At 33.0% G+C, this 72,089-nt stretch overlaps 1 protein-coding gene across 1 annotated transcript; it reads right to left on the reverse strand.

The window, feature by feature from the left end:
* Nucleotides 1-30,411: 30,411 nt before the first annotated feature.
* Nucleotides 30,412-34,309, reverse strand: LOC127711858 (uncharacterized). Its single transcript, XM_052218023.1, has 3 exons — nt 33,872-34,309; nt 32,938-33,153; nt 30,412-31,152 (listed from the first exon to the last, which is right to left on the reverse strand). Exons 1-3 carry the CDS (start codon nt 34,307-34,309, stop codon nt 30,412-30,414), a joined length of 1,395 nt encoding a protein of 464 aa, XP_052073983.1.
* Nucleotides 34,310-72,089: the final 37,780 nt, after the last annotated feature.

Here is a 72,089-nt window from a genome sequence, read left to right on the forward strand (position 1 = left end):
ACTAATCCCAGGTCGATTTACTCATACTTGGTTTTTCACATGAGATACATCCTCTTCCAAGCCCGCATGACTGGCCCACTTGTCCTTCATTCACAAAATTTACGTCCACATCAGAATACTCGTACAAACTAGAAGTTTAGCACAGACAATATTAACAGATTACACAGTGAGGAAAAAGTATAAAAAATCAGATTCAAACTGTCCAGAAAGATAGAATCGTTTTAGGTTAAAGTTTCAAGTTTATAGTTTTGTATTAACATACAAACCGTAACATCAATCAAATCAAAACCTTCAAAATAATCGTAATTGATAATTAATCTTCTTCGAGTGCTACTTATGTACATACGAGACGCACAAGTGACATACCAATTTTAAGTCTCACACATGTATATTCCATGTGGTGAATTATGAGACTTGACGTGGTCACTTGTTCATTTCAAAATTATTAATAAAATTTAGAATACTGGTAGCTGAAAGAGATATATGCAATCAAATAAAACATACGTTTGCATTGCATCTTCGTCTTCACGACTGAATTTATATGACGTCTGTCCACATGCGTCTACTTCATTTGTGTACTGCGTTGGCCAGTGGTCAGTTGGATTAACTGTTATATCAGGACATGAGTGAGCGGACACAATGGATTCTGAAATATGCACATATATATTACTGGTGAGAAATATAAATATTGGAGTGATTGGTATTACTTAACATGATTTTATCACAAATATAAGGACTTATTTTGATGTATGATGTACTTGCATTCAATTCATAAAATCGATAATTGACTCCGAGGAATTATTTAGTAATTAAGTTGGTAACGCACACACGGTTGGCATCCTTAAAAAGAAAGCAGTTTGCATTTTTTGCTAAAAAGAATTATTTCATCAAGAACCAATTACACGTGTCTGTCGAAGGCCATTAGTGTTATCTTTGCTGATGTCCATGTCTATGTATGATGATGTCTTTCATTCGGTCGTCGTCAAATTATTTGTGTTAGCAATACAAAAACTTTACATACAGCCTTAATACCTATTTTCTTGAATACATTCTCAAAAGCTAATCGGTCTTTTGAATTTACAGGCTCAAGTTTCCTTCGTTCAGTATGAGTCATCGCTTCAGCTTTAACAGCCACGTGCACAAGTTTTCTATCATCTTCATTTGAAATATATGGAAACCCAGAACAGACGGCTAACTCATGGAGTCTTTCAGTTAGGTTTGTAAAAATAGATTAAAATCATAACAGATACCCTAATAATAAGTGAGGCCAAATTTGGTTTAATATTGGTTCTGTAATTTAATAAAAAAATCCTGGTGGCCATCTTGAACAGTAAATCGGCAACAAAGTAGCAACACTTCATCAGCACCTCATAAGAAACATTTATGCCATGTTTTGGTTTCATTCCGTTCAGTGCACCTCTAGAAGAAGCATTTGTATGTATTTCCCATAGGGTCTTATGTTAAAGGAAGTCCCCCCATTGGCGGCCATCATGGATGAAGGATCAGCTTCAAAGTAACAAACTTAGTCAGCACCTCATAAGGAACATTCATGCCATGTTTGGTTTCAATCCATTCAGTATGTGGTTCTCTTAAAGAAGACATTTGTATGTATTGTCCATAGGGTCCTTTGTTAAACATTGTCCCCATCTGGCGGCCATCGTGGATGAAGGATCAGCTTCAAAGTAACAACACTTGGTCAGCACCTCATAAGAAACATTCATGCTATGTTTGGTTTCATTGCATTCAGTGGTTCTCTAAAAGAAGACATTTGTATGTATTTCCCATAGGGTCCTATGTTAAACTAAGTCCCACGCTGGCGGCCATCTTGGATGATGGATCAGCTTCAAAGTAACAACACTTGGTCAGCACCTCATAAGGAACATTCATGTCATGTTTGGTTTCATTCCATTCAGTGGTTCTCTAAAAGAAGACATTTGTATGTATTTCCCATAGGGTCCTATGTTAAACTAAGTCCCCCGCTGGCGGCCATCTTGGATGATGGATCGGCTTCATAGTAACAACACTTGGTCAGCACCTCATAAGGAACATTCATGCCATGTTTGGTTTCATTCCATTCAGTGGTTCTCTAAAAGAAGACTTTTATATGTATTTCCCATAGGGTCCCATGTTAAACTAAGTCCCCCGCTGGCAACCATTTGGATTATGGATCGGCTTCAAAGTAACAACACTCGGTCAGCAACTCATAAGGAGCATTCATGTCATGTTCGGTTTCATTCCATTCAGTGGTTCTCTAAAAGAAGACATTTGTATGTATTTCTCTTAGGGTCCCATGTTAAACTAAGTCCCCTGCTGGCGGCCATCTTGGATTATGGATCGGTTTCAAACTAACAACACTCGGGTCAACACCTCATAAGAAACATTCATGCCATGTTTGGTTTCATTCTATTCAGTGGTTCTCTAAAAGAAGACATTTGTATGTATTTCCCATAGGGCCCAATGTTAAACTAAGTCCCCTGCTGGTGGCCATCTTGGATTATGGATCGGCTTCATAGTAACAACACTTGGTCAGCACCTCATAAGGAACATTAATGCCATGTTTGTTTTCATTCCATTCAGTGGTTCTCTAAAAGAAGACATTTGTATGTATTTCCCAAAGGGTCCCATGTTAAACTAAGTCCCCTGCTGGCGGCCATCTTGGATTATGGTTTGGCTTCAAAGTAACAACACTCGGTCAGAACCTCATAAGAAACATTCATGCCATGTTTGGTTTCATTCCATTCAGTGGTTCTCTAAAAGAAGACATTTGTATGTATTTCCCATAGGGCCCAATGTTAAACTAAGTCCCCTGCTGGCGGCCATCTTGGATTATGGATCGGCATCATAGTAACAACCCTTGGTCAGCACCTCATAAGGAACATTCATGTCATGTTTGGTTTCATTCCATTCAGTGGTTCTCTTAAAGAAGACATTTGTATGTATTTCCCATAGGGTCCCATGTTAAAGTAAGTCTTCTGCTGGGGGCCATCTTGGATTATGGATCGGCTTCAAAGTAAAAACACTCGGTCAGCACCTCATAAGGAACATTCATGTCATGTTTGGTTTCATTCCATTCAGTGGTTCTCTAAAAGAAGACATTTGTATGTATTTCCCATAGGGTCCCATGTTAAACTAAGTCCCCCGCTGGCGGCCATCTTGGATTATGTATCGGCTTCAAAGTAACAACACTTAGTCAGCACCTCATAAGGAACATTCATGCCATGTTTGGTTTCATTCCATTCAGTGGTTCTCTAAAAGAAGGCATTTGTATGTATTTCCCATAGGGTCCTATGTTAAACTAAGTCCCCCGCTGGCGGCCATCTTGGATGATGGATCCGCTACAAAGTAACAACACTTGGTCAGCACCTCATAAGGAACATTCATGCTATGTTTGGTTTCATTCCATTCAGTGGTTCTCTAGAAAAAGTTCAAAATGTAAAAAGTTAACGACGACGACGGACGACGACGGACGACGGACGACGGACGACGGACGCCAAGTGATGAGAAAAGCTCACTTGGCCCTTCGGGCCAGGTGAGCTAATAAAAAGTGTTATCTATATGGCTGTACATGATGATAAGAATGGAAATGGAAAAATCAAATAATTTTTTTCATATATTCAGTTATATAGATACAATGGATAAGCGTGGATTCTTGAAAAATAAACCATGAGCTCGGAGGGCGAATGGTTTGTTTTTCATGAATCTACGCTTATCCATTGTATCTATAACTTAAACTATTGTGTTAATTTCTTTTCAAAATTAAAGCCTTTTCCTAATTAGAAGGTATTGTAAGTGAGTTTAAATAACCATGTTATCGTGTCCAACGATGCATTGATAAATCTCAGATCACAATTAATTGGTTAACAAAATACAAATATAACACTTCTACCTTTAAAGATCTTTATATTACCAGGCATATGCATATTAGCTGTTAAAACAAAATAAGACATATTCGAAATTATTTCTAATAAAATTGAAAATGGAAATGGGGAACGTGTCAAAGAGACAACAACCCGACCAGAAAGCATATTTAAAGTATATATAACAAGTATGTTATCGAAATTTGTCTAGCACTCTAGGCACATCACGATTTTCTCGCATAGGAATTTGTGAACAAACCTTTGTAAAATTATGTAGTAAAACAGATGAAATCATACTATATTTATAAAACAAAAATTGACAAATAGAATGTAATCATTTTTGTTTCAATCATGTGAAATAGCCAATAATAATAAAAAACAAACCCGGTAAAACTCGCTATCATTACAAAAATATCCACTATAACATGCAAAATTAGAAAAAAAACCAGGATCATTTAAGAATTGGAACAACAGAGAGAATACAGGGATTCGAACCTAAACCGACAAATCCCTATCTTTAACTCATTGATTTTAACCATGCTAACCTCGCGGCTACCAACTCATACTATACGACTGCCTATTGTGTCTATATAAAGGTACAAGCCCTGTGTGTCCGATGAACCGATGTATATCAGATGTTCATTTAAATATATAAAATAGACATCTATAGTGTAACCCATTGGTAGCCGAGAGGTTTCGTCAATGTGTTGATGTCAGTCACACATAACAGATTTCAAGGAAGGGTTCGATTCCCAGTGAAGGCATATACAAATTACAAAAAATAAAGGTAAGTTTTTAAATTAATTCCATTAGTGAACAGAAATCAGTAAATTAGTTAATTCAAACTTAAAGAAATCAGGCACACAAAGGAAACAATTGAATATAATTTGGTGAGTCAATTTCAGCGGTAGATTTAGGAAGCGTTGATTCTAGAAAAATAATTCACGGTAAATGAATAGGCTGACGTCACCACAATGGTTTAGGAAGATATTCTTACGATAGCTTCATTGGGAAGTACTATATAATTATGTATTTAATGCATATTAAATAAAATGTTTACAAACAAAACATTATTTTTTATCAACTTTAAACTCCTGAAATCATACTTATAAAAGGAGGTATCATTTGGTAATATTTTGTGTTTCATTTGGCCAATAATATTATGTGCATCGCCATTGTGATTGTCTTTCTCAATCTGAAAACAGTCGGCACTACATGATCTAAATATTTCTTCTTTCGTAATATTTACGGTTCTGTTGAAACCTTCCGCCAGCAAAGTTTTCCTAAAATGCCATAATAGATTAAAATGATTTTCAATATACTGACATGCTATGATAGATTAAACTTAATTGGAATATAGTATAATACTTTTCAAAAATATTACTGATATTTTATATTTCTTATTGATCGCCTTTTTTTTTTCTTCTTTTTTGCTTATTTTCTCCTGTGTGAAAAAAATGCATGTCGATTAACAATCTGCTTCCCATGATTACAGTAACAAACGGGTTAGCATTAAAATTCAATGCTTAGATGTATTGGTTTCGGTAGAATGTTTTTAATCAATAAAATGCATTGGATAAATCTTACCATATGGGAACATCGAAAGCGTCCACAATCAGACGAGCATCAGACACATTAAAGTTGCCTTGTATGTTTAATACATCTACGGTGCAGCGTTTGACGTCTTCAGCCAATGACACAGATGTTAATATTGGGGAGATCCTAAAAACCATATCCGGATTTCGACAATTAATGTCTCTTCAGTGATGTTATGAATCGAAACGGTACTTGGAAAGCCATACAATTTACCTCAATTTAGGATAGACTCTTGAATTTTGAGGAGTCAAAATAGGATGAACGGATCATATAAACCCGAAGGCAAATATAATACAAGCCCAAACGAAAAAATATAAACAAGTCTAAATTGAAAACAACGTTCAAACCTATGATTGCGTTGTATGAAAACCGCAATTTTTATACGTGTGCATGCAAAACAAGTTTCTTGTTAGAGGGGTCTAACTACAGCACAAACAACATTTTCCAAAAGACTAAAAAAGTGAAAAAGTATATTTTAACAAAACGCATTTGACTAACAGGTCGAACAACAAATGTTCTTAAACCCTGCTGACTGCCATTGGCGATTGCCAAATAACCGGATCACCGATGTAATAAATGGATCTTAATTATAAATCTAATACTAAACAGAAAACAATAAACTTGCGGAAAAAGATGGTATACCGCAAACAAAAGGTGCAAAGGTTTTTGTACACCATATCATGATTTCGACAATCAATGTCTTTTCAGTGATGTTAGGAATCGAAACGGTATTTAGAAAGCCATACAATTTACCTCAATTTAGGATAGACTCTTGAATTTTGAGGAGTCAAAATAGGATAAACGGATCATATAAACCCGAATGCAAATATAATACAAGCCAAAACGAAAAAATTAAACAAGTCTAAATTGAAAACATATATATAAGCAAAATTACAGATCTAATATTGTTGGGCTGATGTTTAGACGAATTATATATATATATATATATATATATATATATATTTATATATATAAACAAGTCTAAATTGAAAACAACGTTCAAATGATTGCGTTGGATAAAAACCGCAATTTTTATAACTGTGCATGCAAAACAAATGTCTTGGTAGAGGGGTCTAAATACAGCACAAACAACATTTTCCAAAAGACCAAAAAAGTGAAAAAGTATATTTTAACAAAACGCATTGGACTAGCAGGTCGAACAACGGATGTTCTTAAACCCTGCTGACTGCCATTGGCGATTGCCGAATAAACGAATCACCAGATGTAACAAAATGGATCTTAACTATTAATTTAATACCAAACAGAAAACAATAAACTTGCGGAAAAGATGGTTTACCGCAAACAAAAGGTGCAAAAATTAGTACACCACACCCGGATTTCGACAATTATATTTCTTCAGTGATGTTAGGAATCGAAACGGTATTTGGAATGCCATATAATATACCTCAATTATGGATAGACTCTTGAATTTTGAAAGAGTCTAAATAGGATGAACGGATCATATAAACCCGAAGGCAAATATAATACAAGCCCAAACGAAAAATATAAACAAGTCTAAATTGAAAACAACGTTCAAACCTATATATATATACTTGTCTAAATTGAAAACAACGTTCCAACCTATGATTGCGTTGGATAAAAACTGCAATGTTGATACGTGTGCAGGCAAAACAAATTTCTTGGTAGAGTATATATATATAGACATCTGGTCCCCTTGACAGTGAAAACCCTTTTTTTTTTGGCTGTGTAGGATGTATGAATACATTGTCACATTCGCAAACAATTTAGGTATCAAATCAGACGCCTTGTGCAAGGAGGCTGCAACGCCCTCTGATAGCTAAACAAATGTTTGAATTGAATTTTTGAAGGGTCCGTTGATGACCTGAATACATGTATGGTAAGGCAATATAAAGTTTGCTTCTTTGAAACATATCCCATTTTCCAGTGGGAGTCTTAGTTTTTTTGTCATTCAAATCGGTCGATCCCATGTGTATTTCTTATCCATTATATATATTATTTACTTGTTTCAATCGTGAGTATTCTTGAAATATTTGCCACTGATCTCGTACGATGATACGGATTATACTTACTCTCAAAAGCGTTCGAAGACAATCCAGGTGGGAAGGTATTTTTCCCCATAATGATGATCAGAATAATAAGCATTACAACATATTAGAGAGTGAAGGAAATCTCATGTATATAGTGGGATAAAAGTATAGGCTGTAATACATGTAGGACCTATTTACGGATGTCTGGTAATACAAGCCTTAAATAAGTAGTGATGAATATTTGGTTGATTCGTATCATTTTTCTTTATAGCCATTTCACTAAAATTTAGTATAAAAATTTCAATTACTGTTTCATTGTCCAATAAACACCAAAATTCTCCTAAGCAGACATTTTTTCAACTACCTAACACATCTAATTCCGCGATATTTCTTTCTCTATTTTTTTTATTTAACAGAATTCTTACACGTCTCTGGACGTATAGCTTACCCAGCATTTTCTGTATGAACTACAATACCGGTCTCCGTCGGAAAGAAAACAGGAAGGATCTTTGCATATATTCCTTTTGAGTTAGATCCTAGTGTATTCCTATAGCAATCCCACTTAGAACTTCCAATGATAACTTGTCCAGCTTTCCATTCGTTTGCAATGGTGTTTGTTTTATCAGCTATTAGAACTTTGGATTTTTCACAGACAACACGCTTTAATAGAAAGACATACATTCGTAAAAATCACTAGTCTAGTGAAACGATTTAAAATAGTAATCTGTAAAAAATGATACGAATAAAATTACTTACTCCAAGGTCTCATTACAAGAAAAAAGATGAATCATAAATTCAACAAAAAGAATGAACAACGATTTTACAATGAATGTCAATAACATCTATGGCATCATATCTCTGCATTCCATATAGACACAAATTCCTTCTCAACAGCGCCATTAGTCAGTCTTGATTCATTCTACTAGCTCCATGTTAACATTTCCAGTACATGTATCAGTGATATGAATATAGGAGATGAGGTTATACATTAATGAAACAACAACCCATCAAAATATAAACATAATAGCATATCGACTTTATAAACCCTTCAGTTTTTATAAATTCACACAAACTGCATTACAGTATCAGTAAGTTAGCCATTACTCTGTAGTTTAACTCTTTCTCCACTTTCTGGATGATGGAAATCTATATCATGACGGAATGGCACTGCCTCGGACAGTGGTAGTAAAGTTAGTATAAGTAATAAAAACATTGTACATCCTATGGTTGTCTGTTCTCTATCAGGTCTACTATTTATTGATTATTTCCATATTACTTCTTGGTTACAAAGTAGAGTCCCCGGTATTATGTGAACTATTTTGCAGTTTTATATTTGAAAAATTGAACAAAATATTGATATTTCAAGTTAAAATATTTGATAGGACAGCGAAATTAAACTTTACACTGCACTTAGTAGATAAAATGCCTGAATAAAAGGAGATGTCTGACCTACAATACTAAAAGAAAGATAGTGGTATTACGCTTAAATAGGTTCCTTTTCCAGCTATGAACTTCGAATGCACCCTTATTAGCATCCGCCATTATTGTATTTAATAAATTTTAATATCTTCCTAATTATGAATTACAGGCAGCTTCGATTTTAATATCTAAAACTTGCATTGAGGTGCAAGATGTTGCTCTGTGTTGAAGGCCTCTCTGACTTTGAGACAAATAACAGCAATAAAAGAGCTGTTCCTGTGCTTTTTTTTTTGTTTTTTGTAGAGCACTGTACTGATTTTGTATCATGGATGGATACCCCATACCCGTTCTTGTCTATTAGGTGATCTTGCTGTTTAAAGTGTCTCTTTATCTATTATAGTTTTTTTACGCTTTACATCCCAAAACTTAAACATATGTATTAATTGTCATTTAATGGCAATAACTTTTCTAAGGAGTCGACCATTTAGCTTATTTGTAGATCTTCCCTTGTTTGTCATTTTTGCCATTAAAATCGAATGGTGAAAGGTACATTTTACCCTTCTCTGATACAGTATTTTAACAACGGGTCAAACTTCTAAATGCCCCGTGATTAGACACTTCTAATTGCCCCGTGATTAGACAAAACATTGCAAATACCCGTAGTTAATTGAGGGTTGAAACCATAACCTCAAGCACTTGAAGAGTAATATAAGTGTTGTGTACAATGTTAGTTTAAATACGTTGAGTTACATGGTCAGTTACATGTATGAACAATATCGTAGATAATTTTCTTCTTCTTCTTCTTCTTCTTCTTTTTCAGGATGTCCACCCTATTTGCAGGGTCACCGCATTTAAAAAAATGTTTATTTTTAAAAATGCGTTATTAAAAATTTTTGTTATTTTTTTTTTTATATGTTTTAGTTAAAATTTAAATAATGATAGTAACAGAGTTAGAATAGAACAAAATTAAAAAAACAAAATTTTACATTTACTTTAAAATGGATAAAATACTAGCTTATCAGAAGCTAAATGTAGTTTCTTTGTAAAATTCTCTTAAAAAAAGAAAGTGTTACGAATTACTATTCAGTCTTAATAATAGGTAAAATTATGTACTTGTGTAGTTTCATATATAGTTTATATGTACTTAAAATCTAAAATGGTAAAAACTCTTTAAAAATTAGTTTTAAAAACAGTAGTGGTCATTATTACAATTTAAGAACTGCAAGGTTATTTACAAGGGTCATTAATATTCATATACTCTAGTTATAGTTTTAACTTAGAAGTAATTTTCTATATCACTTAATATTTAATTAAGTATATACATCATAAGTAGTATAACACTTGTTACATTCCCATTACTGACAGCCACCCGCAATTGTTAAGCATTAAGAACTTTAAAAATGATTGTTCATTTGTTTTCCAGAAGTTGGGTTCTCTTAACATGCTATGCATAGATCCATGGCCAGTCTTCGGAAATTCGTTCTATATCTCTCAGCTGAGACACTGATATAAGGTTGGTCCTACAACAGTCAACTAAAAATTCAAGAAGGTCCTCATCAGAATTAATTATACTGCAATAAGGGATCTGATTATCCTCCAGTAGGGATTTGAGTCTATTGTGATGAATTTTTCTCACACTATTCAGACTTTCACACGTAACTAGGAAGTGTTTATAATCATCAGGTCCTACCATGCACAATTTACATTCTGCAAATTTTGTTTCGTCAAATCGGTTGGTAATACTTTGGGTTTTATATTTTCCTGTAAGTTTCCTGGATTTTATTATCCCTTTGCTAACATCTCTTTTGTGATCTCTGACACTATCAAGTGATACCATTTTTTGAAAATTATTTAGAAATTACACATAAGGTTATTGATACTTCCAATTCTCCTCAGTGCGTCAGATATTAGACAATCATAACATTAACAGGTATCAACTCATTAAGGTCTCATCTGAACAGTTACAAGTCTTAACTATGTATTGGTTACCTAACCTAAACCGTAAAATATTGCTTCATTTCGGTCCCTTTTAGCAATTCTACAACTAATCTCGTTTGTTGTTTTGTAGGAAAACCAGACCGTTAGTTTTCACGTTTGAATTGTTTTTACATATATCATGTCGGGGACTTTTATAGCTTCTTATGCTGGATTGATTTTCCTCATTGTTTAAGGCCGAACTGGAATGTTGTCTCATTAGCATTCATATCATTTTCTCTTTACTTCTATTGTTCTTGAGTTATTATGAATCATAATGCAAATATGGGCGGCAAAATTCAAAAATGTAAATACTGATATCTGTCTTGTGACTTTTCAAATAACCTTATTTGTTACATTCCTGAATCTTTATATTTTTTTTGTGAAGGTTAATTTTGATATATTTCATGTACATTTATAAATATGCTACATGGCATACCTACTGACTTTACTTTTTCTATCGATCTAACTATCTAAGTTCTTTATATTGGAGGAAATATAGATGTATGCAACATGTAAATATAAGATGCCTCAATTAAGCAATCACCAATAGCAAAAACAATAAACAGTCTCAATACTTCTACTTACCAACTGGATACTGGTTGATTGAATGATTAAAATGAAAATAAGGAGAGTTGTTATATTTGCCAATGAGACAACTATTCACTTAATACCAAAATGACGTAGATGTAAGCAATAATAATATTGTAGGTCACCGTTCGGTCTTCAACAATGAGCACAACAGGTCTTTTTAAACACAATTTTAGATGTGATACTGTAAATTTTAGGTTGAAGAACATTTTGGAAAATGGTCTTAGTGTGCAACAAATTCAGGGGACATTGACCCTCTTTTACAACCGCTAAAATATAAACCGTTTAGGTTGTTCTTTAACTTATGGAGCGTCACAGTTTAATCGATGCCGTATGAATAACAGGAAATGTGGGTGAACCTCACCGAGACAGCAAACTAACGGGTTCAAGAGGCCAACATTCAGTCGTCAACAATTGTGTATATACAATATATTAAACTCGTCCCCAGTCTTAAAAATGTTAAGATAAATTAATATTCACCTAAATAACGACAGTTTCTTGCCTTTACTGTATTTAAGATAATTGTTGAATACGTTTTTGTAATAAAATTAATATCTTGCCTTACTTTTTTTAAACTTTACTTGAACCTGAACTCTTACTATCAACCGGTTCATTGGCAATCCCAAGTTTAAATTCCAGCGAACCCTAGGGTGATTGGAAGATAAATATATGGTCCCCTTGGGTCGTCTTCCGATCGGTAGTAAAACCTTTGCCACTTGGGGTGTCCGTTAAGTTGTAAAGGATTCATAAATATGAAATAACGTCCGATCAGAATGGGGGCGTTGAATCTGATGTCTCTTGTGGAGAGAGTTTCACACTCTTTGCACGTTCCAAACCCTTGCAATATTTTTTTCGGTGTTCGTATGTGGTTTTTTGCAATGCTAATTTTTTTGTGCTGTCTTTGTATTTAAACATTTACAATAGAATAGAATTAGTGGTTTTGAGGATAACTTAAAGCCAAAAGTTTAAGGACCAGCACAAAAAAAACAACATTTTCTTTACATTTTGAAAAAAGTTGAATATTAAAGTAAAAATTTGATATTTCTATGTCCGCCATGTTGGATATTACCGGAAGTAAGGGTTTAAAAGACATATGTCTTATACATTGTATCCATGAGTAGCACCACAGAAAGGTTCCTGCACAATGTAATGATAGTAGCAATACGTTAAAACACATTTCAATTACCCTCCCTAAAAAATAAGCTTATTTTAGTACAATGTCCGCCATGTTGGATTTTACCGGAAGTAGGGTTTTTGAAGACACTAATCTATATAATATATCCAAAAGTAGTACATAACTAAGGTTTTTTTAATTTGAAGTTTCATGTGACTTTAATAACTTTAACTTTCAAGTGTTGGGAAAAAAAATCAGGATAAAAATAATATATGTACATTGTCGGAAAATATAAAATTTATTTGTACTCGCTACGAAACAAGAGAAAAGCTCGGCGAGCCTCGCTTTTCGTCCTGTTTCAACTCAATTTTATTTTTTCCGACAATGTGCATATATTTTATATATATTATGCCACTTAGGACTAGAAGGGGAACTGTCACATGTACATTGTTTTCATATTATGGTAGAGATTGATATTTGATACATAAATTCCAAATTCTATAGAAAAAGAACCATGTGAACAATATATAGGCAGAGACTCTGATATAGGCACGTGCCAGTTTTTCTTTGATATTGCCGAAAATCAGTAAACCGATTGACACGAGCCAACTTACAGAACAACTGATTAAACAATCATAATCTTTTTTTATATTTCAAGTAATTAACAATTGTAAAGACTATAATACAAAAAATGTATAATCATATGTTTTGTTCTAATTTACAAATTTTAAAGGACAAATGATTTTGCTTTTGTTTTATTTCTCTTCCAATAAAGTTATTGGCGTGCATGGCTTTGATTTGCCTCAACTATTATGAAGTTAGAATGTGGTCAGCTTTTAAAATGTTTATGTATTATAGAGTTATCAAGACAAAAGGAATAAAATTGTCGACAATAAAAAAGAATTGATATTCTATGGTCAAAATAGATATACGAAGTTGTTGTATGAGTGCTAATGAGACAACTCTCCATCCAAGTCCCAATTTGTAAAAAAATAACCATTATCAAAGTACGGCCTTCAACATGGAGCCTTGGCTCACACCGAACAACAAGCTATAAATAGCCCCAAAATGACTAGTGTAAAACCATCAAAAAACGACAACCACTGAACAACAGGTGCAAACAAATGCAGCGGGGTTAAATGACCAAAACCTTTAATTTATTAAACGAATAATTCCCGAGACTTACGTTATAATGTTCTTAATATTTTCAGAATCGTATGCATTAATTTAGAGCAAAATATATAATTTTGTCAGAAAAACATATAGCTCGTACAAATTTAAATAGCTTAGAAAATATCTATTTATCAAATGATGAGAAAATTTTAATTTTTTTTTATACCTATTACTTCATAATCTATTTCTGACAAGACTTCTGATTATGCATGCAATGTTTGCCACTGGACGTAAAGCAACCAACACTCAATCAATCAAATTTTGCTCTAAAAATGAATTAAACAGTATAAGCCACAATTGTATCCATTATTGGTGTTGTGTCTGTTTGTACCGTAAACATACTAAATTCGTTTTTGTCCAGAAATATATTCCTTGGACGAGTTCAAGTAACTATGTAAATAAATTAATTTAAAGGGTTATGTGGTCAGTTGAAATTATTCAGTACAATCATTTTGTGTCCGTCGATTGTCGTCTTTCATACATGTCAAATGTTGTATCCACTGTATGATGTTCGTCGTCTGTTGTTTATGGTAGTCAGGCCTCGGTATTCAGATTTTACCCCCTACTAGGGTCAATCAAGTCAAATCCTTAGAGGTATCCGGCAGGGATGCCCGTGCTCTTCTCTACTTTTTGTAATGTCAGTAGAAATAATGGCCAACCAACTAAGGCAAAACAAAAATATAAGAGGCATAGAATTAAAAATTGATAGTAAAACACATAGCTTGAAAATCACGCAAGTTGCTGATGATACAACTCTATTCCTCAAATCGAAAGAAGAAATCCGAACAGCATTAAATGTAATCGAAATTTTTGGAACTTTTTCCGGACTACAACTAAATAAAAATAAAACAGAAGGAATCTGGATTGGTAAACTCAAACATTGTAGGGATAAAGTAGATGAAATTAATTTCACGGATAAACCCGTAAAAGTGTTAGGAATATATTTCGGCATTAATAAAAAAGATTGTGAAAAATTGAATTGGGATACTAGATATGAAAAGAGTCGAAATCTAATTACATCGTGGAAAAAAAGAAACTTAACAATTTTAGGTAAAATTCTAATAGTTAAAACCCTCATTATACCACAATTTACTTTTTTAGCGAACGTTACAGTTTTAAGAAACTCAAATATACTTGAACTAGAAAGAGAAATCTTTAGTTTTATATGGGATGGTAAAAAAGATAAAATCAAAAGATATACATTGGTAGCAGATTACAACCAGGGAGGGCTAAATATGATCGACATAAAAAGCTACTTCTCCTCTCTTAAGATAAGATGGGTCTCTAGGTTGCTACAGGCAAAACAAGAAAATTGGACATTGATCCCAAAGCTATTTTTAAACAAATTAGGGGAAAATTACCTTATTTTTAGAATGAACTTAAATAACCAAACCTTAAAAAAACTAGATATAACTAAGGATATTCCAGATTTTTACTTAGATATAATAAAAAGTTGGATTTTAATTCATGAAACGAAAAACACAGAACTGAAAAACTTTGTCGAGATAAGAAAGCAAGTTATCTGGGGTAATAAATTTATCAAATTTCAAAACAAGCCGCTTATTATGCATAATTGGATACACAGTGATTTCATTTATCTTAATGATATTATTGACGACAATGGAAAAATTGCCCACGAAAAAATATTTAAAAAACTGCAAAACACTAAAAATTGGATTTCAGAAATTTCGATAGTCAAAAAAGCAATACCAACCTCATGGCTAAAAGTTTTAGCCAAGAAAGAATCCATCAAATCAAATGTAAATTTTAACAGATTATTTATCAATATAAACAAAGAAAACATTGAATTTGAAAATTTAAGCAACAAAAAGGTATATCAATACCTCGTTCGACAAAAAATTTCTCCAAACATCGGCATAAATAAATGGAAAAAAGAACTAGAAATCAATTACAATTTTACCAAATATACGTTTAAATTTATACACCAAAATTTAAAACTGAATAAACTAAAAATGTTTAGATGGAAATTGATAAGCTGCATTCTCCCAAATGGAGAAAATCTCTACAAATGGAAAATCGAATCTAGCCCCTATTGTCAACTTTGTCAACTTAAAGACACGTATCATCACTTTTTTATTGAATGTAAATTTCTAAAAGAATTTTGGGAAATTATAAATAAAATTTTATCTCAAATGAACTTTAATAAAAAAATCAACTTAAAAGATATAGTAATAGGCTACAAAATAACAGATAGCGAGTATATCGGATTCAATATAATTCTGACAATTATAGGATTTGCAATCTACAAATCGTACTATGTATCAAACCAAAGAAATAAATCTACTAATGTATTCATTCTCTTTAAATCTGAATTTGACGAATACTTTAGATCATACAATCTAGACAAAGAATACAATGCAGTCCGGGTGTTTCAAAATTTAATCTAAAGAACAGAAATTTGTTTTCTTCAAAAAAAAAAAAACAAAACATTTTTATGATATTCTTAAGCAGACAGATATCTTAACTATATAAATAAATAAATTACTCACCTAATAAGTTTGAAATCCAAGGATAAAGATATAAAATCGGCAAATTCCACAATAAACATCCATTAAAAAGCATGCTCTCACCTTTAAACAAGGTAAAACATCCGATCAAGAAAATCGATATTCCACACATTTAAACCATGCAATTGATAAACGAGATGACAGTAGATAATTTATTTCGGATTAGTGTATCATATTATTATTGAACATTGTATTTAATTGTAAAAAAACAGTACATAATTAATTTCGGATTAGTATGTCATATTATTATTGAACATTGTATTTAATTGTACTATTACTAATATAAAATATAAGAAAATACTACTTATCTATATGAAACCCTGTTCTTATAGATATTAACAATATCGGGGTACCTTACTGTTAAAGCTGTAGCGGTAAGGTCATTGTTAACAGCTTTAGTGCAATAAAACTTTATTCAAGTGTTAAAAAAAAAAAAAAAAAAAAAAGGTCAATCAAGTGGGGGGGGGGGGGGGGGGGTCTTTTCAGTTATTCTTGGGTAAAAATATGATTGTATTTCTGGTTCAATCCAAAAAGAGACATTGCCAAGGTCAGCAATTGAATGCATTAATAAGTTCAACAAGGTTAAATATCAAAACATATTTTCATTCTCAATATTGTGTGACGATAGTATAACCAGCGCCGTATGTGAACGTTCATATAATGGGCTTTGGCAGCTATTTTTTTTATGTGCAAGCATAGCCAAAATGGATAAGCACTTATGCACGTGCATTAGGCTGCGTGCATTATGATTTACACTTGGACTTTGTATGGTCTTTTACACTTTGCATGCCGACATCAATCTTTATTTGAGGTACAGTCCGTGATCTTGATGACTATATAATTAAATGAACATAATATCAGCATTTAAAAGGCAATAATATATAAAATAACGAACATGTATCTCTGAAGGGGGGAGGTGGATCATTCTGATTTTCTTGTACCACACAAGCATTATTTTTTGTCGCGATTTTTGCTTTATAAATTTTATGACAAAAAAACTCACATTACGAAATATATTCTCCTTTTCCCTGATAAGATATTTAAAATAAAAATAATTAAAAATCAAGTTACAGTTGCATGGTAGTTCCCAAAGACCCAATTACGTTAAGTGCTGTGTGAAAAGAAACGAAGATCAAATATATATACAAATTAGAAGATGCAAGTGGTATGATTGCCAAAATGAGACAAATCTCCGCAACAGACCAAACGACACAGAAATAAAAAAAAACTATAAGTCACCGTATATACTGAGAGGACCTATAGAAATATTCAATTCAAATTTCAATGTTTAAATATGTTCAATATATATTGAAAATATACAGTTAAAGATAAATATAACAACCTAAAATTAGTGTATACTGACAATTGAAGAAACACGATATATTGTTTGATTCAAAATTAATCCAAGTGCTGTATATCGATTACTATTATTTTTTTATTTTTCGATTACTGTTGACTTCAAGTATAGGTGTTTGGTGTTTAGTGATCCGTATCGGTTCACTCTATACACGTACGACTGTCGTCTTAACAAATTATCAAAAAAGCTAATTGCCATTCCAATCACATATACACAGGATGTCCACCTCAGATTTTCACCACATGTTTAATACATCCAGCTGTAAGTTACCTGTGTATAGTTTTTAACTTTTAACTTTACAAGGATCATGAAGATGTACAGATAGAAAGATTGTTTATTCCCATAAAAACATGAATACAAATTATAAGTTGTCATAACATAAAATAAATATTAAAAAAGAAATTAAAATAAATAAAAGTAGATAAAATAAATAAATATATGAGAATACAAATAAAAATGTTCAAAGAAATAGTGTTTAAATTTGTTGAAATTATGTTTGAGAAGAAGGAGTAATTTTACTGTTGATGCATTTTATGAAATTGTAAAGCTGTATGAGTGTTTTGGGTTTTTCAACAGTTCGTTTGGTATCATTCAATCTTTTCCTTTCATCTTCTTAAACTGGACAAGCACGAATATAGTGATAGTCGTCTCCGATATGTCCATTCTGGCATATAGAACACATTTTGTCACTTCTGTCAACATGATACCTTCTCCCTATATCTATAAGCAATACATTTTTGCACTTTTCATTCTGATTTTAACACATTACAAGTTTGATTCGTCCGAAGTTCGCACTGACTATATTTCAACTCTTTATGGAATTTTTTTTAAAGTAAGATACAATGCATCTACAAATGGAAAAAGGGGGGGGGGGGTAAAAAATAAGTTTTAAAACGTGTTATCGTGTGACAATCAAATATGCACAATATAAGGAATGCACATAATTTTCAGACATAGGATTTTCGTTTAGATTATATGAAATTATAGCATAATAATTAGGTTTTTACTCTTAAATAAAAAAGATAGTCATAGTATCACAGCTTCACGTATATATACATTTATGTGTGTGTTATATTTTCGAGCTTTATAACATAATGTCATCTATGATTGATTGATAATTGCCTATTTTCCAGTGGCAACTATTTCATGCATGTTCAGTACGAATGTATAAGTTTGTTGATTGCTTCTGTTTAATTACTTCTAACTGTTATACACTATATGAGTACACCTGTCTACTGATAAAGACTTATGTTGGTATCAAAATGCATTCTAGATATTGTTGTCGTAGAGTTGCTGTCATATTGATGTACACCCAATATATTCCTAAATTCACAATGTATGTGAACAGTAATAAAAGACTAATTCCGAGCAATATTTGACTTATGAGGCACTGTATAGACACATTCTGAACTATTTAAAATGTTATATATAAAAATAAGAATAAAAGGTATGATCGTGATGGAAAAATCTCTCCACAAGAGACCAAAGGCCGTTTTTCTTTTTTATTTACATCTTTTGTCCATTATTCTCTATTCATTATGAAATAGCACCTCATTATTCTCTATTCTCTATTTTTTGGGTACATTTTTCTTTATTCTTTATATTCTTACATTCATATTCTCTTTTCTGCAAACCCACATTCACACCCTCTCAAATTTCTTGCATTTTTGTGTTAGGTAATATTTTTCGGAATTTTAAAAACATTTCATTTTTTGTTAAAACAAAAATGTCTTGAACAGTTTTAATATTATATATATATTTTTATTTATCATATATATATGTCATCGGAAATTTTTTGCAATGATTCATATTGGGTTAAAATCTAAATCAAGTTAAAGTTTTAATGAAGTATTTGCAATATTTATTATGGGCCTGATTTGATGGTCTCATTTAACAGAATTATATACTTAATGATCATGTAATCGAATAAAAATAAAACAAATATAAATTGAAAAGTGAATGAACGAAGTTTATTCTCATAAATCTACGTATCATAGTCACAGAGAAAATTTATATTTACAATAATAAAATAAATTTGACGTTAGCGATTTATTCAGCAAGATATATATTTAGTTTTAAAATAGTGGAACCCGATTTTTACTGAGAGCGGGGATTGCCAGTTTAAAGGTTTTTTTTCAATAGCCGCTTCCGACGTTAAAGCTATATATAAAAAAAAAAACGCAATTCCGACCACAGATTTCTTGTATATTGTAATTTATAGCCATTTAACTTTCAAACATATATCATTTTGGGCAATTAAACACAGCAGAAGTATTTTTCACGGAAAGAAATCAATATCATTGAGTAATCGATCAATGTACTGAAAATTATAGTCCAAGCGCGAATGAAGGGAGACAAACCTTACAAATCTGCACAAACTATTTTATGTCATAATCGATAGATTTACCTGGCACTGAACACTACTGAAAATTCCCAAACAACTATTTTATCGATGTACTGATTAGTACGAAAACGTTCTTGACGCTACTGAATTGAATACAAAGCATTTTCTCTTAATTACCTGAGTCAGTACTGAACTGTACTGGATCTCCTGCGCGGATCAGGGTACTGAACACGTACTGAATAACTGAAAAAGATCTTGACATTTTTTCTTGCGGTAAATTCAGGCATTTAAGAGTTGTTCAGTTTAAAATGACCGTTTCAGTAATAAAAACGGTTACTAGTGCTTGGAATATAGATCGAGAACATCCATTATGTGACCGCCTACAGGTGGCGTCGTGGCATCAATCACAAATGGGCTTGAAGCAGTAAAGGAGGAAAGTCCAGCTCCATTTGTAGCCTTCGAAGAAAAACATGATACCAGTAGTTGAAATTGAGTTCAATACAGATTTAATTGGACTTAATTAAATTAAATGAACTTGCCAGTTGATAGCTCAAAAAGTTATTATATTAAATAATTATTTGTTTTGTTTATTTCGTCGTTTATTGAATTCAAGACATAAGAAATACAGAAATTTTAACATGTTGAGGGAATAACAAAACATCCAAGAGAAGCATATTAATTATTATGTACTAAAATGAATGTAAAAATAAACAAAAACAAAATAGTAAATACCTTTAAGATAGCAAAGTATCGATGACCATCTTGTCTGCATTGATTGGTACTTATCAACCCATAATTTTCAAATTCTTGAAAGGGAATAATGTCAGCAGATTTGTTTGATGAACCAATACCAATTTCAATTTTACGAATACCACTTTCATTATTCTCAATTTCATTCCATTCCACAGAAATTTCATATGACGTAACAACATATAGTAGGCTGCTTTCAACTTGAATGATGCCAACTGTTGGTGGAGAGTTATCATATATAACACCATCGGAATAAACATCCACTGTTTTATTGCGATGATTATAAGCTGAAAATAAAATTAGAAGTGTTGGTGTATATTTTTAAAATCATTTGCATGCATCAGTTAATGTTTCCACGAAGTAAACATACTAGAACTCCTGACACACTAATCGCATGTGACGTTTCTGGGCTAAAGATATGTCTTTTGGAACTATCAAAATATAATTTTCCTTTTAAAAAAATAGACATATATAAATAAATGTAAAACTTTGATTTAATGGAGACTGGAAGTTATGTATAATTTGTAACTCAAACAATCACACATGTTCTTTATATAATTGCAATTTTGAACTATTTCAAATATGTATAGAATAACATAACTATATATTATATATTATTCTATTTGAAACCTAGTGCATAGTTCATGTAGTTGTCTTATTGGCATTTATACCACATCTCTTAGTTTTACAAGTGAAGTACTACTTTTGTCATTATTGTTTAAGTAGACTAGTCAAAATTTTGATAAATTCATATTGGTGTGCATTGCAATTATGTAAAACTTCATAAAGACTTCATGTAGTTCGAATGTATAACAACTGCCATATTCCTGTTTTGGTACAGACTTGGTAACTAAAACACATATAATGTTATTTCTAATTACTTCTAACTGTGACAACATATATTTGTCCAGCCCTAAGGAGTATATCTGTAGCAACTACTGATGTTTCCAAAGCAACCGTGGTAAAACCAAGTACATCACTAGCACCAGGGCTAGATCCTTTAATGTAAACACAAAAATTTAAGAAAAACGTACAATTTACACACGTGAAACGATAAAATTGAGAATGGAAATGGGGAATATGTCAAAGAGACAACAACCCGACCAAAGAGTAGAAAACAGCCGAAGGCCACCAATGGGTCTTCAACACAGCGGAAAAATAAAAATGTGTACTAGTTCAGTGACAATGGACGTCATACCAAACTCCAAAACATATAAATGAACTAAAATTAAAAACCATACAAGACTAACAAAGGCCAGAGGCTCCTGACTTTGGACAGGCGCAAAAAATGTGTCGGGGTTAAACATGCTTTGTGAGGTCTCAACCCTCCCCCTATACCTCTAACCAATGTAAAATAAACAAACACACAGCAATACGCACAGTAAAACTCACTTTAAAAGCAGTCCGAGTCCGATGTCAGAATATGTAACAAAGGAAACTAAGCAAAATGACAATGATACATAAATTAACAAAGGACTACTAGCAGTTACTGACATGCCAGCTCCAGAGTTAGGGGTTTAGTATCATACAATAATAAAATATATGAGAAGAACATAACCCGTATCATGCCAACAACTGGTTTTAGAACAAATGTTTTTATTTCCGATGCAAAGACCCTGAGTGAATCAATATTAATACCAAAATATGCCATCTTCAATGACCTGACAACAGTATCGTAACTATTTCCCTTCTGAATAAGTCTGTTTAAAGGTTTGGATAGCTGTTATACCATGATGTGATGCCACAAGTTGACGTACAAGATTTGTTGTTTTATAAAGTCACATTTTCATTTAAAAAATAAAGAAAGTGATAACCAAACAAAATGAAAACTGTACATGCTGTTAAACATTTTTTTCATTAGTAGACATACATTTGTGCTTGTATTAGATACATATTATGTCTTTTGATGGAATAGTTTTTGATTTGTTTTTTACGATTATACTTACCAATTGCATACTTATAACCTGTCATATCTGAATTATAGCCTAACTGTAAGGCATCCTTACTGCCTTCGAAACCGGTCTAGTGTATACTCATTGTAGATCCTTCAATAATGAATCCATTGATTGCCTCAACTGACACAAGACCTCCAGTTGGGAAGTTTTCATCGATAACAAATCCATCACTGCAAAATATCTGCATAGTCGATGATTTCCCACATATGTACAAAACCCCGTTCTCAACGATCTTTAGATTTCCAAAATTGACAAAACCACCAATAGTATTTTTGGAAAGTAAACAATGCGGGTCAAATGCGCATTTTTCTCCAAAGATTTTGAATCCCTCGTTAGGTACCAAGTTATTGGCAAGTCTGGTTTGCCTAATATATAGCCACCTATTTCAAAATCTTGACCTGCAAAATCCATTTCGGAATCGTGAAGTTCTGACAATTTTTCACCGATGTTCTCACTATGTTTATATGCCTGAATTATGTTGCCGAAATGACTGTTTATATTCAAATCATATAGAATATCTTTATTGAAAGTATTTGGATCTCCTGAAGTTTTCACGACTGAGCACGTATGGTAGTATGCTCCCGATTGACAGAAGGAATCTATACATACGTATAACTTTGTATAAGAATACACAGGAAGTTCTGGGCAGAAATGTTCTTGCAATAAAATATAAAAAAAACGACTTTGAAATGTTATGTTTAAAATTTGATTTTCTTACAATAATGTTATCGAAAATCTGAGAACATATTTTTTTCTTAATCTGTTATCTATTTTCAGGCAAAGTTGACCTCAAAATTTTAGCAGTTCTCGTAAGCGCCATTTGGTTTTATGCCCTCAAACGATTCATTCTCCTAACTTTCAAACTTTTGATCTTGAGCGTGCATAATGAAGGTATTTCTAGTTTCATTTGGTGTGAGCACTGAAATCATGCCTAGGTTTCATTGTTTTCGAGTAGTCATGGTACATGGTAGTTGTATTTATTGCAGTGTATATAATATTCATGTTTAAAATATTTACTTAGTTAAATTGTCGCATGTTCTCCTTATATTGCTTTTCATTTGTTTTTACCGCATGTTTCCTATGAATAATCTACATTATAAATATCTTCATAACATAAATGATATTTACACGTATTTCAATTCCTTTCCATGTTTGGTTCCGTATTATTTTCCACGTTGATAACATATTGTGTCCCATTTCATCTTTAAACAAAGCCCATCTATATGCAACGGCATATTCTATAAGTCCATGTTTGAACATACAAATTTTGCAGCATTTACAGTAGTATTTGTGCACAGTACACTTGGTATAATTGTTGTTTCTATTTTTTGATCCCTTTTCAAATTTCGAACTACAGTAAATTCCTTAGAGAAAACGTGTGCCAAGCAGATCTGTCCGAAACAAGGTTTAACGACAGCTTTATGATATCCTTCTGTAAAATTTCCATGAATAATGAACAGAAGTGTTTCCTGAATTTGTAAACATTAAGTTATGTTTACATTGATCATGTGAACTTTTGCAAACTGCAGTTAAGTAATGGCTTACAAATTTTAGATATTGTCTATCAAGTGACCAGTTAATCGGAATTAGTGTTTTCTGGGACTGTACCGTTTGATCTGTGTCACATTTATAAACTGTGATTTCTAAACTTTCGGTTACGTTGACGATATCATTGCTTAGAACAATGTATAGTTTTTTCATGGCTTTTAGTGGTACAAATTTTAGAATAAAATATTTGGAGGCCTTTTGGGATCCTTTTACAAACAGGTCACTGTTAACAAGTTGAATTTTCAAATTGCTGTAAAGAGATTATACGGAACTAGGGTAAAGTGTTTCCTTTAAAAAGTGTTCCGACATATTCATTGTCATCTGTATATAATGCGAGCCCTTTTTCGCCGCATCATCGCAACTGTCGCCGTGGTTAACAACAAATGATGACATAACCAAAGTTTTGTTTAGGACACTAAACCCATCAGATGAAGTGTAGGTATAACCACCTGACCACAAGTACTTGCTTGTAACAAAATAAATCTCAATGCGCTCCGCGTTCTCAATGTCACACATATAAACATATCTTCATTTTTAGTAATGTCATGTAATGGAACAACATTGTCAAGGTTCTTGCTAGTTCCTAGGCCAGCTTGTAAGTGAACATCTTCATGGTGGTCAAATTCAATCAGAACAAAACAGTACTTAGTGTCAAAGATAATATCTGTATCGAAGTAGGGGGGATTGGTGTTAGGCAAGACGTCCATCACAATACCCGTTCTTTTGGGAATCAAAGATGGCAACTGTATTTTTAAGCTTTCCGTAGTGCAGTAATGACCCGCATTATCGTATACATGAAGTTGTGCGTAAAATAACGAATTAGGAAAGGTATCATGCATCTGTAGTTAATGGGCTGGATATTTTATGCACTGATAATCTGAACCGCATTGTCCACCGTGTGATTTAATTTTCCACGCCAAAAATGGAGTGACAAATGTATTTCTGGTTCCTACAAATGAATTGATATACAAAAAATGAATATAAAACGATGATGAAAATTTAGCTACAATACAAAGATGCATCAATAATTTGAGGGGATTCATTATAACTATTATAGATAAACGATCGGGCTAAGCGTCCGTTTTTCTTAAGATAAGAAAGGTCAGTTCCGCATTTTATGAACTTTTTTTTTAAAACAATATCTCATTAAAATCATTATGGTACATTGTATTTTATGCACTGCAGCAATGTTGTCCGGATACTAAGTGGGAGAACAATTTCTTAAATTCAAATGAAATCATCAACGTTAAAAATTGCGTTAAGAATTAATTTGACAAATACAAAACTTATATCATATCAATATTAATCAAATCGAACCAAACATACCAAATCTGAACATTATCTTTCCAATTTCATCTATTTGCTCGGTATCAAACAAATTACTACGTGTCCAATTGATAACCACATACTTATCGTTCTCAAAAAAAGCATGTACAGTAGAAGGGCAAACAGGTGGTGTTTCGTCGGCAATAACAGGTCCGAACCAGACTTTCGTATCAAGACCAGCTCTATTAAGGACCTTAATAAATATGTAGATATTTTGCTCTCCAATCAAACCGGGATGGTGCTGATTGAATTGTGTAGGATGCAGAATGTTAAGATAATTCAGGAGAGCTGGGTAGTCAAGTTGATTTGTATCGCTTCCAAATCCTATATAGCTATTTCCAATTTGACTAAGATCTTCCTGGATATTCCAGGATATTTCAAAAAGATCAAAAGGTGTGACGATTGTATTTTGATTGCATCTATCAAGTTTGGAACACAAAAACGTAGAAACAGTTTTTGAATTAGCTCTCGATCTAATGTCCTCAGGCAATATTGTTAAGATACTATGTTGTGTTCATGCATATTTGCCTGCATTCATCTCCTTGTAACTTGACTTTAGATAAGATGTCTGTGATAAACCAAGGAGTACCACTATCACAGGCAATTGTTTCCTTAATGTTGGAGTGTTTGACTGAAACATTCCCTATTATAGGTACAGGATTATCATCAGAACAGATAACTATTGATGGAGTCATTGCATTATTGTAAGCTATTATTGAAACTAAATACTGCCCCTCCCCGTTCTGAAATTTTATTTTAATGGAATCATGATTAGTTTCATATATATAAACACCGTCGTGTTTCCTAGTCAAAAAGTCTTTAATTTGACTATAAAATTCCCTTCCTAGAGCCACTTTATATAACTTTATATAACTTTATGCCACTTTCGTGGTCGATGAAATCATGCCAGTGGATAGTTACCTCATCGGAATGAGTGTAATCAATGTCTGGACTTCCAATTGGGCCTTCTGAAACAACACCAACTGCCGGTGGGGAATCATCTATAAGAATATCTAAGTGATTTACTGCAATAAGTTCAGCTTTGTTTGTTACTTTTAATGTTAAGAAGTAACGGCGATTATGGTCTCCTATATGTCTGTTATAAGTTTTAAGTTTTTTTTTCAAATCAGCTATATATGTTGTGAGAGCACATTTTCCAATTTTTGGACAATAACAATTTGATTCCATGCTACAGTTACCCTAAAAAATAAAAAGACCGATTTAGGCAATATTTGATAAAAGTCTAATACGTTTATTCTGATGATTACGCAAGATGCATACCATCTTAAAATACCAATTAATGGTGACTTAAAGGAAATAAATATTCAAGGCCACCTCCACCCTTAGAAACAAAACAAAACAAAAAGAATTTATGCAGAGCTTAAAATGAAATTATAGTTAAAATTACCAGCAATCTGAAATGGGATAATTGGTTTCAATAATCATATTTACAATTCATGTTTTGACATGAAAATACCCGGAATCGTTGTATTATTTGTAACTTTATTCATTTTCCGAGCTCTAATGCATTCATTCCTTTTATTCAGCATAAACATAGGAATACATTTTGGTAATCGAACATGTTGATTTCAGTAATTCAATATGACTGCACATTTCTCACTTATGATGTATCAATCGTGGTTGCATCCATGTAGGAAAAAGGGAAACATAAAAAAATAAAGAAATATAAACGTACCATTTCGAGATCAGTAACTGCAAGTGCTTTTTCTATCAAAATGGTTTTATTTTCATGTATACCAAATGCCTATTTAATTTCCTTTAGTCCGCTGTGTATATCGTAGGCCCTGAATTGGATGGACATCGTTGATAAATTTTTGCTGTAATGAACGTACAGCTGCTTGTGTTAGTGTCTATCTGTTATCCCTACATCTTGTATTTCTGGAACGGATCTATCTATATATACCATAGCACTGTCATTTAGGGTATTGTTCATTATATCCCTGGCCTGAAGGTAAAGTATCAATGTATCCCCATCGTTCTTCAAGGAATTAAGACAAATGGATTCTTATGTAATATTATTAATTCTTCCTGATAATTTAGTAACATTATTCCTATATAGTGAATAATCAAAACCGGTTATACCGTTTATGTTGGTTGTTCCATTCACTGGAAGGGAGACAGATATTTGTTCATACTATCCTTTAACTGCGTCATACGCCTCTGGTTTTATCGGGAGAAGTGGGTTGTATCTTTTATATCCATCGTTGTAAAATCGACCTTTCCATGAAAAACATAGTTGTTTGTGATTAACTTGCCATAAAAATCTAGTTTTATTTGTAGCAGTTGTAACTAATATAGTTTTTATGATCGTCATGGTGAAATTTTGACGAATTGTCATACAAAAACATGTCGGACATTGTTTACTTTGTCTTTCACTACAAGTGAAATGGCATATACCAAAGGGTTTTTGTCTGGTAAGTCAATTTCAAGTGAAGTTTCATTAGAATTTACTATTACTGGTTTTCCAATTACAGTTCGGTCTCTCATCAGTACTGTCAAACTTGATTCCATTTCATAAACACTCAATTCATATGACTCTATTCCAGAAGCCAGAGACGGGGACCCATTTTCAGGATACGAATCAGACCAGCCTCCTAAAAACACTTATATTTTCTAAGATCTAGTAAGTCTTGATGAGAGTCTTAAAGGATCAGATGTACAGGTGTCCAATGCAATGACGAGGAGGTTTTATATCATATATATAGCATAGTTCTCTTCTTGTTCCTGGTTTATCGTATGGAATATACCTTGTTGAACTGTTCTGAACGTTTTTAGACTGAAGGTAGCCTCCACCTTTTATCTTTAATTGCCAACAAATTCTTAAAACAAAACATTAATTCAAGATAATTGTCCATAAAAAGGTGAATAGTATTTGAAGAAAGCATCAATTATCTACCATTAACACTCAATTCTATAATTAACGATAATCACCATACTCATTTATCTTTTGACCGCGCTAGTGACATACCTCCATTGTTGACATATGCTAAGGACATACATGTCCCGTTTTAGAATACACCAAACAAAATATTTAAACAAATTATATAATTGTTACAAACTTTCACTACTTGAAAACGTATTGTAAGCCACCCGAGAGTATCCTGTCCTATACTGGGCAGTTTACATACGAACACTCATAAAATGCAGTATCTGCTCCCCGGAGCACCTCAGTTTGTGTTTAAATATAGTTCCTCTGTTTGGTTAATGTATGTGTATTAAACGGCTTCCTTTGTATTTATTTGTTACTGTGCTATTTGTGTTGCTAACGGCTTTCCATAGTTTTTAATTTCAAACGAGCGTCCTCCAGCTCAAGTTGTTTTACCAGTGTAAGTGCATATACTTTTTGAATGTATCCAAGTTTGATAAAATAAAGTGATCTTTTCAATGTTAACAGTTTTATTTGCTGAACTGTTAAAAAAAAATCATATAACATTATATAATTTTATATAAATAAACAATAGCGTTCAAGTGTACTGAATAATAAATCCTAAAAATACATATTTGCGGTGTCCGACGTGGTGGGAGATAGCTTACTGTACAAAAGACGGCTATTTAAACTTCATTATGTTATCCTAATTCTCACCTAAAGGTTATTACTGCTTTATTTGGAAATTTATTGTTTTCTAGGTTCAAACTTGCCGCCAGCAAAACTTTGGGCTATCTGCCATTACTGAATGCTCACGCGTTTATATACTAAATTGTAAGTGTCACGTGACATACTAATCCAATGGTTACTTGTCCTTTCCGGGTAGCCGGAACTATACAAAATTACGATATTGAAAAACATAGAATTGAAATCATCTTGAGTTGTCCTATGATTGTCCTTTAAAATAAAACATTAAAACTAAACAATAGAGCTCATAATATCAATAAATAACTTGAAATATGCAATCGGACACCACTGCGTGCGCATTAATTTAGTAGACGATATTCGCAAGTACATATAAGTAAATAACATAAAACATAGTTCATCACAACCATCTAAATATTTACAATATATTTGTGTCCGGCAGGGTATAACCATAAAATATTAAATGTGTGGTATTAAAAATACAATATTAGATCAATTGTCCAGGGGACGAATTGGTATTAAGAGAGATAAAATCAACGTTTCATTCCCCACAAAATGGCAGACGGCAAAATCGCCGGTCAGTAAACAATTGCAGTTAAAGTATTTCCCTATGTATACCAGGCATATCAGACGTTTAAATATGAATATTTGGTTACCAGAAATGATCCTTAATACGGGAATTATATGATATATAGCATGAAGAAGGTAACCCATGAGTAATTACATACATTCCCTGCCGTAACACTTGTACACAAAAAAAAATGTAAACAATGATAAACTCATTTCAAATTCCAGAGCTTTCACATAAAATCAGTTGCTTTACTGGATATATATCACCCTAGTACCAACACATGTACACACCTAACTTGTAAAACTATGTTTTGGCTAATGAAATGCCTCCCCCTGTAATTTATTGGCAAAAAGTGAAACTTTGGCCTGTGAAATCCATAAAAATAGTAAATTAATGCCACATCTTTGATTACAAATGTAAAATGTTTCGCTTGCTCGCTGCGAGCCAAGTTACTATGCGTAAAAACACAACCGCTAAGTTTAAAAGATAATATTTGGTGAAAGCTTGAATTTTGACTTGTGATCATAGTAATAAGTATTGTGGATTTCTGCCACAATTGTAAAAAAATCATTGTGTTTTCTTCACTTCCTGTCGGTGTTTTTGTGCCTGGTAATGCTAAAAAGTGATACTTGAGTAGCAACTCTTCCTTTGTGAATTGTAATTGCTTTCGCGAGTTCAACTCCAGAGCAATACTGGCATACTCCCAATTAAAATACTTTTGCTCTGGAGTCATCTTTCTTCCAATTTTTAGGTGGCCAACTAACAACTGCTGGGAGGGTAATCAGTGGGATGACTTCTTCTTGATTCCACTCCCTTCTCCCAGCTGGGAAAAGTGGCATGCCACCTTTCCTCAGAAATGTCCTTGCCCGTTCACTTGCGGTAATGTTGCCGTTTAGAGTTGTACAATCTGTGCCCCGATCTTCTGATGCTTCCAGTTCCTTTCTTTTACTTTCTTCATTGTGTTTTTCTTCTTGTATCCTCTTTTCCTCCTTCAACCTTTCTTCTTTGTCCTGTTTCTGTTTTTTCCTTCTCTTTTGTTCTTCCTCCTTTAGTCTCATTTCCTCATCCTGTTTTTGTTTTTCCTGCTTCCTTTGTTCTTCCTCCTTCCGTCTGATTTCCTCCTCCTGTTTCTGTTTGTCCTTTCTCTTTAGTTCTGCCTCCTTTAGTCTGACTTCCTCGTCCTGTTTTCGTTTTTCCTGCTTCTTTTGTTCTTCCTCCTTCAGTCTAATTTCCTCCTGTTTCTGTTCTTCCCTTCTCTTTTGTTCTTCCTCCTTTCGTCTCATTTCCTCATCCTGTTTTTGTTTTTCCTGCTTCCTTTGTTCTTCCTCTTTAAGTCTGATTTCCTCGTCCTGTTCCTTGTCACCCTTTCCTTGCTTTATTTTCTTAGCCTTCTGTTCCATTTTTCTCTCCTTCCTTCTCTGTCTTCTTACTTTTCTTCTGGCTTGTTGCTTTCTCGTTCAGAATCTCTGGTTCTTCATTGTCGCTGTCATCTTCCAATATAATATCTGAGGTTGATGGTGTTTTAAGTGGTGATAACGGATTTGTGATGGCTTTTGTCTGTTTCCCTGGGAAGAGTTCATCAGACGTTTTTATGTCTGCTATATATTCCTCTGATATGAATAGTTTCCTAGCTACTACCGGCGTCACTATAGACTTTAGTTTACCGTCTATCGAGGCAGAGAAGGTATTTGATCCTGCATACTTGGTGTTTACCAGTGCCGTCATCCTCCTTATTAAAGCATCAAGCATTTTGTGATCTCTTAGAACCAAGTCATTCAAACTTATCTGATAGAATCGTATAGACACTCCAAGGTCTAATTTGAAGATGGCTGTCGAATCCCCAAGTCCTAATGTAAGTTGCTGGAGGGCCAGCCCTTCATAGATGGTTAGGGCGTGTTGGTGAATATGACCCATTGGTTTTCTCCTGCTCAACCTCTTCCTCCTGCGTACCTCTAACCATTTCCCTAGGACACTTCCAGCCTTGAGTCCAATCCTCCTTCTTCCTGTTGGTGTTTCCAACCCTGTTTAGGAATTCTAGGACCTCAATCCTGGCTTTCATGGCCTCTTGGGAGTTTTCATTTGATGGTGAGATTACCTTTGCATATGTCTCTGGGTAATTCGACATCCAAAACCCATTGTTCTCACTCAAGAAACTGTACGGCATTATCTCTATTTTGCTGCGATGGTAGGCCATGATGTGCTCCTTCAGGTCAACCATCCTCCTGTACGACTTCTCTTCAGGACACCAAACACAAACGACTGAAAGCCGTTTGTGTGGGGCAGCTGCCAGATGGTTCTTTAGTTGTCTCCTTGTCCTAAACGTCATGGGACACAGCCAACACATCACCTCCACTTGTGATGATGGTCTCATTCTGAAATCGAATCAAATCTTTAAAATCCCTCCACCATTTATATAGCATATACAACAAAAGATATGTATGTAGTGTGCTGTTGTGTGACTATATTTGCTTATGTGTTTAAAATCCTCCCCCCATATGGCATAGGCTGGTAGTAAATGGATGAGCCTACATTTCAATAAAAATATGATATCCACCCCTTGATCTCCCTATTAAAAAAAAATCTCAAGCCTCCTCAAGACAAAAAGTTGTCGTTAATTGCTTTCCGCCGCGCAGCTTGCACATACAATAAAACGCTTGGCAGTACAGTTTAATCTGCCATTCCCCTGGCAGGAAGGATCATCCTTCCCTTACAGCCAATAATATGTCCTGAGAAACAATGGCCATTTGTCTCCCTTACATATTCTTCCAGAGTGGATCCAACTCTAGGAATTCCAACATGACTTTCTCCAGTCTGAGATAAGTCAGACAGTTACTCTTAAACATAGTAACTCATCAAAACAATTAAAAACGTAACAACTTGTACAACTAATTTCGGCTATTCAAACAACAACTATGAAAGGCATCTCAGGCCTTCCTACTGGAGAACCAAGTAGGCGGATTTCGTCCTTGATAGGGCAGTAGTCTATCGATGTGGTAGACCTTCCCTGGCTGTTTCTTTGACCTTTTCACAAGGTAAGTGATGTCATCAATTTTCCTTGTGACAACATATGGTCCTTTCCATTTTAATGTCAACTTATGACAAATTCCTTTTCTCTTTGATGCATCATAAAGCCTTACAGCTTGACCTATTTGTAATGCGCGCTTTACTGCTTTCAAGTCATAGTGACGTTTTTAATACTCAGAATTCTGCTTAAGATGTTTCCTAGCCAGTACATGTGACTTTAACATAGCGTCCTGTAATTCATTTATATATTTATCCGTTTCAGGGGTAGTGGATTCATCTGGTCCATTAGGACGTGGAATAACAGAATCCATAGGAAGAAATATGTTTCTGCCAAACATCATCATGTTAGGGGTCTGTCCTGTGCTGGCGTGGACTGATGATCTGTATGCCATCATAACCTGTGGCAAAATCTCATCCCAGTTTCTCTGATCATTTTGACAATAAAATGTTAGCATGCTTAGCAGTGTCCTGTTAAATCTTTCAACGCTTCCATTAGATTGGGGGTGTTGACTTGTACTTCTAGTCAATTTTCAGGAGATCACACAGATCTTGGAACAGCTTTGCTTTAAAAGACCTTCCTTGATCAGAGTGAAGCTGAAATGGTGAACCAAACCTACAAATAAATTCATTCACGATGGTACGGGCAATGGTCAGGTATTCCTGGTCCGGAATAGCATATGCTTCAGTCCATTTAGAAAAGCAGTCACAAAGGACAAGAACATAACGGTTTTGTCGTTTTGTTAACGGAAGTGGACCAAGAATATCAATCGCAACACGTTCCATAGGCTCGCCAACCAAGTATTGACCTAATGGAGCCTTGTTTCGTTTAAGTGATTTCCTAGCAGCACATTGGTCACATTCTTTGCAGTACCTTGTTATTGAGCTTCTCATAGCTGGCCAGTAAAAGAGCTGCTGGATCCTAATTAGCATTTTATCTGGTCCTAAATGAGCTGCAGATGGAACGTCATGGAAATACTTAAAGACTGTCTTTTGGTGTGATTTTGGTACCAGGAGCTGCAATTTGAAGTTGTCTACATCGTCTTTATCAGAACAATAAAATTTTCTATAAAGCATGCCATAGTTTATTGTCAGCCTATCCCATTGTCGCCATATTGTTTTCTGGTATGATGTTCCTTTTGATACTTGGCCCCAGTCAGGTTTATTTTTCTTTTCTTGAAGATATGTCACAATGAGTGACATGTCTGGGTCTTCCAATTGGCATTGTCTAATACTGTCAGGGTCCCATCCTTCTATGCAATAGCCACTTGGTGTAGCACTAGACTGATTTCCTGTCTGACTTCTTGTACATATTCGTACTATTTCTATTGTTGGTGTTGGCTCCTCGTTTTCATGTAACTCCTGGTTAACAAAATCAGATTCTTCAAGTTGAATTTCGTCTGTTTCATCGTCACTTGTGTGGTTTCCAGATTCTTGTTTCTCGCATGATTTACAAGGTCTTCTGGACAGAGCATCGGCATTTGAGTGTTTCCTTCCAGCCCTGTGTGTCACTGTCAAACTGTAAGTTCCCAGTTCTTCGAGCCATCTGGCTGTTTGACCAGTGGGTTTCTTTAGATTTTTCATCCATGATACAGCTGCGTTATCTGTGCGCAGCAAAACTTCCTGGCCATATAGATAATGATGAAATGTCTTTAGTGCTATAATTACAGCAAGTAGCTCTTTTCGAGTTACACAGTATGCCTGCTCGTGTATGTTCATAGATTTGCTCATGTATGCTATAACTCGTTCAAGACAATCTTGAATTTGTGACAAAACTGCTCCGACAGCCTTATCACTTGCATCTGTGTTAAGTATGAATGGCAAATTTGGAAGAGGGTAGGCAAGCACAGGTGTACTTGTTAAAGCATTTTTCAACTGTTCAAATGCCTTTTGACACTCGTCATTCCAAGCAAAACGGCTATTCTTTTCGCAAATTTTGTGCATTGGTCTTGCAATTGCTGCAAATCCCTTAACAAATCGCCTATAGTAAGAACAAAGTCCTAAAAAGCTGCGCACCTGTTTTGCAGATTTGGGGATTGGCCAGTCATCTATAGCTTTTGTTTTCTCTAGATCGGTGGAAATTCCATCCTCAGACACGATATGTCCAAGGAACCTGACTTGTTTTTGAAAGAAAATGCATTTGGCAGGTTTCAATTTTAGATGTGCATTTTGTAGGCGTATAAAGATTCTTTCTAACCTTCCAAGACCCTCTTCAAATGTTGAACTTACTGATATGATATCGTCCATTTAGAGTAATAGTTCTTTCCACTGTAGCCCTCTGATAACATTTTCCATAAGACGCTCAAAAGTAGATGGTGAATTTGCAAGTCCAAAGGGCATGACAGTGAATTGATATAACCCTAAACTTGTCAGAAATGCGGTCTTTTCCTTGTCGTCGGGAGCCATGCCAATTTGCCAAAATCCTGATTTTAGGTCCATTGACCCGAAGAATTTTCCCCCAGCGAGCGAGTCTAGGCACTCGTCTACCCTCGGAATCGGGTAGGAATCCTTTTTAGTGACGTCATTCAAAATTCTGTAATCAACACAGCACCTAGGGCTGCCATTTTTCTTCATTACAAGGACAATATTCGATGCCCAACGACTAGAAGATGGTTCAATGATTCCTTTGTCCAACATCCGGTTGACTTCTGATTTTTCCATCTCTTGCTTTCCAAGTGGCATACGTCTAGATCTTTGCCTAAAGGGTATTGCATTTCCTGTATTTATTCTATGTGTTACAAGGTCTGTCCTCCCTATGTCATCATCTGTCCGTGAAAAGACATTTTGGTACTGCGAAAGGAGTCTGGAAAGCTGTTGTATTTGGTCCTCATTTAAATAAGTTGAAATCCTTTTTAATAAGTCAATAAGATGTTCTGGTATTTCTTCACTAGCTGTAAAGCAATCTTCTTGTAGTGTTCTAATCTGCTCTGATTTCAAATCATGCTCAGTATATGATTCACATGTTCCTATTGTTTCCTTTTTATACAGTTTAACTTCGTCGTCACCATAGTTGACAACATTAACAAAGTGTGCTTGATCTTTTGTATTTATAATCCCAGGTATTGCTAATGTAGACTTTGCTGTTCCTGTCGAGCCCTCTATTAATCCGTATTCTGTTAAATGATTTACACCCGGTATTTCTACAGGCATCATAGTACTCGTCATTGGAGGAATTGTCATGTTGTCTTTAATTTCTACTCTGCAAATCATATTTGCCTTCCCTCCAATCCAACATTGTATTTCCTGGTTATGGATCGTTTGTTAGACCATAATTAACTTTACTTACTTCCTTAAGTAAGAAATCCTGTCAAAGTATTCCATCCTGATTTATATTACATATCATAAAATTTTGACTGAAAATTTCTAGACCAAGCTTTAGTTCTAATTTGATTGATCCAATAGCAAAAACTTTGTTGCCATTAACGTCAAATACTTCGGAATTGTTTGGTACTAAAGAACACCAAACATTTGAAGGCAATTTTTCGTAAACCTCAATAGATAATATTGACGCTGTTGAGCCACTGTCAATTAAAAAGTTGACAGGAAACCCATAGATTAACCCATTTGTATAAAACCCATTATCCCAATTATCATCTGTTTCCCCTATATGTTCTGTCCGGACATGTTTTTCTCCCTTTATATCAGGCCTTTTATCTTCTGTCACTAACTCACGACCTATTGAGCCAGCGTTCTGTCGTTTCCCTGGTTATTATTAAAAGAGGTGTTGTGTCTTTGGTTGCCCTGGAAGTTCCCTCTTGCTCTGTGGTTGTTTTTGTGTGGACAGTTCCTCATAAAATGTTCTGGTGAGTTGCAACTGTAACATCTGCCAGTATTTGCCCTCTTTGTGTCCCGATTCCCATGTCCTTGTTCCAGCTTTGCTATCCTATCTTGTAAAGCCTGTAAATTGCTCTGATAATCCTTTTCACTCATGTGTCCTTCGATGTCCTTCGACTCCACAGCTCTGATTGTTGATTTCTTTTTGTCTCCATCCCCAAGTATTGACTCATATCTTTCTATAACATCAACAGCGTCTGCTATTGTTTGACATTCCTTGTCAATACAGCGACATTTCATTTCTACAGGTATTACCTTAAACAACTGGTTTAATGCTAGAGACTCCTGCGCTGCTAAGTCGAGATCATAGTACGCCTTTTGCGCTAGTTGCCTTATGTCATCCCCACTTCAGCTATGCTTTCCCCTGGCATGCGCCTGCGCATCTTTAAATTTGAGAGCCAACGATTTTTGTGTTTTGAACTCCCAAACCTTTGATCTAACTTTTGTGTTAGCATTTCGTATGTGCGCCTGTCGTCAGGAGACAAGCTCATGTAGTATGTCCTTGCTTGACCCCTCAGGCTAGCTTTGTACGATTCCCCCATTGTCCCAGTTCAGCGTAGTCCTCAAAATGCGACAAGTATTCCTCCCAACAATCCTTACCAGAGAAGGGTTCAGGTTTAAGTGTTACCTTTGGTGGGCCAATTGGTTGCATGTTATGATTACCCCTATCATTCATATCATCAAAATCATGTCTCTGATATTCATCCCGTCCTTTAGGTCTCTGAGCTATTTCATCACCATGACCTTGTAAAAAAGATTCCCTATCAAAGTCGTCATTGTCATCAGTATGTATTTGGTCCCCTTGTCCTATGTCATCTAAATCCCTTTCCCTACGGAAATTTATTTCAGGGTCTGGGGAGTTCCTACCAGCATCAGCCATATTCTAAATAAAGACTTTTAATTTTATTTGTTGTTTCATATTTTTTTAGTTATAATTAATTTTTGTACAGTAAATCCACCACGTCGGGCTTAAACCACATTGTTAAGTTGACAGGTTATTCCAAGGTTCGTATCCTGGATGCTAATTAGAATTTTAGCATCCCACTTCTGACACCAAATTGTAAGCCACCCGAGAGTATCCTGTCCTATACTGGGCAGTTTACATACGAACACTCATAAAATGCAGTATCTGCTCCCCGGAGCACCTCAGTTTGTGTTTAAATATAGTTCCTCTGTTTGGTTAATGTATGTGTATTAAACGGCTTCCTTTGTATTTATTTGTTACTGTGCTATTTGTGTTGCTAACGGCTTTCCATAGTTTAAATTTCGAACGAGCGTCCTCCAGCTCAAGTTGTTTTACCAGTGTAAGTGCATATACTTTTTGAATGTATCCAAGTTTGATAAAATTAAGTGATCTTTTCAATGCTAACAGTTTTATTTGCTGAACTGTTAAAAAAAATCATATAACATTATATAATTTTATATAAATAAACAATAGCGTTCAAGTATACTGAATAATAAATCCTAAAATACATATTTGTGGTGTCCGACGTGGTGGGAGATAGCTTACTGTACAAAAGACGGCTATTTAAACTTCATTATGTTATCCTAATTCTCACCTAAAGGTTATTACTGCTTTATTTGGAAATTTATTGTTTTCTAGGTTCAAACTTGCCGCCAGCAAAACTTTGGGCTATCTGCCATTACTGAATGCTCACGCGTTTATATACTAAATTGTAAGTGTCACGTGACATACTAATCCAATGGTTACTTGTCCTTTCCGGGTAGCCGGAACTATACAAAATTACGATATTGAAAAACATAGAATTGAAATCATCTTGAGTTGTCCTATGATTGTCCTTTAAAATAAAACATTAAAACTAAACAATAGAGCTCATAATATCAATAAAATAGCTTGAAATATGCAATCGGACACCACTGCGTGCGCATTAATTTAGCAGACGATATTCGCAAGTACATATAAGTAAATAACATAAAAACATAGATCATCACAACCATCTAAATATTTACAATATATTTTTGTCCGGCAGGGTATATCCATAAAATATTAAATGTGTGGTATTAAAAATACAATATTAGATCAATTGTCCAGGGGATGAATTGGTATTAAGAGAGATAAAATCAACGTTTCATTCCCCACAAAATGGCAGACGGCAAAATCGCCGGTCAGTAAACAATTGCAGTTAAAGTATTTCCCTATGTATACCAGGCATATCAGACGTTTAAATATGAATATTTGGTTACAAGAAATGATCCTTAATACGGGAATTATATGATATATAGCATGAAGAAGGTAACCCATGAGTAATTACATACATTCCCTGCCGTAACACTTGTACACAAAAAAAAAATGTAAACAATGATAAACTCATTTCAAATTCCAGAGCTTTCACATAAAATCAGTTGCTTTACTGGATATATATCACCCTAGTACCAACATATGTACACATCTGATCAATGCTGCCAAATATGAACATTTCTAACAAAAACCGATCTAAATTTGATTGATCTATGACGAGAAAATTTAGTGATGAGTAGAGTTGGAAGATTTTGTAAACTTTGCAATAAACTGAGGGAAATTCTATAAGGCACCTGAACATGAAATCATGTTAGATCAAAGAGTTGTAGGGTTCACAAAGTGTCAGAAGACAAAAGACAAAATTACTACATGCATGGCCTCAGCCTGGAAAACAATTAATATTCAATATAATAAAGTAAAAACATAAATACTTTTCTCCATTATTACTTAGATGTTCAGAGATAGGTATCTTGAAATTCGTTTTTGAAAAGTCGGCTAAAGGATTTGTTGAAAACGGATCTTTTCTAACTGAACTTTTCCAATACCAACTGTTGACACTTCAAGCAAAGGCATGTCAGCTTTATTATGGATAATGTTTGAAATTATTGAACAAATTATACGCTACAGCTATTGACATTGACTGTGATTAGAAAGAATTTCGAAATATCAACAAATTGGGATCATTTTATATCACTTATCAGTCTCCATACGTTGATCTACGCTTGTCTTATACACTCATAGATAATAATTAGTAATTGCAAGCTCGAAACATACTTTATAGGGTTTCAACATAGGTTACGATACATATGGACTTACGTGGGAGGTCAATTGTAACAGTAGTTAATATGTGCATCTATGAGTCTGCGCAAAGTATATATATATCGAACATTTTATCACGGTGTTGTTTTAAAAACTAAAGAAGCACGTTATTAGAATTTATTTTAATACATTGTGTCTTTTACTGTATTATGTAAGTTCACATGTTTCATTTTAAAAGATAATAAAATCACACACAAAAACACGTTGTTATTAAATTTGTTTATATGTTTTTTTTATTGTTATAAATATATTTACCTGAAACTGCGACCTTCTTCAACTCCACTTCTACGTCCGTCATTCCAATGGCGTATTCTTTTATAAAAGCCGGTTGAGAAACAGTCTTGTCAATACTGACATGATAGTACGCAATCAGGTTTAATAACTCAATGTTGTCAACCTGAAACCTCCCATACATATTGGATTGTTCCGAACATTTAGGTGATCCGTCATTTGACAATACATAAGACCCATTTCCATTGACCTTTGTTAAACAACCATCTAATACTGGCTTTGTTGTTACTAAAATATATATTTGAAGTATTATTAAAAAAAGTGTATAGATTACGACATAATTGTATTACTTATAATAAAGAAGAGCATCTCAATGTCCCCCGCAACATCACCTATTGTACATGTCCATGGGCAATAACTGGTAAAAAAAAAGTTTCATATCTTTGATAAGAAATGTAGACCTAGATTAGCGGTAGGGTCTAGCACTTGAAACATGTTTAACCTGACCACATTCTTTATGTGCATATCCGTCCCGAAAATCGACGTTGATGTAAGCAATTAAAGGTCAGCATATGGCCTTCCGTAATTAGCAAAGCCTATACCGTATATATAGTAAAGACTAAAATACAAGACGGACGCCTGGCATTTCTATTTTATATGCACAAGGTGCGACAGAAGGAGAACAGGAATCAATTCCAATATACAATTATGGCTTCCATTAAACGTTAATATAACTATTATTAAATCGAGAAATCTATATATGCTATGATAACTTTGATATCAACTTTAGATGAGACCATACTTGTGTCATTATACTGAACTAAATATGAGGTAATACTTCTTTTTTGGTATTACATATTTTGTGTTTTACAGAATCGTGTGGCCGCCGCTATTTTCAACAGACGAGTAATTATTTTCGATGTACAACAACGCACCACATATAAAACGGTTATTGTGTTACGTAACATTGAGAATAGAAATTAGAGTGTACATTCTCAAACAGTTACTTTTTTTTATGCGCAGTTTCAAGCGGGAAGGTAACCTACATTGGCATTGAGTTTTTGTTGCAGTATGTACGACTTTAAATCCGACCATGCATTGGCAACTTGTGCTGAACTTCGCCGGGCATCTTCCTGGCCAGCACCAACGGTCTTTCCATGAACATTTGTCTGCAAAAATAATTGTCATGTCCGTCATTACTGTGACTATCACTTTCTCTATATTTAATAAACGTATGCTGTATCCTGGCAACTCAAATTTAATGTAAGGTTTACCTTGAAACATTATGCACAATAATCAGTACATGCAGAAGGTCCTCACCAACATTTGGTGTGATTGATCTCGTTAAATGAAACATTTATGTTTGAGTGTGACAGAATCTCTGTTCGTTTCAAGTTAAATAGATTTGTGGGTACCAGGCATTCACCACTAGATACAGTAATTGTATCAACTCTTTCTGAGAGTACTTTATACAGTCACGAATGAATACGAATATTGGTAATAAAATATTTTGAAGCTTGTTCTCATTAAAATCTGAACTTCTTCATCACGGATTTGGGGCTTCACATTATATTTGATTGTTGCTCTAAACTGGGCCATCGTTTCGATTGTCTCAGTTTCCCAACTGCTATAAATATTGATATTTCAATTCTGTCAAAAAAACGAACGATTTTTTTTTATGCCAATCCGACACATTTCCGCAAAATTATGGATGTAACGTTGGAACCAAGAAACGTGTGATGTATTCATAGCAAGGGTTGTGAATCCTGTCTACGCTCCTGGAATTAATACTAGTCTGATAATTTTAACTACCTTGTTGGTTTGGTAACTGGATATAATTTAACATCGATAAACGGTCTTTTGTTTTGTTGTTGACTTTAATTATTGGGATACGGATTGGTTATTTTACATGTCGTATAACTTGTGCAAATCGGTTGTTTTCGAAAAAGAATCTGTTCACAGTCAGGAATATTTCAGTTGCTAGTAGTTATCGATTTGATTGGTTCGAGTCGTTTTCAATGAATAAAAGCTTATATCACCGGCACTTTTGTAACGTCATTTAGTAGTGTCCACTATTACCTTGCACGCTGGCTAATAGGCCTTATTCGACATTGGCTTTCTGTCTGTGTCCGTTTTCAATTTGTTTTCATACACATAAAATCTTGTATATACTCAACAAATCTTGTTTCAAACAATTATAATGAAGGCTATTTAAGATACACGTGTCTTGCTTACGAATATCGGTTTAATATTTTGCCAAACTAGGGTCTGTACCGTTGCTTTTCATGTTTTGGAGTGTTAGGAAGTAGATTTACATGGAAATGGGGACATTAATAAAGTTTTTGCAGCAACGTCATGGGCCGAATTCATCTAATGCAACTAAAGGGAATTGCTAATTTGAGAACATCAAAGTTAACAATGAAGTTATCATGCGTTCCTGAAATTACTGTATGTTGTCTTGCTTAATCTATACATTATACCTAATCTTCATCTTACGCTGTTTTGACGAGACTTACTGCTATAAATAACCTTACCTTTACAAGGTTTGACGAATCTAACTTGTATAAATAATTATTTGTACATTTTGTACAACCCCTAGATGCAGTATATTCACAACTGACGTTCACGCAGTTTGGAAAATTTGGCATAATTATGCTGCAATCTGGAATCGAAGTGTAAAAACAATATTTTAAATTTACGCTAAAACAAATACGGATTAAACACAAATTGTACAAAACAAACTCGTGCTTTGTTCTTTTATATTAAATTCAAAGTGTGTTACTGTTAAAGTTTTACTGTTTTGTACGCTTTCTTTACACCATTGTCATTATAAAAGATACTGATTGTGTTTGCTATTTACATATCCAGCTGCCATACTCACTGATATTTAATATATGCATTCTGAAATAAATAAATTTGGTGTATTTACTGTTTTCTGATTGGTTAAAAGTATTACTTTTATTTTCAATGTTGTCAATTTTTATGGCGACACGCCCACTTTTACCGGAACTACTTTTTTATTGATTCGAAAATTCTTTTACTTGATACATTCGTAGCAATACGATTTAGAGCAAAACAATAAAGTTTTGTTCAATCATTTGTTGTTTTAAATGTTTTTAATGTGTTATCCTACCCATCTAACCCCCGAACAACATGTACATGTATGACTCCGCCCCCCCCCCCCCCCAACTCCTGTCGTCTGCTCAATACTAGTAAGGCAAAGATGGAAGAGGTGCCGGATTTTGACATCGGTGGGGGCGAAAAACTGATTGAAATGGACTCGTACAGTGAAGAAGATTTATTGGGATGGTTGTTTAAAGATAACTTGCAAAATATTGAACTTGTTGAGCTAAACATTGCTCCCGAAAATCCTGGATGCGCACAACAAACGCAGCCACAAGCCCCATCTCAGATTCCGTTGGCACCCAAGCCGGTTGAAGTTGAAAGGCCTACAGTTTCTGGGCTTCAGAAAACACAGAAACGATTTAAAACTGTTACCTTAGAAGAACTGAAAGACCTGCAAGAAAGTCGACAGGCTAAATCAACCAAACAAAACACAAAGTGGGGAGTCAAAGTTTTCCAAGGTAAATACAAACTTATGGAAACACTGTTTATGATTTTGTTATACTCTGACAGTTAAATGAGTTAAATACAATGTACAAGCACAACTGTTCTATACACTCAAAATAAAACAATGTAAATTCAGACCAGGATTTGAACCTGGGACCTCTCAAAAAACATGAGCGCTCTGCCACTGAGCTATCTGAATCTATATAATAAATTTTATTTGCTGTTTTTCTACCAATATTGAATATTTCCTCTTTCCTATGTTTGAAAATCAAATTGAATTTCTTATTTTGTTATTTTTCAGAATGGTGTATGGAAGCCCTGGATCAAGTATTGGATTTCGCAACTACTGAAACAGAGGAATTAAACAATGTTTTGGGTAAATTTTACGCCGAGGCAACCCCAAAATTTTCCGAAAAAAGAGGCAAGGAAATGTCAACTGCCCAGTCAAAAGAGTATCACAAAAATTCAATGAAAAACATAAGGGCAGCAATCAACCGCCACATTCATGATTTAGATAGGGATATTGATATCGTTCGTGATAAAGAATTTAGGAAGGCGAATGAAACTGTTGATGGAAAATTAAAGAAAAACCTCGAAAAAGGTCTCTCTCGTCCTACAAAACATAAACAGATTATAACTATGAATGATTTGGAAAAGATAAATTCTTACCTGTACTCATCTGATGATCCAATTATCCTAAGATTCCGTGTGTGGTATAATATTGCTATGCATTTTGTGACCCGTGGGATAGAGTTTCATCAACAACTTCAGATAAACTCGTTTGAATTCCACTTTGATGAAAACAATCGTGAATATGCCTGTTTATCACTCAAAATGAAACAGAAAAATTGGCAAGGCGGATTAGACTCTGGAGAAACTATGAATGACAAACGAATGTATTCATGTGAAGGCGATCGCTGCCCAGTTGCTTCGTTGAAATTGCTGATTTTGAAAACTGATCCAGATGCAACTTCACTTTTCAATCACATTAATAAAGATGCGTTGTCGTCCAAAACTCCGAACATTTTACAACTATGGTACACTAACAAATCGGTCAAATCTTACCAATTCACAAGATTCATGGCAGATGTGTCGAAAAATGCCTCCTGTAGTGTAATGTACACAGCTCATTGTCTCCGGGCAACAGCGATCCAAGCAATGAGTGACGCTGGCTTCGGAATCCGGCATATTATGTATATGAGCGGTCACCGGAATGAGGCGTCTGTACGAAGCTACAGTCGGGACTGTTCTACCCTCCAAAAGAAATCAATGAGTGACACACTTTCAACTCTATCCACAGGACGCGCACCGCCACAAACTGCGATGCCAATGCCGATGGCTGTACAAAACAAACCTGCCAGTGTGAGCTCCGTTTTGGCGGCTCGTGACACTCCAAACGTAAACACTATGAATACCGCCTTATCGTCAAACAACTTCATGTCGTCAGGGTTTATTTCTAACTCCTCTTTCCATAACTGCACATTTCAAATCAATAATCCACAGTAAACTGTTGTTTACCTGTCTCATAACATTCCAATGACGTGGAGGCCATGACAGTTCATTCATTCTCTCTAACGTTATATATTCATACACCACCATGTGACGTTACGTTGTTATTGTTAATATAAATAATATAAAAAGTTCTTTGAGCCTTTTTTTTTATAGACATTTATTTATAATGAATGGCAATAATTTATTTTGAATTTATTGAACCATAAAATTAATTTTTGACTCTTCACATTTTACACAATCCGCTTCGCGGATTATTCAATGTGAAGAGTCAAAAATTAATTTTATGGTTCAATAAATTCAAAATAAATAATAGCCATTCATTAAGTAATTTTGGTCAATGGTTTGTATAATCTGGTTAACCGATTCTCTTTAATATTAAAATCTTAAAGAACTTTTATATGTATACCTCTATATACACTTTGCCTGTAATTTTCTCCACCACATTTGTTCGATCGATCTCCGGGGCATGGGTCGTTACATTCATTTTTCCCCCGCCTAGGAAATCTGACTGTGTTTGGGTAATTATTGCCACAAAAACAATGAGTAGCAGCCTTAAACATATAAGTGTTTCATAGTTAAACATATAAAACGCGAAAAAAATAATGCAATCCTTTTACGTAAGATATTTGATATTTTAAAAGCATGTCATAAAAGTTCTTGAATCATAGTTGACAAAGTATACAGAATCGATGATAAAATATTCGATAGATTTATTATAAACAAGTCAATAGCACAAAGAAAAAAAGTACAAAATGACAGTAAAGCTTTCTTCTTTTGTTAAATACTATTGAGGTCGTGAATATTGATAAAGTTTGTCATATCATTGTCTCACATGTTAGAAAACAATCTATATTGGACCGGTACAATACAAAATATGTAATTTTTGTTAGCGTATCACAAATCTGTGGACGTATTTTTGTGGATCGGATACAATAATTACAAACACCAAGGTAAATTCAAAAAGTCCATAAAACCTGACAGAAAAAAAGAATGGAAAAACACTTTTATTTTGTTCATTTTTGTTAAATATGTATAGTTTTTAATGAAATGAAATTATTCATATGAACAGTAATTTTTCATTTACAATTGGTTCAAATGTCTATATATCACTTCAAACTTGTCATGCTTTGAATTGGAATCACCAAAGGTTATATGGTCTATAAAGGGAAAAGGAACAGTGTGTGGTATAACAGAAAGATTTTGATTAGTCGCGAACAAACTATGTGTAAGGTATTGTAAAGTTCATTGATGTTATAGAAAGTTTGATAAATTCATGATATTCAATTTACGTTATTGCGATTTGTTTTGTTGTTTACCAAGGTCTGCTGACGATTTTGAAGCTTTTACACATGTTAAAGGTTTGTTTTCCTTTCTCTCCTTTTTGCCTACGTTTTTTTATTTCGTTGACAGTAGACAAATGAGGCCTTGTTCCTGTCTGATAGGAATTGATTGACATAAACAATGGGTTATACAGTTATAACAGTTGGAGTTATTGAAAGCCTTAATGTTATTTGTGTAATGATATTGTCAAAGACTTTAAATTTCTTTAATTCTTTCTAACGATGTTTATCCTGACGATAAATGAACTTTTGAATTAAAAACGATGTGAGGTAAAAGTCAATGAGACAGCAATCCAACGACAGAATCAATCAAAATACACTAAACGCATGATAGTGTAGAAACTTTGATATGTACCACTGGGTTCATCTCACCTGAAAATGCCCTTTTCAGGTAACATTTTATACAATCAAGTATGAGCAACAGTCGTACTACTGTCCCAGAGAGTATCATCAGCTCAGTACTCAGTGCTATGGTATTGACATTATTAAGAACATATGTTTTGTAACTTCTTCCGTTAATAAATATATAAGTTAGTTAGAAACTAAGATTTTAAATATTCTCTCAGGCAAAGTCGACCCTTTAAGAACCTGGTTATTATATGTTGGGCCCGTTTTAGTTGTACATGTTGTATAGCATCTAACGTTGTTAGTTATGCAAACATACCTTGCTTTGTATTGGTTTGGTTTTAGTTTTTCAGGTTAAGGTAATTCCAGAAAAGAGCATCGGACGCATGAAATTAATAGATGTTTCATTCTCTTTTACTCTCAACAACAGATTTGTGTAAGCTAAACTGAAGCAATGAATATATCCTTCTTATCTTAACCTGGTGCTTATAGATTTAAAATCTAAGCTTTTTTGCAAATTTTTTTTTTCTTCATTAAAGAATTTTAAGAAAACACAAGTTTACAAACCGAATTAAAAATTATTTATGTTCATGTGGGACAGACCATGGGAGTTATATGTAAACCATGCACTGACTTATGTTTTTTAATATTTTGATAACTTATTTATAATGGCTTTTCTTTTGTTTGACTAAAACGTGGCTTAATCTGTTTCCCTATTTGTGATTTATAGTTAAAACAATTTTGTGCACATTTGTGTTTTTTGAAAATAATGTTTTTATGTATTATTACCTGCACTCCGCTGTATACATAATTGTTTGATGCACAATATCTAAAACATCTTTTTAATGACATATCACTTTCAGTAAGACCATGATTTCCAAACGATGGGTCGTTTGGAAAATGATACATTCTTGTTGGATCGTCATTGAAACATCCAATATAAACTGACATAATAATACCACTGCTTGAAACATCCAACATAGACTGAAATAATAATACCACTGAAAAAAGTTGTATCTGAACCGGAATCGTGTAACTGCTAATGTTAATTCACAAGACAAGAAGAACAACGTTAAAGCCATGGAATTGCTCAGTCAAAGCTATGTTCACACAAGATAATTATCATCTTACGGAATATGTATGCATGAATGGTCACCAATATCCATTACAAACGCCTTCAGATGAAAGTCTAACACATTTGTAAAGACATATACCATAACTGGATAAATTTCGTATATATAAATAAGCTAGTCAAAAGCAAAGTGTAGAAACATTATAAAATTTCTTAGTATGAACTATCTGAAACAAGATTGATAGTATCTATTTTCAAATGTTTATAAAATTATATACTCTTGAAAACAAAATGGCTAGTTCACACTCAATTGTATTAACAAGTGGTTTAATAATTGTAAACTAATTTTAAATGTTTGTTTTTCTACCTGCACGAATTATGGAGAAAAATAATATCCCTACCTATTTCAACATACGATGATAGCGTCACTTATTTTCTGGTTTAAAACTTTTTACAACAATTGACATAACCTTACTTATATTGTTTTCTAATCATTATATTTGGGTTTTTTTTCAAAAAATTATAAGATACCTTCCTGGCTTGCTTTGCTTTCAATGTGGCATACTAAAATGAAAATAAATAATAATAAAGTAATATAATAAACGAAGGTAGGTGTCGAAATATACAAATAAACATAATTTGCTTTTCAGAGAAACGATTGTTGTCTGTACGTATATACATACATGGCAATACAAGTCAGTGACAGTCTTCAGTTTTTAACAAACCAACAAAAAGACCAAGAACGACAAACGAAAATATACCGAGTTTTGAGTTGTAAATAATCTGGTTAAGAAAAGGTTCAACGAAATCAAAAATCGAACAGTAAACTGTGTAAAAGTCATATGAAATTTCAAATTAAAACAAGTTTTCTATAAAACAAGTGTACGTTGACATTCTTGTAAAAAAGGGAAAATAAGAGTTTCGGCCTCCGCACAGCGCAAGTGCGAGAGAGGAAAATGTGATGAAAGAACATAAACAAACGTACATTGGAAGGTAAATAGTAATAACTGATTCTTCAAAAACAAATCAAAGACACCAAATCATTTAACAACTGTTACAAAAAACAGTCTTATTTAACAAATGGGGACGCATTAAAAATTTAAAAACAAAACGTCACGGCTTAATCAATGCACTTGTTTTTCACAGACTCCACGTGCGTTATTTTGATTGTTTATCAATGTCACGATCCGGTAAACTTCGACAACAACTCAAAAATCAATTGGCTTGCGATCAACAATCACTGAATATATTAATTGTTGTCAAAACTACGTTATAGATTCGTAATAAATGCAATTCAAGTGCATGCTGGACTAAGGTTAGTATATATTTAGGGGCCAGCTGAGGCCTGCTTCCGGGTGCGGGATTTTCTCGCTGCGTTGAAGACCCATTGGTGGCCTTCAGCTGTTTTCTGCTCTTGAGTCGGGTTGTTGTCTCTTTGACATATTCCCCATTTCCATTCTCAATTTTATGCATGCATTGGTTCAATAATTAAGATAACATCATAATAACAATAAATTCGTTGTATTTGATTTTAATGGATATGTAAGAGAATTACGGGGTGATTCAAAGAAAAAGTTGAAGTAATAATAAACAAAACAATGACTATATAGGAAACAAAAGGCAAAAAATGAGTTCTCAACAACTATGACAGAAAATTAATTAATCAAATGACGGCGGTGTAAAAAACATAATGAGAGAGGCAATAACATAAGAAGATAAGAGTCCGTGACAACAGACGCAACCACAAGGATACAGGTTCAAGACAATGCAAATCATCCAGACCATGGTAGATATTCATGAATGCAAAATACTTACTAGTATGTGTTTAAAGAATAAATTTTGAAAGCACAATCAGTTGTAGTTGAAATAAATATTTGATATCTCAAATTGTAGCTGGCTTAAATTAGGCCGTTAGTTTTCTCGTTTGAATTGATTTACATTTGTCATTTCGGGGCCTTTTATAGCTGACTATGCGGTATGGGCTTTGCTCATTGTTGAAGGCCGTACGGTGACATATAGCTGTTTATTTCTGTGTCATTTGGTCTCTTGTGAAGAGCTATCTCATTGGCAATCATACCACATCTTCGTTTGTATATTGAAATAAAATACGAAATACGAAATAACAACATGAACGCACAATTACCTGCATAAACATCTCCATTTGCATATAATACGAAAACAAAGTACAAAAAGGTATATAACAGAAGGATGAACAAGGCTAAGTTTAGGCTTACTGCATAATATTATATAAAATACGTAACAACATAACAAGCTATTACTAGGGCTACCTTAAACATGGTGTACTCTGTTTCATAACAAAAAGATGAAAACAACACGTTATAAATTTCGACGCGCTTTTCTGGATTTACCTTCATCAGGAACGGTCAAAGCCGAATATTTGAAAGCCAGGGATTTATAAGATCCTAATCAGTTGAAGAGTAAAATAGTAATAGCGAAAGAATTAAAACATACTCCGAATGAGGATAACTTTTGCATTAGCGGCTGGCAATAAAGTAAATTGATTATTCCTTGAACACGTTGAAACACGTCCAATTCAGAAATTAACTGAACATATTAACTAAATGGTAGCAGTTCTAAATTATATGAAATTATTGAAGAACTTTAAAGCAAACTTAAAAAGATTTTTAATAATTTTCTCATAGTTATAAGAGTATGTACTTACTGTATCATTCCTACAATAATTGTTAACTCGGTTTACCTTTCACCTAAACTGATAGGTAACTAAGTCATTTAATGTTCTTTTTGATAAAAACATTGTTGACCTCGAATCAATGTGATTGCCATACAGTATTCATTCGTATGACCTCTTATATAGAGACCTATTTTGGTTTCATAAAGCATCTCAAGTTTTAAGGATTTCCTGATTTTACTTAAATCAATCCAAATATTCTACAGGAAAACCTGGTTTTAAAGAATATCTTATTTTCAGAAGTTTTATGAATACCTGAACATACTCTCAAAAGAACCAATTTATATAAAAAAAAATATGTAGATATAAAAAGATATACCAGGATTAAAATGTTGTACGCCAGACACAAGTTAAGTCTACAAAGAATCATCAGTGACGCTCGAATAAAAAAGTTAAAAAGACCAAATAAAGTACGAAGTTAAATAATCTATTCCTTGGGTAGAAAATCCTTAGCATTTTGAAAATGTCAAAGTTTATAATAGGACAGTGACTCAAAATGAAAACAAATGAGAAACCGCTAGAGGTCATGATCATAATACCGTAAGTAATGATGACCGTGCTTGAAAGTCACATGCCAAGCTCTTACTGCCGTGTCCTGAATTTAAATAAGAAAAGCGAATATTCGCATTCGCGAGTGAAATTAATATTTATGCATGCACGTGGTATTTTTGCGCAAGAAATAGTAAATAGAAAGCATACGCACTGATACTCTGGATAAGAATACGCATTTGCGATATCACATATATTAATCTAATAGTTGAATTCTGCTGTCAAACTACCTACCTCAAGTGTTTTGACTCCGGATTCATTGACATTTCATCCGGAATTTTTGAGAACGCAAACCGATAGTTTGCATGCATGTGAAAAGGGTGATGTACAATGTGAATGAATCAAGACGTGTAGGATAGCTGGTCAACATAATGAATACAATTTTCAAAATCGTACCATAGGACCAAAATTTATATGATATAAGGTTAAACTATTAAAACAAACAAACAAACAAAAATTTGAAATTTTATATATAATTAACATACATTCCTGTTAGTGTTTTTTTTTTTTTTTTTTTCGAAAATTTAGAATATAATATCAATTAACACAAACGTCAAGTATTTACGGATGGACATTTTATTTATCAAATCAATCTCCTTTTAAAGTCTAACATCCACTATATATAGATATAAGAAGATGTGGTATGAGTGCCAATGAAACAACTCTCCATCCAAGTCAAAATTTATAAAAATAAACCATTATAGGTCAAAGTACGGTCTTCAACACGGAGCCTTGGCTCACACCGAACAGCAAGCTATAAAGGGCCTAAAAAATTACTAGTGTAAAACCATATATGTATATTTTGCTATGCAAAATATAAGCAGAGACTTATAAATCCATACTAAAACACTATAGAATAATTAAAATTATGATAGTAATTAAATTTTGTTATGATTATTGTAAAATATTAATTACGTTTTTTGTGAGATGCAAGGATTTAAAATCCTTGTGAATTGAAACCATGCAAGTATTTTTTTTATTCACGACCGTTTAAAATGTAGATATTTAGCTAACTTTGGGTACGCATCCCTGCTCATTGGTGCTCATACGTTGCATATAATGTTCATTGATGTAATGACTGTTTAAACCTGTGAGACACAATGCACGTTTATATGACAATTTTAATTATATTCTGTTAAGAATAAATTTAGTCTCAGTTTAAACTTAATAATGAATATTCTCTTGGTCTGGTAGTATCTATTAATGAAATTAGATATTTTTGACAGAAAATCCTATTGTTTGATTATCTTTCTGCTTTTTGACCACTGTGTTTCCGACCTAAGATAAATAATTTTAACAGAAATATCGTTTTCTTATTTTTCTTCATGCTTTCCGACATCATTTTCCCATGCTATGATTGAAATACAAAATATCAAATGATAAACGTTCAGAAATAATCAGTTTATTCTGGGACATTATATATCAATAAGCAATCCCAGGTTTATTGCCACAATGCACACCAGCATTCTGTATTAAATACTACACACACATCGCGTACAAGGACCGTCTCATAGCATGAATAATATAATTGCGTTATCATTATACTTGATATTTAATAAACATTCACATTATTAAAACATATTTGTTTTGTCAAAAGGCAAATAGGTTCTTACATATAAATAATGTTTTGAATGCAACATAGTCTTTATTGTTTTACTTTCCAATTTACAAATGAACTTTTGATTGTTGAAATATACAATGTCACGTGGTAGCCTATCCATTGAGGGACCGTATCAAAGACATAGATAACTACCTGTATAAATGATCGAAAATTTTCCAGACGTTCCGAGAATTATGATTCCGAGGATATCGAATGACCCATAGATACTTCAAGAAAATATCAAAAGTTTTTAAAAAAAATAGAAAGTCATCGCCTCACGCAAAAGAATATCACTCAGTATCCGTGAGTCGTTTTATTTCTAAAGAATATTTCTAAGGTCTCATATTCATTAATTAGAGGTTTCGATATGACGAAATTTTTGCATTTAACCAGAGATGTCTCTGTTAAACACATCCAAAGGGTGCCTTTTAAATTTCGTCTGAACTTTCAGGGTAAACTGGCATTGTTTTTATAAGATTAATAAAAAAAATAAGGAGATGTGGTTTGATCGTCAATGAGACACGATCCCCAGAGTTCAAATGAAGAAGATGTAAGCAATTATAGGCAACCGTATGGCTTTCATGGCCGTATTTTACTCTGTTTCTGTTTCTACTTGGATGACGGTAAAGAATTTATATTTTTCCTAATATATTTCTCTTGAAACGAAAATAAAAAGTAAAAAACCCACCTGTGTTATTTTAGTTTACAGAAATGTAATTGTAGATATTTTAAATTTTTTCTATACGCATCTGTCCTGGACAAAGAATTTGAATAGCTGCTTCAGTGGACTTCGTTTAATTTTGCTAAATGGCTAGATTTTAAAAGCCTAAAAACATCCATTCCATTGACGGTAACGTTTTTCGCTTAAGATCTCATCTCTAAAGTGAACACAGCTTGTGTTTCAGAAACTTTCACTCATGCATCACTAATTAATTAACTATTGATGTAGGATATCAATCAATCTCGATATACACTTATCTCTATAGTAGCTGCAGAACGCCAATGAAGATGCATCAGACAACTATGATTACCTATTAGTAATACGCATTCGGCTATAGAAAAGAACAGATGTATTCCGAAAAGACAAAAAAGACTTCCGGTATTCCGAAAGACTACACCATCAACCAATATATATGCGTGAACCCTTAGAGGTTCACGCAATGATACCAGGCTTATATTTTGGTACCCCAGATGCTCGATACACCTAGATAAAACTCGTTAGCAACGCCCAAATTAAAATAGGGCTGAATGTACGCCACCATCAAAGTGCATTTTTTCCTCCTAATGGCAATATAGATTTCCCGCACTCAACATCGGTCGACACAACTTTCAACTTTTGCAACATATATTATTGTTAGTCTAAATATGCATGAACTGTTGTATATCGACACCTTAGTCTATGAAATCCTCGGGTTCAAAACGTGTTGGAATCGATCAAATGGTTGTTAAAACTCATTAATAAACTATCATATATACCATGATTGAAATCTTGTACGCCAGACGCGCGTATCGTCCAATAAAGACTCACCAATGACGCTCGATTAAAAAAAATTAAAAAGGCCAAACAAAGTAGAGTTGAAGAGCATTTGATATACAAACACCAGGTCAATCATTTTGTAATACACTAGACGATCGTTTTATCTTAGAGTGTGAGCGTAGAAATAACAATAGGTATATCAAATTTTATTTGTGAACTTGTTTGATTGGCAGTTGTTGGTTTTATTTGACATACAAAAAGATGGATTTTCATTGAATTCAGAGTTTCAAAGAATATCGCCATTAATGTTTATAATCTTGTAGTTTGGTGTACACACTGATTGTTTTATCAATCTTTCAGTCTTGTTAGACACATTTATTCATTCCAACCAATATCTATGGCTAGATATTATAATTGGGACGTTTTGAGATACCCTAAGCAAACACAAGTAAAATATCCACATCTCTCGTGGCTAAGTAAATAAAGATATAACAAGACGGACTAATCGTATGTGTAGTCTGAAAATAGTTGTAGACTACATTGAAACACATGTGTTTAAAAATGACAGTGAACCACGCCGTGCAGCTTGTCGGTGTAAATAGTGAACTATTAATATGAAAGTAAATACAGCTTTTTTACTTCCTTTTGAAATCCACAATTAAGTCATACTGTTTGTTGTTTTTATCAAATTGTCAAATGTGTTACTCAGGGATCGTTGCAAACAACGTATATAAATTTTATTATTTCTTATGCAGCAAAAATCCTGCAATCTGATTGGTTAATTACCCGGGTGTAAATAACACCCCACCCTTGTTCACCCGGGCATATATAAAATTTTGCCAAAATTCCAAAAAATAAAAAGTTTGTCAAAATTAAGAATAAAAATATTAAATGCAAAAAAAAAAATAAAATAAAAATTGCAAAATAAAAAAAAAATAAATAAATTTGGGGACAAGAAAATAAAAAACAGATTTAAAAATTTTAAAAATATTTTTTTTCCAATAATTAAAAAAACACAAAAAAATTCCAAATTTCCGGAAAATAAAGAAAAAAAAGTATTTGACAATGCACAGCAACATCGGCGTTGAAAAACTGTTGGACTGGAAATTCTTCATTAACATTTTTCAATTTTACATTCCGGTTCAAAATGAGTAAAGGAACGCTTAGTAAGAAATAAATTCGTTATCTTGGTGTAATCAGGGGTGTACGGAATTTTACACCGGTGTTGAAAATGCGGTTGCGCCTCAGGTTGTATGAATTTTCCTCACCGGTGTAAAATTCTGTACACCCCTGATTACACCAAGATAACTAATAATATCTCAATTTAAATTTCTTTAGCACAGTTGCAGTTTATTGATTGATGATTTTGATAATGACTGTATCAATAAATCAAAGCTTCATATTCTACGAATACCAGCAATAAAAAATCTACCCAAGAGGATAAACTTAGAATGTAACTGTTTTTAAAACTGAGTTGTCTTCTAATAATACAATGTTTTACAATCGAAATTTTAAAAAGATACTCGAAACAAAGTCGTTGATTTTAAGATCGTCTTTTAAAAACAACATTGGTAACCGGGTAGATTAATTTACAATTTCTCTCATTTCAGTGTATGGTTATAAATGTAGTCAAATTGATTAAGTTTCCAGGGCCCGTATGCATAAAGCTACTTAAGTTAAGAATTTCTTTAGTAAACACTTAAGGTAAGGAAACTTCGCCCTTTTTACGTAAGTGGTATGCATAAAAAATCTTAAACTAAGTATTCCCTTAGTAACATCTTAGTTGTTTTAAGTCACGCCCACGAAACTTAAGTGGTATGCATAAAACCTCTTATACTAAGAAAACGCCTAAGATTATACTTAAGTCTAAGGTACCAATAGAGCTACCTTAAATTTTCAAAAATAGTTAAAAATCAGTCGAAAGTATGCGTATTTTTGCAGAATTTAATAGATTAGCTACCGTTTAATTGATTAATAATTATATCAGTAATATTTCGTTTGTTTATTACTAAATATAACGATCATTGTAATTTTCTTAAAATCAAGTATAATCAACACATCAAGAGATAACAGGGTAGTTTTATAACTTCATTCTACACATATTTCTCAATCTCGTTGGTGTGTATACCGAAAAGTGTTCACTTTTTACACGCATGGAATTCGTGCTATTATTTTTCTTTTGTTTACTCTATACGGGCATATTTACACAAATAACTTTGAACGTTAAATTATTAAAATACACCGCATGGTATCAATTGTAACCATCAGTAAAAAAACAGTATGAAGGAGGGAAAAGATGAGGATCTTCAGGCATGCAAAATCCTGTTTTCTGTGTGTGTGTGGGGTGAAGGGGGGGGAAGAGGGGGGTCTTTCGGTTGAATATTTTCAATTATTTTGTTTTATTCTAAAGATGTAGGGCAAGTTGTTTCACTTACTGGGACAAAATCGGAAAGTTTTAAGACCTACCGCATGGAATTCAAAGTGTATATTACGTATTTATGACACCTAAACCGTATTAAAATTAGTTTGCATATTTCCTTATTATATAAAGTGATATATTGCTGTAAATGAAAATATTGATAGTACGCTTAGATGTTGATAATACCTTACCATTAACATATGAATCTAATAATGTGCGGTTTTTTTTCAAGCTTGCAGGATTTTTGAAAAATGGCCCTGTTTTTATATGGATTCGTGGAAAATTGATCCTACCCCTTTTTTATTGTTGTAAAAGGGAAGTGATAAAATAGCTTATTTCAATTCGAAATAGATTTTTTAAAACCTCAAAAGAAATTATAAGCAGGAGTATGGAAGGGGCGGCAGCCCACCAGAAGCTGGACGAATATAATAAAGTTTTTATTGAAAAAAAATGTTTTATGAAATTATTTGTAATCACATGCTTACAATGCTACACTGGTGCTACACCATTGAAACCTTTATCATTTTTTGTTACAGTTAAAAATATATTGTTGTCTCCAGAAAATAAACAGGCACCTCCATCCACCAACACCAATGAAAGATGAATTAACGATTACTAGTAAGTAGGAGGAAGTTTTGGATTACAAATATGTTTTTCTTCCCATGCCCATCTATCGACACGTCAACCTTTTCTCTTATGCGCCAACTTATCAAATGTTATGTTACGTATTATTGAATTGTTTTACATACCAACATAAATTTAACCCCAGCTACTAATTAAGTATGTATTGATCAACAAATGTAAATAATCATAACAAACTTTTACACGGATGAGTACATGTACATGCGATGAGCTAATACATATCAACATATCATACGATAATTAAAGAAAGGTTGCGATTTAAGTATTCCTTAGTTAAATGAAGACTTAAGTAAGTTTATGCATAAGAGTATGACTTAAGAATTATACTAAACTAAGGAAATTCTTAGTGACATCTAAGTTTAAGGAACACTTAAGTTAAGATGTTTTATGCATACGGGCCCATGGGCCCGTATGCATAAAGCTACTTTAGTTAAGATTTTCCTTAGTAAACACTTAAGTTAAGGAAACTCTGCCCTTTTTACCTAAGTGGTATGCATAAAAAATCTTAAACTAAGTATTTCTTTAGTAAAATCTTAGTTGCTTTAAGTCACGGCCACACAACTTAAGTAGTATGCATAAAACCCCTTATAATAAGAAGATTATACTTAAGTATAAGGTACCTATAGAGCTACCTTAACTTTTCTAAAATATATAAAATCAGTCGAATGTATTCGTTTTTGCAGAACATGGATAGATTAGCTATTCTGTAATATTTTGTTTGTTTATTGCTAAATATTAACGATCATTGTAATTTTCGTTAAATCACCTATAATAAACAAAATCAAGAGATAACAGAGGTTAGTTTTATAATTTCATTCTACCCTTATTTCTCAATCTCGTTGGTGTGTATTTCGAAAAGGACTCACAGTTTTTACACGCATGGAATTCATGCAGTTATTTTTCTTTTGATTTGTTCGTGCCTACTTACACAAATAACATTAAATGTTAGATTGATAAAATACATCGCCTGGTATCGGTTGTAACTGAAGCGATGCGGATCTTTAGGCAAGCAAAATCCTGTTTTCTTGGGGGGACATCGGTTTAATTTTCAATTATACTGTTTTTTTCTACATATATTGGGCAAATTTCCCCTGAATTTGTTTCACTAACTGGGACAAAATCAAAACGTTTTATGATCTACTCCGTGGAATTTGAAGTTTATATATATGATATATTCATGATACTTAATCCGTATTCAATATATTTTGTATTTCCTTATATATTCAGTGATACATTGTTGTTAACGAAAATATTGCTTATATTGCAGGAAAACTTTAACTGAAATAAATTATGGTCTATCTGAAAGAAATTTATGTTATAACTTCCAATACATTTTGGTTTTGGTTAAAAAAATCCTTCTCGCCAGTTTTTGCTAATTGCTCAAATTTTCTAAAATCTAGCAAGAATGCATGCAGTTTTGAGTTATCTTTACGCGTTGATAACTTTCAAGTGAAATATTCAGAAATACGCAAAGATGTTGATAATACCTTACAGTAAACATATGAATCTAATAATGTGGGTTTTGGTAAAAGATTGAAGGGCTTTTGAAAATGCCTTGATTTGCTATGATTTCGTGGAAAATTGATCCTACCCCCTTTTTTATTGATGTAAAAAGAAAGTGATAAAACAATGTTTCAAATAGATTTCAAAACATCTTATCAGGTATTTTAGAGTTACAAAATATATTGTTGTCTCTAGAAAATAAACATGCCTTCCATCCAGCAACACCCATGAAAGATGAATAGTCGGTGCCTTAGAGATGGAACAAATCTGTTTGGTAAATACGACAAATTGGAACCTTTTTTAAATGAAGATTTTACTATCATATATCATTATTAGCTGGATGATTGGCTAAGAGATACTGTTGAGTATCCATTTATAGACTCCTCTTGTAATTGAAATTTTGTTTGCTCTAAAAAAAAATTGTTAGTGGATAATTCGATTTTTTTTATATTAACATTTATCACCACATGCATAAGTTGTCCCACTTCTTTTGGATCTCTTAAAAATCTCTCCTCATTTAATGTACATGTACTTATTATTGGAAAGTGTAGTTTTAGAAATGTATGACTAATTAATATCCGCAAAATTATATTAAAGTAAGTATGAAATGTAAATTTCTAACAAAGAAGAAAACAAGTTCGTCAAAAAAATCCCTTGGTTCATTTATCGACAAACACAAAAGTCTATATAAAGAATGGTTGTAATATATAGGGCAGTTGTTAACAACTAGATTGTAAAAAAAAAAATTTTCAATGTCACAAAATTAAATCTTGAAGAATTACTTGTTTGGTTTTGGTAAAATTACTAAATGCTTAGAGGAATTGCATGCCTATGTACTACCTTGGCTTTGTCATGTGTATTACAAGCTGGTCACACAGTTCTCTCTAGTACGGCAGTGTTTGTGGTCGTATCCATATTGGTTGAAAGATGGTCCTGTCCAAGTAGGAAAGTCAGAATACACTCTGTCTCCTTATCATTCAGACATGAAGTCTCCCTCTCAAGGATCTTCCTTAATGGGGAATTGATCACTGTAGAGTATACATCAAATTTATAAAAGAGAGTTGAGTGTTGTTTATTTGTATAGCAAGTATGACCTTAACTGACCTGTATTTACGGCTAAAATTGGCAAGTGTATAGCAGGTTCAGGAGATGCGATAGGTTTGCAGGACATTGTATTGATTGTCTGAATTTACCTTCAGGAAAGCTGAAAATTCAAATTTGGAAAACAGCAATGTATGGATACCGTAGGAGCGTTTTGATAAAAAAAGGTCCTAAAACTAGCTACAATCATTGAAGGTCAACTTGAGGGTATTGGTAGATTACTTTCTTAAAAACTACTTAATTTATCAACGTAGAATTTAAGGAGAGTATGTTATAATCATTTCATTGCTGAATTTCTGACTACTGATCTCATTATACCCTCTAGGATTAACATTCCACTAGCAATGGTACCGCCCCAGTGCTAGTAAAACACAACACTTTATATTTACTTTTGAATCCGAATCACTTTTTTTTCAATTAATATCTATCAGAAAGGTCACAGTATTTTGAATACGTTCACTATAAATAACAAGCGTTTATAATATGGGAAATACCACTGAATATTAAAAAAAAGCTACTCCTTATGAAAACGATTTGCTCAGTTCCTGACCCAAACATGAACTATGAGGGAACCATGGCTTAGTTGACAGCACTAGCATGAATGGATGATATTTGTCTTGAACATGTATAAATCTTCGGTTCATGGAGTAGTTTATTTGTGTTATAACTAAGGTTGTAAGCTCGTCTGTCGAAATTTAGGCTGGTCTGTTAATGCATTTTGGTTTTTTTAGCCTCAAACGTTTCATGTTTTATGTTTGCCTAACTAATGGATTTAAACGTACCTGGTTGATCAGCACAGTTGCAAAAATAACGGTAACAGTTTTTTAAAATATGTTCGTGTCATTTCGTCATTTCGGGGCATTTTATAGATGACTAAGTGGTATGGGTTTTGCTTGTTGTTGCAACTAAAACGATCATAGATATGCTTAATTGTTATACATTTTAGGTATAAAAGTTCACAAATAGCCAATATATTTTCAAGTATTTTTGACGATTTCTGTTATTTTTTTTATACATATATTGTTATAATTTCGACAAACGAATTATATTTATAGGTTCGATAAGGCTCCAAATATGGCCCTCTTTTTTCTACTCAAATTTAAATTTAGGATGAATGCCTAATTGTATACATGAAATGTTTAAGTGTTCACGAATAGTAAATGTTTAGATATTCAAAGCAATGTAATACAATACTTGTAGGTCAATTTCAATCAATTGGTTTAATGAACGAAGACATATAGCACATGTGTAGACCACAAAAACCTTTGAACATAATGTTAGTTATAACAAAATACCTATTTGACTTGAATATTTAGATATTCGAATCATGCGAATCCTACGCTCTTTTTTTTACTCGGCCTAAATGTGGTAGTTTAGTTTAGTTTAGACATATTTTATTGTACAAAACAAATGTATTAGACACAAGTTTTTCAACTTAGTTCCGTCTTCTCCATAATATACATGAATATACATTATATTTATATTGCACATTACATAAATTTGTAATTTTATAATAAGCATGAAGGCATGAAAAATAATTAAATAAATAACAATAATTATTATTATGATATTTATAAACAAGAAAATAATAGAAACGGCTCAATGGATATCTAACGTTTTAATTTTGAATAATCAAACACACCCAAGGTTTATACCAAACGATCGGTACAAATGGAAAACACCTACTGATATGCGTGTGTTTTTCAAGGACATTCTATTTACCTGTATAATTTGTATATAGTAACGTGCAATATATATTATTGTGATACGGATATTAAATTCTGACGTTAAAATACGGACAAAGAGATGATAGGAACATAGATTTAATGTAAGTATCCTTTTTGTACTAACTTAATAATTGAAATCCATTGAGACAAAACATTATGTTAATCGTTATGAACAGCAAATCGATCATTCAATGCAACGTTTGTACTGTAGTAAATAAAACAATAATCAGCAAGGTTGTTATCAAAGTGAGAAACGTTATGTTTCTTTTATATATTTATGTACTGAAGAAAATATTACAAAATTGTCATTTGTATCTGAGTTATCATTACCAAACAATAACAAATCAATTGTAACGGGAATGTCTAAGTGGGTCAGTTCAGTAAGCATAAAATTTATTTGCGGTGCAAAATTATCACAATATGATAAATAATGTACGACTCTTTCACTAATGTGTCCACATGCACAATATGCATCCTGTACTAAATTGGCCTTGATTTCTGACAGCAAGTAACATTCTGTTGCTTGTGATATCAGGCCCCACCACTTTATTAACTTCAAGTGTGGAAATTATATCGTGCACGTCTTGTTCACTTACTACAATCAATGACAGTAAATCAACACAACGATCGTTTAAGACTGGTAAATCCTTATCTGGATATTCTAAATTAGCTATAGAACAAAAATATTTATTCAAAATTTCTGACTTTTCAGTACTCTCGTATGCCAAATTATAACTTTGATTCGGATCCTCCAAAGGCCGTACGTCATGAACAGGCCTGTCGTTTTTAATGTGCATATTAATAATCTTCCAATACTGTTTCGGATTCGCTTGTTTGATTTCATCTAAATTTTTATATAAACTAGCGTAAAAATGTTTTTTAGCCTGCTTTTTCAAGTTTTTTACTTTGTTTCTCTGTTGTTTAAACTTAAGTTCAGCCGAAGCTGATTTCAAACGTAGAAATAATTTACGAAATCTGTCGCGCTTGCGCATTTCACGACGCAAGTTAGAATTATACCAAATTTTGTCATCACATCGTACTACAACTTCTCTTGTAAGTATATACACTCTGATGCTATGTCAAGTAGTGATTTAGTGAAATTAGTGCAAGCAACATTTATATTATCTGCGTCAGAAATCAAATGCTCCCAATTGGTCCCTAACACCTTTTGATTCATGGGGTCAAAATCCCCATTTTTATAATCCCAAATCGTCCGCTTATAAGTACGACTACTTGTAATTCCGCAATCGATTGTGACATATGTTCTATCGTGATCACTGATCTCTCTATCAATAGGTATTGTATCTTTATCGACAACAGGTACTGAATCTGTAATTAAAATAGAATCAATCAACGAAGTGTTACCTGTACGTGTATCAAAGTGCGTCAGCTTATCTATAATATTAATGAGGCCGTTAATGGAAATAATATCTCTTATATTTGACAGTATATCTGACATAACATTTTTGGTCAGATCGCCCAAACAAATTATACTACTGGCCCGAGAACACAGTTATTTCGTAGTGCATTTCTTTTAGACAATAAAGTCAAATTAAAAAAATGGCACCTGCTCTATCTCAAAAAGATATTTACTGTGTAGTGTACTACTATTGGCACAAATAATATCCAAATTATAGAAAAGTCTACCAGCTCTAACTCAAAATATTGACAATTCTATGTTAAGGGGGTCTAAAATTCAGTTTGACAGCTTCAGACATACTAGTTGTTGACCTTTTTTAACTGGACCAAATCACTACTTAACATAAAGATTCAGCAACCAAATTTTTTTAACATGTAATTTCATCCCCTTACTTAATATTTCATGTATAAAATATGAAGAAATAAATTTGGAAAGTATGAAAAAAATTTGCAAGTTATACACAGTCCACACTAGGGACTATATTTGTAGACAACGAAAATCTAAGGACGATAACTGTGTCCTCGGACCTAATAGTATAGAAAGACTTGACCAATTCTAATAAAACTTTGTATGACCTAAGCTTAGGGAATTATAAGATAGTTGGCCAAGTTTCATGGCCATAGGATATACATTATAGAAACTATGGCCATTTTAATATTGAAATTTGAATGTTTAATTTTGACGTTTAAATCAAATAATTTCAACTATCAAGATGTGGGCTTAAAAAATTTAAATATTGCAAAAATTTGCTTTTTAAATGCTCTTACATATAATATATTAAGTATTAAAAGCAACTGAACACTCATTTGATTTAGATTTATTACAATTATTCAAAAGTCAAATTTATATGAGCCTGTGCCTGAAAATAGAGATTTTCTAATTAAGGGGAGCCTTACATAAACATGCATTTTTTCAACCAATTTGAAGTTTTTGGAGTTTTTTTTACCATTAATTATTCTTCCATATATATTAAATGTACTTTAAATGGGAAGAAAAGTTACAAAAAGCATACCAAGTGAGTATAAAATGGTCTTAGGCTATGTAAGACTGAACATTATTTAGAGTCAATTTAGGCCGTAGCACATATTTACATATAAAAATGCATACAGAAGCTATAAGAAATAGAAATTTGTTACTTTTTGCTCATTTCTGTGCTACGATGTCACGATACAAGAAGTCTAATTGTAAAAGGACTCTTGCATTCAACTTTTTTTGCAGACAGTATGGTCTGATGCACAGTTTTTCACTTTTCAATGGAAAACTTGCATGTAGTTTTACTCTCAACTGGCATATATTTGAACCACATACTATCCTACAGAAGAAAAAAGGTAGTATATGAAATGGATAAGGTGCACAGATCATTGTCAAGTGCTTTCTTTACATATTTAGTGAAATATTTATGATGGACTACACATTTTATGTACAAAGCTCTTCACATTTCACATACATTAAACAGGCCGTTCGGCCAGGGCCTAAATACAACACATTTTGCACATTTTTATCTGTGATAATCTACTTTTCACTATATTCAGAGTTCACAAATGGTTAATAGAATTTGAATTTATCATAGAAACACAAATATCAAAGCATAAAAAGCTGTCAGATAGAAAGTCAGCATGCCTCTTAGGCTTAAAAATGGAAACTGCTTTAAAATGCTTATTTTAGCCGTATAATGTCAAAATGGGACATTTTAACAGAATTTCTTTCAAACAAAGATGTAAATCCTTTACTTTTATTGAGTTTGACAAATTGAAACCAGCAAACCATTCAGGGACGTTGCCAAAGTACAGAATCTACATTTCCTGAATACATCTCTTAGGCCCGAGAACACAGTTATTTCGTAGTGCATTTCTTTTAGACAATAAAGTCAAATTAAAAAAATGGCACCTGCTCTATCTCAAAAAGATTTTTACAGTGTAGTGTACTACTATTGGGACAAATAATATCAAAATTATAGAAAAGTCTACCAGCTTTAACTCAAAATATCGACAATTCTATGTTAAGGGGGTCTAAAATTCAGTTTGACAGCTTCAGACATACTAGTTTTTGACCTTTTTTAACTGGACCAAATCACTACTTAACATAAAGATTCAGCAACCAAATTTTTTTAACATGTAATTTCATCCCCTTACTTAATATTTCATGTATAAAATATAAAGAAATAAATTTGGAAAGTGTATGAAAAAAATTTGCAAGTTATACACAGTCCACACTAGGGACTATATTTGTAGACAACGAAAATCTAAGGACGATAACTGTGTCCTCTGACCTAATAGTATAGAAACACTTGACCAATTCTAAAAAAAACTTTGCTTGACCTAAGCTTAGGGAATTATAAGATAGTTGGCCAAGTTTCATGGCCATAGGATATACATTATAGAAACTATGGCCATTTTAATATTGAAATATGAATGTTTAATTTTGACGTTTAAATCAAATAATTTCAACTATCAAGATTTGGGCTTAAAAAATTTAAATATTGCAAAAATGTACTTTTTAAATGCTCTTAAATATAAAATATTAAGTAATAAAAGCAACTGAACACTCATTTGATTTATCAGATTTATTACAATTATTCAAAAGTCAAATTTATATGAGCCTGTGCCTGAAAATAGAGATTTTCGAATTAAGGGGAGCCTTACATAAACATGCATTTTTTTCAACCAATTTGAAGTTTCTGAAGTTTTTTTTACCATAAATTATTCTTCCATATATATTAAATGTACTTTAAATGGAAAGAAAAGTTACAAAAAGCATACCAAATGAGTATAAATTGGTCTTAGGCTATGTAAGACTAAACATTATTTAGAGTCAATTTAGGCCGTAGCACATATTTACATATAAAAATGCACACAGAAGCTATAAGAAATAGAAATTTGTTAATCTTTGCTCATTTCTATGCTAAGATGTCATGTTACAAGAAGTCTAATTGCAAAAGGACTCTTGCATGCAACTTTTTTTGCAGACAGTATGGTCTGATGCACAGTTTTTTTCACTTTTCAATGGAAAACTTGCATGTAGTTTTAGTCTCCACTGGCATATATTTGAACCACATACTATCCTACAGAAGAAAATAAAGGTAGTATATGAAATGGATAAGGTGCACAGATCATTGTCAAGTGCTTTTTTTTTTTACATATTTAGTAAAATATTTATGATGGACTACACATTTTATGTACAAAGCTCTTCACATTTCACATACATTAAACAGGCCGTTCGGCCAGGGCCTAAATACAACACATTTTGCACATTTTTATCTGTGATAATCTACTTTTCACTATATTCAGAGTTCACAAATGGTTAATAGAATTTGAATTTATCATAGAAACACAAATATCAAAGCATAAAAAGCTGTCAGATAGAAAGTCAGCATGCCTCTTAGGCTTAAAAATGGAAACTGCTTTAAAATGCTTATTTTAGCCGTATAATGTCAAAATGGGACATTTTAACAGAATTTCTTTCAAACAAAGATGTAAATCCTTTACTTTTATTGAGTTTGACAAATTGAAACCAGCAAACCATTCAGGGACGTTGCCAAAGTACAGAATCTACATTTCCTGAATTCATCTCTTAGGCCCGAGAACACAGTTATTTCGTAGTGCATTTCTTTTAGACAATAAAGTCAAATTAAAAAAATGGCACCTGCTCTATCTCAAAAAGATGTTTACATTGTAGTGTACTACTATTGGGACACATAATATCAAAATTATAGAAAAGTCTACCAGCTCTAACTCAAAATATCGACAATTCTATGTTAAGGGGGTCTAAAATTCAGTTTGACAGCTTCAGACATACTAGTTGTTGACCTTTTTTAACTGGACCAAATCACTACTTAACATAAAGATTCAGCAACCAAATTTTTTTAACATGTAATTTCATCCCCTTACTTAATATTTCATGTATAAAATATAAAGAAATAAATTTCGAAAGTGTATGAAAAAAATTTGCAAGTTATACACTGTCCACACTAGGGACTATCTATCTATCTATCTATCTATCTATCTATCTATCTATCTATCTGTAAATATCTTCTGCCAATCAAGGCACACCTCCTGGAACCCGGAGTACGGTATGTAAGAAATGTTAGATATATACACTGAATATCCTCCATAAATATTTACATTAAATCCGTAAGAATTATTTACACTGATAAAAGTTCTTTATCCACACATAAAATATTTGTGTTCGATCTTAAAATCTGAAATTGATATTGTAAAATTTCATTTTAGATATTTATATATTGCATAGAGATGATCTGACTACACTTTGGAAATTACTGATGTTTAATGCCACATTTTCTCTTCTTCTCCTTAGGCATAATGTTCAGTAATTCGTACCGCTTATGGTGCAATCTATATATAAGATGTCTACACAGTGGATCTAAATGAATGTTAATGTCATTAGTGCGCTCTATATGTGCCGAGGTGATACAGTAGGCATAAGGATTCACTACAACAGTGAGAAGGTCTATTTCTACAGACAGACTATATTTAGCAAATAACAAGCTACAGGTGTTGGTGATCTTTTCAAGAATATCTCTACGTATATATTCTAGACGGGTACAGCCTAGCAGAAAATTAGCAAGCGTCTATTCACTACAGTTGAATAGCATACAGACAACATCTATTTTGTTTTGATTAAAGGCGGCTCTATTTGTTATGAGAGTGTATGTACCATTTGCAATTTTTAGTCGAACTGGTATCTTCGCAATATCTCTGATGTTTGCATCTACAATTCTTGCTATAGGATGACATTGTCCTATCTTATAACTCATTTCCAGATATGATAGTGTTTGATATAATTTAGATTCATCGTTAATACGTTTTTCCCAATAGTCATTAATCTTTGTTGATATTAGTTTTTTCAATAAGAATTAAGATAACGGAGTGATAAGAAAACTATAGGGATCATCAATGTCATATTTCAGACATAGCTTTTTTATTTCAATGAACCAACTATTACTTCTCATAGTTTTAATACTGAGCTGTCTCTCTGCAATTCTCCATTCCATTGAATTCTTCCCTGACCTACATATATTGCCAAATGAAGTGAATGCCTTTTTATGAATTTCAGCCTCTGCTGGTAGTTGACCTGAGATAATATATACAGCAGGATCTGCTACATTTGTAGTCAAAGATAGTATTTGCCTCAGCATCTTTTTGTATTGCTTATTGATTAGATCTAGATTTTTCCCATAAGGACTATATTTGTAGACAACGAAAATTTAAGGACGATAAATGTGTCCTCGTACCTACTATTTTCATCTAAAGCCCTTTTCAACATCATATCAAAATATTGCCAGAAATAAAGTAAAGACTGTCGTTCTGACCTATAATTAATATTTATCAGTATTGACCGAAGTTTCGTCTTTAATTCGAACCACATACTTTCAACTTGATCATGTTCTAAATCAACCCGACGAATAATATTAATAAAACTTTTTAATACATAATTATGCCACCGCCGTTGGCATTCCGGTCTTTTCGAACTGGTGTCTCAAAACCCAATAAGGATATATTCAAATCAGTAACGTTAATATCTAAATGTGATTCGGTAAAAAATACTATATCAAAATCTTCAATTATGTCAATACTATAATTCAGTTTATTTCTTAGGCTTCTAATATTACCGTGGAAAATTGACACTGTTTTTTCGGGCGGGTCTGATGTGCCTCCAGGACCAGGATTACTTTCTATATCACCACATATTAACAATAAGATATATAACAACATATAAAATAATACAATACCAGAGTATGATTTGTATTTATTTAGTATCCATAACTTATATTTTCTCCAAATTTACACATATTTCAAAAAGTACATCATTAAAACTAACAGTATGTTAAATAACTGTTTTTACACAACCATAGCTAATTTTGCAATAAAACAGTCCTATTGATATTCTATGTGCAACAATATCACTACCCATTGTCGAAAACAAAGTTTTCTTATATTCAAAAAAGGATCGTTTTAAAACATTTAAAGAATGCAAACAATAACACTTCGAATGATCACAATTTAGTTCTTCAACGGCATTACATGCTGTAATAATTATGTACAAATTGAGGTATAACAACGTAAAAGTTGAACACATTGAAAAAGGGGGGTGGTTGCGAAATTAAACGAGAGAAGTTCGTGATAATCTAAGAAATAGCATTCATATGGAAGAGATAAACAAAAGTTATTGATGATTAGATGCAAAAAACAGAAATTATAGTATTTTCAATTACGATTAACGATAAAAGGAATTAGAGGCGGAGTCTACTTTTTATGATTTTAAGGTCATAAGTTATTTACTACGATCCATCACGCTAGAATAAGCATGACACCTGAATGTGAAATAAACTACACAAAAGAATTTATATCTTAGTTTTGAAACTGAGATCTATACTCATACATTTATTACAGTATTTACACACTCAACAGTGTATGTAAACAAAACCACGTGCTCTGTCATATAATAAACAATAACAAAAACCAGGATAATACAGTTCAAAAATATAAGAAAATTGTATAATTGCAAAAGATAAGAACAAACTGTAAACATTAGTAGAAGGACTTAACTCGTCATAATAGTATCATGTATAGTACGTAGCTTTAAGAAAAGCACTTTTAAATTCTTAAAACTATAGAAAGTGATTTTATTTTTGTCTGGTTGTGAAAAAAATTATGTTTAAAATATACAGATGCGATCCTGTACGATTCAGATTTTCTATTAATTGTGTATGTTTCAAATTGTCTGTTTCTTCATCGAGTATTTGATTTCTATTTTCTTCTATAACTGAAAATATATCCATTTTTAAATGAAAATTAATTTTTCAGTCAAATTTTTCTACGCTTTTATTTTGATGCTGATACAAACAGTAGACACTTTACAATTCTCAACAAGAAGACATGATTTGGCATATTCTTTAACGACAGGATGACACCAAAAATTGATTCATCAAAACGTGAAGCGATACGTTTATTTGTATTATGGAATAATTGCAAATTTACAAATTTTATAGAGAATATCGATATCGTTTACATCACCGCATAGAAATTCCGTGTTAAAAAATTTAAAAACTAAATCTATTGGAATGCAAAGTATTTTCAAAGCAACTTTAGAAAGTTATGAAAACAATAAGACTTAAAGTATGCAAGTGCTTGTTACGGGTGGTCTTTTTCTCTTTTTTTCTTTGACAAAAGATATTGTTTCGTGCAAATCAATAATAAAATATAGGATGATCATTTATTTATCAGCATCTATTCAAAATAGTCAAATAAAAGGGAATATTTTTAAATGAATTTCCAATATTTTCTCCTTTCCTGAATGCGTTTACTACATTCGCAGCCTACCTATAAGAAGATATATATTGGTCTTGTTGATGACGTTATAAATATTGTCCAAAATTATAGCGAAAACCGAAGTGCTGATGATGTACAAATATCTTGTAGGATTGTTGTTTTCATTAATTTGCTGTGGTAACGTATTATTTTATTAATAGATATAAGAAGATGTGGTATGATTGCCAATGAGACAACTCTCCATCCAAGTCAAAATTTATAAAAGTAAACCATTATAGGTCACAGTACGGTCTTCAACACGGAGCCTTGACTCACACCGAACAGTAAGCTATAAAGGGCCCCAAAAAATGCACATTTATATTGTAGGATGACTCTATCTTCATTTTTAAGTCGTGTTTTTTACATTATAATTCTATCACACTTTAGAAACCAATATATATGTGACACACTCAAACGTGTTCATCCCCCAAACGTGTCTGTAACCCCAAAACGTGTCTATTTCGCCAAAACGTCTCCATGAATCCCAAATCACCCACACTTGTCCGATTTCAAATCCCCAATATGTGTTCGTAATTGTGTTTGTCAAAACGTGTCCACTTTAAAACGCCAGAACGTATCAATTTTGTTAGCGATATTATGTCCTCAGTGACGTCAATAAAGTTTACGACAATTCAATGAATGGAGACACGATTAAGGACGTTGGGTTTTGCAGGATCCTACAAAAGATAAATTCGCTATCTAAGGACATCTGGAGGAAAGATGAAGTAACGCATATAGACAAATCTCCTAAACATAGTACACTCTCCACAGTGAAAGATGAAATCACTGACTTTTGATTTCAAATAAACACTAGATAAGATAATTAGTTATCAAAGGTACCATGCTCATAAGGTGATACGCCAGACGCGCGTTTTGTCTACATAAGACTCATCAGTGACGCTCATTTCAAACTAGATAGAAAGCTAAACAAGTATAAAGTTGAAGAGCATTGAGGACCCAAAATCCCAAAGTTGTGCCAAATACGGCTAAGGTAATCTATGCCTGGGATAAGAAAATCCTTAGTATTTCGAATAATTCATACTTCTGCAAACAGTAAATTTATAAAAATGGCACAATATATTTTTTTTCGCTTGCAGTGGTTTAATATTATTTTGAATCATTATGATTATTATTGTATTAGATTTTAAATGGAGGAAATTCACACTTAAGAATTCAGCAATAGATCAAGAAGTTATTTATTAGCATTATTTTGTGCAACGCCGGTTGTTAATTTTTAGCATGATTTCAAGTTAATTTGCAACTCATACATTAACTCGTCACTGTAAATTGCTTTATGTCCAGTGGAAAATATATCATGCATATTTAGAGATAAATAAAAATTAAAATCAATGAGTTTTGTACATTCAATTTATCGTTTTGATATTGAATTGTTTTGTGGAAATGCCTTACTATCTTACTAATGTATGAAGGTACCGCAAAGCCTGGCTCTTAAGGAAATTTATCGTTTTGATATTGAATTGTTTTGTGGAAATGCCTTACTGTCTTACTACTGTATAAAGGTACCGCAAAGCATGGCTCTTACAGAAATGGACACGGTTGGACATGCATAAAAGGACACACTTTGGCGTCCTTTTGCAACTAGTCATTTTTTTGTAGTTCAGTGACGTCATAAGAATACGTTATAGGGAGTCGAACGTGTTTTTTTTTTTTTGGGGGGGGGGGGGGGGGACACGTTTCTGAGTGTTACATATATATTAGGTGTTTTGTTGTTGATAATTTATGAGACGATACACTTTCAAATTAAATCACTGCCTATCTGTTATTGAAGGAAACCAAACATTAATGATTGCAAGAACTCAAATAAACAAATCTAACAAAACGATGGCATAATAATATTTTTCTATTCTTAGATGAGAAGATAGATTTGTTTTCTTTAAAATTTAC

The sequence above is a fragment of the Mytilus californianus genome, unplaced genomic scaffold, assembly GCF_021869535.1.
Source record: "Mytilus californianus isolate M0D057914Y unplaced genomic scaffold, xbMytCali1.0.p SCAF_8, whole genome shotgun sequence".
In the NCBI taxonomy this organism is placed as follows: domain Eukaryota; kingdom Metazoa; phylum Mollusca; class Bivalvia; order Mytilida; family Mytilidae; genus Mytilus; species Mytilus californianus.

Bases quoted from the DNA above. Each gene is read 5' to 3' on its own strand.
- LOC127711858 (XM_052218023.1), bottom strand. From the start codon at position 34,309: ATGAAAAATCTAAAGAAACCCACTGGTCAAACAGCCAGATGGCTCGAA. The intron at 33,154-33,871 runs GTATCAAAAGGA...CAAAATGATCAG, and splicing joins ATAAACCTGACTGGGGCCAA to AGAAACTGGGATGAGATTTT. The intron at 31,153-32,937 runs GTACTGGCTAGG...TGAACGAGAAAG, and splicing joins ACGCTATGTTAAAGTCACAT to CAACAAGCCAGAAGAAAAGT.